Genomic DNA, 72089 nt, shown 5'->3' with positions numbered 1-72089 from the left:
TCAGAAAGTATGTAAATCCAATCTTCCTTTTCATCTATTAGAAATATACTATATAAGTGGTAATGGCTAGTTTATTTTCTGATATATTCTTATGAGTTTTATACTTTATTCTTCAATTCTCAGAATTACTTATATAGCTAAAGATTTTTTATAAGAATAATAATTTGAGCTGTAAAAAAGTCATCTGACCTAATAAAGAGACATAGACCAGTTGGTGTGTCCTGGTTGAACCTTCAACTGTTACCTCTGTGACCTCAAGCATATCACTATATTCTCTGGAATTGTTTCCCACCTTTCAATGAAAATAATGTTTACTTGGTTTTTCTTAAAGGTGTGTTATTTATATGTACAGTATAAAAAATTTGTGACTAGGGTCCCAAGACAAAACTCACTGTCAGTGCTACCCTTGCAAAACAAAATTAAACCAATGTCAGAATGTGATTGGTAAGAAAATGTCCTTCTGAGTTTCTAGAAAAATGGAGACAGAGATATTGTCTTATGACACCTGGAATCTGACTTTGCTTACTTTCTCTGAATGAGAATGTGCCCTTGCTGATAGTATATTGGTTTTAGATGCAGGAAAGCCTAATATTGGTAAATCCTTCAATGGAAAGAGCATACACTGTGAATGGCATTCCTTCTGATAGAGTGTTGTAAGCCCTGATTACAATATGACACTGCACAAACAGAGTTGTGTGCTTTATAAGGTCTGGAAAATTCTCTCAAGCAACTATGCACATAGTTATGGAACATGACTTTCAGGGAAAAGCAGCTTCATTTGTAAGTATATATTTTCTCCACTATGTGGCCACCAAACTACCTTTATTTTTAAATCCTTGGCTTAATAAATCGGCTATACTTGGGTGTGTTTACTACCTGACAAAGCATGGAGTATTTGAAATGCTGCAGTCAGAAGTAATACATTAACAATTTTAACTGAAAAGTGTTTTCTAAAAAAACATTTTATGTATTAAAGGCATAGAAATTTTGAACTGAAAAAATATTGAATAAAATTCAAAGGATGGGACAAAGTATTGGGGAGATGTTCAACAGAGAAAGCAAAATTTCAGGTAGAAGAAGTACGTTCAAGAAATCTGCATGTCAGGGTGATTAGTTAATAGTAATATATCAAATTTCTGAAAATTGCTTACATGTAGATCTTAAGTGTTCTCACCATTATAAAAAATAAAGTGTGTAATGTATACATTAAATAACTTGATTTAGTCATTCCGCAATGCACACATGTATCAGAACATAATGTTGCAAATGAAATGTACATATATAATATAATATTATATTACATAAACCATGTATATAATACAAATTGTATCTGTCAGTTAAAAATTCCAAATATTTTAAAAAACAAGTATTCAGCAGGTCAATTCCTTAACATTTCTCTATGCCAATTTTGAAATAAATATTTAGCTACACTATATTTTGGAAAAAAAGTATTTGTTCTCTCAATGAAAAAAAAATGAGATTATAAGGGAAAATGTTATTAACTGAAATGTACTTTTCATAGAGAATAATTCTAATATATAATTCTTATATATAATTTAATATATAAGGGAGGTCAAGGGGATGGCATGTTAGACTAGATTTTGATAATCATGAACCTCTGCTTCTCATCTATAGATAAAGTAGTTCAAGAAACTGATCTCCAAAATAACTTTTGGGTATATATCTTGAAAATTAATGGTGTAAAGTTAAGGCAATGGACTCTATTTCTTTATTTGTTTTAAAAAGATCTCAGGATTCAGTCCTTACACACCATCAAGGTAAATCCTTAAGGCTGTAATGAATTACCTTCTGGTTTGAGAGTCTCTTCCCTTTTTTTTTTTTTTACATTATTTTAAGACTATATATGAACTATATACGAACATAAGAGTGTACATATTATTGAAGTACCATGTGCTATTTTGATACGATACATTTAAGCACAGTTGAAACATAAATCTTCTTAAACCTTTATGTTATTACATGATGAAAATTCTCAGTACATTTTCTTTTAGCTTATTTTATTTTTTTGTGATACTGGGGATTTAACCCAGGACCCCATGTATGATAGGTAAGTGATCTACCACTGAGATACAGTTTTAGCTCTCTTCTAGGTTTACACTTCATTATTATCTATAGTCACCATAATGTGCAATAGCACAACGAAATTTCTTGCTTCTAACTGTAACTTAGTAACCATTGATATACGTTCCCTATTCCTCCCTCTTTCCTGTTTTCACAGACTGGAATAACCACTACTGTACTCGCAACTTCTATAAGATCAAATTCTTTTTTAGATTCCACAGATGACTAAGATTATGTAGTATTTGTTTTTCTGTGCCTTATTTCACTCATAATGACCTCCAGGTCTACACATGCTGTTGCAAATGATAGAATTCATTCTTTTTTATGGCTAAACAGCATTCCTTGGGTCTTTGTACCGCATTTCTTTATCCAGTCAACAACCCAGGTTTCTATTTCTCAGCTGTAGTAAGTAGTGCTGGAATTAGTGTGGGAGTATAAATATCTCTTTGACATATTTTTTCATTGCCTTTGCATTCAAACCCAGGAGTAGAACTGCCTGTTCATATGGTAGTTATAGTTTTAACTTTTTGAGGAAACTTCATCTTACTTTCCATGATGGCTCTACCTATTTACATTCCTACCAACAGTAAATACAAGTGTTCCCTGTTCTTTTTCACATCCTCACCAACACTTGATACCTGAGTCTCCTGGCTACAGGATCTATACAGCCTTGTTGGGAAGTTGTGTTCTAAGTTCAATCTAGGTTAGTAATGATGCAGGCTGAAACTTGAGTCTTTCCCATCATTATGCAGGTTTTGCCTGATTCTAGGGCAGGTGGAGAGGTACTGCCTCTGACTTTTATTATGCATATGGTGACAGTGTTGTGTCTTAGCACTGAGCTCTCAAACAGCCCTGTACCAACTTTTGTGTTCTTCCCCCTTTGTGACTGAAGTCTCAGTGAATGAAGTCTCCCACCAAATTTGGGGGAGTGGCAGACTCTTTGCCACCTGGCTAATGAAGTTCCAGTGGTTCAGTGCATGGGTCTTGGCCTGGTGGCAGGGGTCATATCTATCTCTGTCTGGCTCCAGGTTTCACTGTGGCAGGGCTGATTATGGTTTTCAAGATTTAGGCAGGGATCTGATTTCCTCTCTATCCCCCAAACTAGAGATGTCTCTCCCTTCCCAGGATGTGCTGCTTGGAATTGGGGAAACAGTGTTGAAGGCAACTCTCCTTCCTGCCTTCTTCTGTGTGTATTTTCTTTTTGTTATGACCAAGTCAGACCCTGTGGTTTCTCACCCAGTTTCCTTGGTTCTTGAGGTTACTTGGTGAGAGAACGACTGTTCAACTTGGTATGTCTGTGGGGAGATAGTTGGCAGACATCCTTACTTGTGCCATTTAGTTCTATCCCTTTTCCCAGGTCAGTTCAACTTTTTTTAAATTTGCACTTCTGTTCTTGGAGACTGCAAAAACTTCAGGGTCTTGGGAAAATCAGCATGTTCTGCTGGCACCTTAAACTAGGGATCACTGGAAAATCTAGGCATTGACACACTGTTCTGTAAATTACAGGCACTTCTCTTAAAGAAGTCACCCAAACACTCTAGGCTGACCTTCAGAATAGAAATTGTCATGGTAGTAATAAATTTGAAGCAAAACTTTCAGTGCAGCTTTGGAGAATATTCTAGGAGAGTTGAGGGGTATTTTTTTGACAGATTTGATGATATGGAAACTTCTGAATTCAAAATAGGATGTCAAACTGAAATTAGATCCACATACTGTTAAATGTTAAAAACACTTCTTGCAGAAAATTATTCAAGCCAATTTGATAACAATTTAGACGTGTCCATTAGCTCACCCACGCCTCCCATTCAGTTATGATTTGAATTAAAGCACTCCCATGTGAATGAATGCACAAATACTTGAAAGCGATATTTCCTATTTATTCTGCAAAAATTCTGAGTATTACTGTGGGATGTTGCTATGTCCCCTGAGGATGTCAAATTGTAATAGAATGCTTTATGTGTTCTGTGTATTTATTATTTCCTTATGATATACTGAAGAATTATATTATGGAATTCCATAGAAAATTGGTATGGATATGTAATAAAGAATGCCTTTATGTTGGAAATCAATATTAAATCCATTTATCATTGTCATTGAAATACACTAATATTGATATAAACTTATGCAATGAAAATAAATGAAGGTAATTTATACATATTAACTAAGTGTTATAATGGATTTATTATATTTATAGTTCCCTTAATAGATATATAAACACAAGAATAAAAGAGCAGATGAATTTCTGAGGGAAGAACAAGTTGATTTGGGGGGAATAAAATTGTTCTAGAGTTTTTAATAGTAGTTTCTATGAACTGAATATTGGAAAACATAGTAGTTTCTATGAACCAAATATTGGAAAACATTTTGCTTGCCTTTCTCGAAATGCTTTTTCTTTTGAGTTTAATGAGCACATTACTATCTTAAATCAATGTTTATTTTTGGCATTAGTTTAAAAGTACTAAAAATTACCATACTTACATGTAGACAAATTAATAAGCAAAGAAGTTATGCTTTATAAGAGCAGAGTCCATAAGTTTAAATCAAATCTTTAACACTGAAGATATTACTTAAATTCTCCATCTCAGTTTTCTTCACAATAAGATGGAGATAATCATATCTAGATAGCATTTTTTGTGAAGATTGATTTGGTTTCTAAGAAAATATTTAGCACGATTCTTTCTAGAAATGCTATTATAGAACTTTTAAAATCAGGAAGAAATTGTGAAATAGAAATCTTATTTAATATTTGTTCAAGGGTGATAAACAAAATGCACTGTTAGATTTTAATCTCTTTCACAAGTATTGCATGATAGATATTTTGTGTTATAATAGGTAAATTCTAGTTATTTCTGGAAACATACCATTTCATGATAAATTCAGCTTCACTACTCTTTGTTTAAATTTTTCAATAATAATGTGAATATAGCAAAAGTCAAATCAAAGTGGATCAAACACCTATGAATTATACCAAAAACCAGAAGAGAATTTAGGCCCAATATTCCAACATGTGGTCACAGGAACCAACTTCCTTAACACAATTTTACAAGTACAAGAAATAAAACAAAAAAGTAAATACGTGGGATAACCTCAAATTGAAAAGCTTCTGCACTGCAAAGGAAATAAGAATATGAAGAGAGAGTCTTCAGAATGGTAAATTTTAGTCATCTGTTCCTCAGAAAAGACATTAATATCCAGAATATATAAAGAACTCAAAAACATAACACCCCCACAAAAAACCCTAAAAACCCAATTAATAAATGAGCAAAAATCTAAACAGACACTTCTCAAAAGAAGTATTAATGGTCAACAAATATGTGAAAAAGATAAACATCTCTAGCAATTAAGGAAAAGCAAATAAAAACTGCACTGAGATTTCATCTCACACTAATCACAAAGACAGTTATCAAGAGTAATAATAGCCAGGCTCAGTGGCGCACACCTGTAATTCCAGTGGCTCAGGAGGCTAAGGCAGGAGTATCTTGAATTCAAAGCCAGCCTCAGCAAAAGCGAGGTGCTAAGCAACTCAGTGAGCCCCTGTCTCTAAATAAAATACAAAATTGGGCTGATCAAATGCCCCTGAGTTCAATCCCCGGTACTCTCCCCCCTAAAAAAAGAATCAAAATAATGTTATAGTTTGAATGTGAGGTGTCCCCCAAAAGCTCACTTGTGAGACAATACAAAAAGGTTTAGAGGAGAAATGATTGGGTTATAACCTTAACCTAATCAGTGAATTAATCCCCTGATAGGGATTAACTGGTAATTGAAGGGGTTGGGTGTGACTGGAGGAAGTGGTTCATTGGGGCCTTTGCTATGGGCTATATATTTTGTATCTGAAGAGTGGAGTCTCTCTCTTTCTGCTTCCTTATTATCAAGTTAACTGGTTCCCTCTGCCACACTCTTCCACCATGATGTCCTGCCTCACCTTGAGCCCTGAGGAATGAATCCTGCTGTTAATGGATTGAGACCTCTGAAACTCTGAACTCCTAAATAAACCTTTCCTCCTCTACAGTTGTTCTGGTTAGGTCTTTTAGTCACAGCAGCAAAATAGCTGACTAAAACAAATAATAATAAGCGTGGGCAAGGATATGGGGAAAGAGGTGCACTCATACATTGTTGGTGGGACTACAAATTAGTGCAACCACTCTGGAAAGCAGTACAGAGATTCCTCAGAAAAACTAGGAATAGAACTACCATAGGATTCAGCTGTCCCACTCCCCGATCTAGATCCAAAAGATCTATGAGGATGCAGCCACATCAATGATTATAGCAGAACAATTCACAATAATGAAGCTATGGGACCAATGAAGGTATCCTTCAACAGATTAATGAATAAAAAAATGTGATATATATACACAATGGAGTACCACTCAGTAACAAAGAAGAATGGAGTTGAGACATTTTTTGTTAAATGGATGGAGCTGTAGACTATGATGGTAAGTAAAATAAGCCAGAAGCAAAAAGTCAAATGCTGAATGTTTTCTTTGATATGCAGAAGCTAGTCCAAAATAATGGAAAAGAGGTAGGAGGGGGATTCCATCAAAATGAAAGATTGGTGGTCTAGATGAAACAGGTTGAGGGGCAGAGAGAAGGGACAAGATAGGGGAAGAACAGGGGAATAAATCTGACCTAACTTTGCTAAGTACATATATGAATTTACCACAGTGAATCTCATCATCACATATATCTATAAGACACAAATTTAAGAAAGAAAAAAGCTATAAATTAATAGCAGAATCATCACTAGAGGGAAGGAAACAGGAGGAGGGAGGAATGGAGGGAAAGGGAAAGAAGTGGGGATTGAATTAGAGCAAATTATATTTCATGCTTTTATAATAGTGTAAAAATGAATCCTAATATTATGGATAAAAAGGAATTGAAAAGAAGAATGCATGTAAGCATCTTACAATATTTTTCTTACAGATTGAATGATTGACCCTGATTTTTCACCATTTACTGCATCCAAATCTTTGCTATGGTCTCATAATAGATGTGTCTTCACCACCCAATTGATATAGGGTTAGATCATATGTCCCACTTTGGAGGTGGCATGTGAATGAAGTGATAGTAGGTTTTAAGACTGTTTCAGGTTTCCAAGAAAAATAGTGACATAAGTAGCCAGTCAGTTCAAGGAGAAATCCAAACAAGTGAAGTAGGTTTACCCTGGATGTCCCAGTAACCTAGAATAAGGAATAGTGTCCCATCAGCCTGTGTGGCCTGGTTCCAAGTTAACTTTAGGGTCTTGCCTACACTCACTGAGTCCCAGATGATCCATGATTCATGAGAAGAAACTATTCCTTTAGACCCACTAAGTTTGAGGAGGTTTCTTAGTTGACATTGATAACAGATATTTTCTGGAGCTTAGGCTCACAAGAATAAACACAATTAATAAAACCTCTTTTGTTTTTCTATCTACAAATTCTGGTAAAATAAAAAAAAAAGTAAATCACAAAAGTCATGTGGCATACTCATACTTCAGATAGAGCACTAATTTCTAGAATATATAAAGAACTCAAAAACTGTACACCAAGAATACAAATAACCCAATCAATAAATGGGTTAAGGAAATGAACAGACACTTCACAGAAGAAGATCTACAAGCAATCAAAAGATATATGAAAAAATGTTCAACTTCTCTAGTAAAAAGAGAAATGCAAATCAAAACTACCCTGAGATTCCATCTCACCCCAATTAGAATGGTGATTATCAAGAATACAAGCAACAATAGGTGTTGGAGAGGATGTGGGGAAAAAGGTACACTCATACATTGCTGGTGGGGTTGCAAATTAGTGCAGCCACTCTGGAAAGCAGTGTAGAGATTCCTTAAAAAACTTGGAATGGAACCACCATTTGACCCAGCTATCCCACTCCTTGGCCTATACCCAAAGGACTTAAAATCAACATACTACAGAGATGCAGCCACATCAACATTCATAGCTACTCAATTCACAATAGCCAGATTGTGGAACCAACCTAGCTGCCCTTCAATTGATGAATGGATAAAGAATCTGCGGTATATATATATATATAGATGGAATTAATGGCACATTTAATTGAACACCAGATCTGTTAAATGTGATAAATGCACTGAGAGACTCGGGTGTCAAGAAGATGTAGAACTTGGGTGACGTAAACCCAGATCAGTTACACCAGGAAAAGTGAAAGATGATTTTGATTCTCAAATATAACAAAGACAACATTTTCATAAAAAATGGATAAAATTAGGTATGCAAGGGCTGAGGTTGTGGTTCAGTGGTAGAGAACTTGTCTGGCACATGTGAGGAACTGGGTTCAATCCTCAGCACCACATAAAAATAAACAAATAAAATAAAGGTGTTGTTTCCATCTACATTAAAAGTTTTTTTTTCTTTTAAATTTAGGTGTATAATTATTTAAAGGGTTGAGGGTAAACCATTTGATTTTATTTTTCAAATCCGAGAAATTCAACAATATCTACAATGTAGTCTGCCTCCCTTCTGAACCTAAAAAATGAATTCTTTTTCTAATTACCAACATAAAGTTTGATACAAAAGCTAAATCTGGAATATTGCAAAAACTTAGTAATCTTAATAGACTCTTTTCTGGATCTGTATTTAACCTTTTACTCTCCTAAATGATAAAAGGCCATTTATGGTTCATAAACTTCAGCTTGCATATTTACTCTGCAAATCTCAAAGGATTTTTCTTTTTTGTAAAGATTGAAAATCATGAAATCTCTTTGAAATGTATGTAACTAAAGGAAGGAGAGATCCTTAATTGGATGAATATTACATTTTCATTAAAACACACAAATATTTTATGTTGAAAAAAATTTCAGTTAAAAGAATGTATGCAGTCTATAGCCACATTCATTGAAAGAATTTGTTGAGCTATTTTGCCTAAAGCATAACATATAATGTATATACTTGACAAAACTATACTTGCTAGGAAGATCTCTTAGGATTCAGATATTTTTTTCAATGTCCTAGAATTTCTTCAATTATGTTAAGAGGTTTACTGAAATCCTGAAAATGAAATTAGTAAATTCCTTTTCCAAAAAAAGGAAAGTTATCTGTGCAATTGCTAAGTAGGTTATCAGTGTTGGAGTTCTTCAGCAAAGAGAGGAAGTTATGTTGATATCAACGTGGGGACCAGGCATAGCTGGGGATCCTGTGGGTGGAGACTGCGAGCTAGCTCTGTGATCCTGGCACAGTAACTGAGAAGTTACTTTAAAGAGAATAAAAATGTTACTTCACACAGAAATGAGGACTAGGTTGGGTAATTGGATTAAAGTTGAACATTGCTTAACAAGAGTCATTTTCTTCTCAATAAACAAACACAAATGCAAGATCAAAAATGTCTGAAAGTCTGAATGTACAGGTAGCGGAAACTCTTTGGGATATTTGCACAGGATTGTCTCACAACTAAAAAACACTATAGCCCAACATTTCATTGATCAAGCTTCAATTTAAATATGATTTTTCTAAGAGTTTTTTAATGACAAACTTTAAGGTTAACACCCTCAAACCAAAGCCTTTTATTGTGAACTATTATCTTTCAAGTTCTTTCTAGAATTTAGCACTATGTGAATCAATTCACCAGGATAGTGTTTATTGTCTGTGTACTCTACTGGCATGGAACTATTCTTATTTATTGCTTAATGTCCAGAACTTATAATACAGATAAGCATATAGTTTTCAATAAATATTTGAGGAAAAAAATAAATAGGTAGTGATCACAGATAAAATCATCAGACTGACACACTAAATTGTTCACTAAAGTAGCTCTTAAATTTTATGTGTCTGGTAAGGGCTTTCTTTTTAGCTTGCAAATGGCCAGTTTCCTACTGTGACCTCACTATAGCCTTTCCTTGGGGGATGCACTCAGGGTGAGGGTGACAAAAAAAGAAAGAGATCAAGAGATCTGTTCCTTTTCTTATTAGACCACTAATCACATCTTGAGGACTCCACCCTCATGACCTTATCTAATCCTAATTACTTCCCCAAGACTCCACCTCCAGTTTCCATCACTTTGGAGATCAGCATTTTAACATCATAAATTTGGAGAGGAAATAAATAGTCTCTTCACATAAAAATTTAAAGAATTTTCACAAGTTTTTTTCTGTAAAAGCAAAATGCCTTTACAAAATTTTTGTGTAAAACTTCAATAACTAGCATACACTTTAAATTATCACTTTAATTTCAACATTATATATTGCATTTTTCAATGTCCATGATTTTTGCCAACTATTAATTCTCAGCTTTTAATTGCAGGAACATTTAAAGCATTAAAATAATTAAAATTTTATTTTTATTGCATTGGCATTTCCTGGATGGTAATAATTTTATGTTCTAAAATTTGGGAGGAACTATTTATTATAGAGCTGACAGTCCACAGGTGGGTAATTCACAGAAATTATAAAAGACTAGACTATCTACTTGATTTATTTTATTCCTAAACACTTAATCAGACTTTCATAACCAGAATAAACTGCAAAGGAAAATTAAACTCCATTAATTCTTTCAAGGCCAATTTAGTGATCACTTCTACAAAAGAATTATCTCAAGAACATCCAAAAAATTCAAGTAAGTATAATTGAATTTTGCTATGAAATTGGGCTAGAGATCAACATTAAAAAAATAAAAACTAAGTAGCATATTTTATCACCTGCTGCATAAAATTCAATGTATTATCAATAAAAAGCTCATTTTTGAGTGAAGAATTAAAATATTGAATTTCATAATTTTCTGTTACATTGAAATTGTTTGTTCCTATTATCCCCATATTTTTGAACATTCTTAAAAAAGCTAATTTTTAACTTAAAAATAATATAACTATAATGACAAAATCGCGTAATGGGAATTTGTGGAATTCATGATACATCTTAACATTATCAGACAAATGACACCAGATATCATGTTTAAGAAATTATGTTAAGGGGCTGGGGTATAGCTCAGTTGGTAGAGTGCTTGCCTTGCATACACAATGCCCTGGGTTCAAACCCCACTACAACAATAATTAAAAAGAAATTATGTTCAAAGAGTGACTTCCATCTTTTATATAAAATATCTTTAAACAGAAAGCAAAGCTATTTATTCATTTTTTTCTCTAAAATCAGAAGAAGCACAAAATTGACACATATAGAATTGTTTAAAAGAGGAAAGGGTGAATTTTGAATTGATTTTCTCTTAAAGTTACTGTGATATAATCAAGGTTAATTCCATTCAATCAATGGTTAATGCCAATCTTCTAAGTTAAACTTCTTGGGGAAAAATCCAAGCAAGAAAGGAAAAATAATGCTACTTCTGTACTAATGATTTTGTGTTTTGTAAAAGATATACTTTTCTAGTTCTCATCTTTAACAATCTGCAGTTTAAAAATAAAATATAGCAAAATTCAGATAAAGACACTTAATTAATTAGACTATAGAGAATTAAGTGGAAAATAGATTGTATATATGGGAAGAAAGGATCAAAATCATTAAGATTTTTAATTTTTCTTAAATCTTGTAAGTTATGTAAATAAATCCTTAAAAGAGTATTTAAAACTTTTATTTGGAAATAAATTTAAATTTACAGAGAATTAGCAAAAATAAAATCATATGATGGTCCCTACTCTTACCAAGTTTACTTATTGTTACTATTTTGATACATTTGCTAATTTACCATTCGTCTTCTCTCACTTTTTCTCCATCCTAATATACACCTTTTTATTTCTCTTTTTCCAAAATGAACCTCTAAGAATCAGTTTCATATATCATGCTCCCATATCTTTAAATTCCTCATTTATATGTCCTAAGAATAAGGAAATCTCATACACAATGATAATCTAGTTATCTATAATAGTTATCTATAAGTAATATCATCTATAATGTACTTCAGTATAGTTATCACTGACATGTTGCTTAAATCTATCATTATATTCAAACTTGACTAATTGATCCAGTGATGGTCTTCTCTCTCCTCCAGTGCAATATCCAATCTAGAGTACCAATCACAATAAGTTGTCAAATATCTCAAGTGTGTGGGAGTATATCCACAGCCAATTTTTTGTTTTGTTTTTGACTTTGACATTTTCAAATACTATAATTTTCCCTACCCCAAAATTTAAAAACTGTAAGATTTTAAAATTTGATTTTATTTGGCAATTCCTCATGATTTAAACTAGGTTATATGTTCTCAATCCACAGTCTATGAAGAATGTTGTGCCCTTCTCAGAAGACCACTTCAAACACAGAGTACGTGATGTCTATCTGCTTCTCATGAGGTACGGTAATTTTGACCACTTGGTCATACATCCCATCATATAGTTATAATTTTTCCCTTTCAGTCTTTGGAAACATATTTTAACATTATGCAAATATCTTATTTCTTATTGAAACTCCTATCCCCTACCTTTCAACCATTCATGAGTATGACTGCTTCCTGAAACAATCCCTTTCATGATGGTAGACTAAAGAATGATTTTTCAACTCTAGCACTTTCTCCACATTATTTATCAGGAAGCTCTTAGCATTCTAACATGAGAGACAGTCTTCCTTTTTGATCCATTGTGCACTTGTGAATACTGTTGATATGGATGCATGGATTTCTTATCTAAGTGTTTATAATTGATTACCATCTTTATTTTCATGTTCAAATTACCCCATATCTAACTCTTTTGTATTTGACTATATTTTCCTCAAGACAGGTCCATCACTGTGGTTTTTTTAAAATGTATTTTTTAGTTGTTGATGGACCTTTACTTAATGAATTAACTTATTTATATATAAGTAAGTTATATATAACAGAATTGAACCCAGTGCCTCACACATACTAGGCAAGCCCTCTACCACTGAGCCACAAACCCAGACCCTCACTGTTTTGTTTTTTTTTTAAAGCATTTATTTTTTTGTTTTTTGACATAATAATGCATTTCAGGTATATATAGTCTTGACTCTACTCTGACACTAGGATCAACCACTTTTTGTGATTTGTTTTTTAAAAAATGATATTAGAAAAGAATATCACCTGAGTACCAGGTGTCCCCATTAATACTGAGGTGTCTTAGCTTCTAGGCTCCTTAGCACACAATACCAGGTGATATATGTATATGTGTGTTACATATGAATATAAACATATCCACATACATGCAGGAATACACACATCTTATAAATACATATATACAAATGACACATAGTTTAGAAATCTTGAGTTCATGCCTGCATTACCAAATTCAGTCTATCCTTATAGAATTCTTTTTGCCATCCCTTATTTTATATGTGTGTGTCTCTTTTTTTCTTAGCAAAAGCCCAAATTTTGATAACATCAACACATTTACTCATTAGATCAATTCATTAAAACATCTAAAATGTTTTCAGAACTGTTTCACCCACATGACTACAAAAATACATTTACTAAAGCAAGTTAAAGATTTGTTTGTGAATTTTTTGTTTATTTTTTTTTCTGAGATTATATGGCCTCAACTGACTCCCCAAAATGTATTTGTTGAAACCCTACTACATCAGAATGTGAACAAAGATATTGTTCATAATTTAAAATACTCCTTCTTCCTCCCTTCCTCTCTCCCTCCCTCCCTTCCTTCCTTCTTTCCCTGCCTTTCTTTCTCTTTTGCCTCCCTTTATCTCTCTCTTTAATGCATTTCTTTCTTTAAAAAATAATTTGCTTCAGATTATTTTGTCTCCTTCTCATTTCTATTCATTCAGATTTTAATATATACAATACAATTCCAAAGTCAAAGTTACAAAAAAGTTAAATGCCCCCAAAAAGTTAGTCTATCTCATTTACATTCTATCCTCCTTTTTCAACCTTGGTATGTATCCAACTCCATATGTGTATGCATGTATATATTAGGGTATATGATGTGAGTATATGCATTCTATATATAAATGGCAACATAATCCCTATGTATTCCTTATTTTTAAACAAAATTTAGTATATTTGGTTTTTTGTACTTCACATTTATTAATAGGTCCTAAAACTCTCTCCCTATCATTTAGAGATATGTCTCAGTCTGTTTCACACTGAACTCTACCATTCATACTCCATAGTTTATTTTAGTAATTTCCTATGCCTGGACATTTAGATAACTTCAAGTATTTGTGAGAAACTAATATATCACCTTGCAGTGACTATTCTTGTGCAAATCTACTTTTTAATTGTTATATGTATGTTTTGGAGTAAATAATTTTAAGTGGGATAGTTGGGTTGAAAACTGTGTGCCTGCTGTGGCCGCGGCTATGACTACCCAAGATTTATTTGTTGAAACCCTAGTACATTGGAATGTGAACATTTACAAAGATGGAGTTTTCAAAGAGGTGACTAAGGTAAAACTAGATTTTAATTTGGACCTGGTCCATTCTGATCATTCCTTATAAAAACAAAATTTGGAAATGCAGAGACAGAGGACAGTGTTCACACAGGAAAGACCATGTGAGGATAGAGTGAGAAGATGACTCTGTTAGTCAAAGGGAGAATAATCATTAAAACATACCTGCCAGGCTGGGGTTGTGGATCAATGGTAAAGTGGTTGCCTAGTATGTGTGAGGCACTGGGTTTGATTCTCAGCACCACATATAAATAAATAAATAAATAAATAAATAAATAAATAAATAAAGTTCTATGGATAACTAAAAAATATGTGTGTAAATTATATATATATAAATAAATATATATATATACATATATATATATATATAAACATATCTGCCATCTGCATTTATAGCCCACAGAACAATAAGGAAATAAATTTCTGATGTTTTAGCTATCTGCTTTGTGGTATTGTGTTCTGGCATACATAACAAGCTAAAACACTATCATCATGGGTTGTTTGACTATTACAAAATTACTCTGTAGGAGCCAAACTAGTTTACATTTTCATCAACACTGCATGAGATTGTTTCTTTTTCCACAATCTCACAGAATATGGTACTGTCAAATTTTTTCACACTTGCCAATTCAATGGGGAAAAAATGGTACTATAGGCAGATTTAATTATGAGTAAAGTGGATTGTCTTTTATGTTTGAATTGGTGTGTCTTCTGTCATCATTTTTACATATTTACTGTGTAAATATGTCCCTTAATTGAAAAATGTTTTCTTTATTTTGTACATTACCCCTTACTTGTACTAAAAGTTACAAATATTATACTACTTATTTATCCTAGAATTCACTTATATCTTTGCTTTTATATTTATATAATCTCATTTATCAATATTTTCAATAATTATATCTGAATTTATTATCATAGTTGGAATAATTGTTCCCTTTGCCCAGATTTTAGAGGAATCAACGAAAGACTTATATTTGTATTTTTATTATTGTTCTCTTAGGATATTTGATATAAACAATTGGAGTTTATTCTTTGTTTCTGTCATTTGTGGATATTACCTTATTTCATCTTTTTCTTGGTTATCCATGTATCCCAAATTAATTTATTAAACAAATCTTTTTCACATTAGTAACTTCAGATGCTGCTTTATAAGGTATATTTTGTTATATTCTTTGGACATCCATCAGTACTACACTGTTTAATTATTGAGGTTTCTTAATATACAATGAGAGTCGGCCCCCCTAAATGAAAACACTTTATTTTTAGTGTTTCCTATCTATTATTTCCATACTAATTTTAGTCATTTTGTCTAGTAAAGGGAGAGTAGACATTTTGAGTCAAAATTTTCTTTATAAAATCAAGACATTGCTTTGTATTTATCCAATCATTTTGTAGTTTCCAAGAGAGTATTATAGTTTTCTTTTTTTTCTACATAGGTATCTAGCATTTCCTTTCAAGCTTATTCTGGAGTGTCCTCTTTTTTTATTGTAAAGAAAACTTTTTTATTTATATCTTCTAAATTATTTATTATGAATATTCATATTTTATATGTGGCTACTATACTCTGCTACCCTGCTGAATTCTTTTATTATTTTAGTTAATTTTATCATCATCTCTCTTGGTTTCTCCTGTGTACAATTAAGTCATCTTCAAATAGAGATGTAGTAATGCATCACTTAAAAACAGATATAGTCTTGGAGAAATGCATTGTAAGTCAATTTTGTACTTGTATGAACATCAGAATGTACTTTCATAAGCCTAAATGTTATAGACTACTATACACCTAGAGTATAAGATATATACATATCTACATATGTATACAAAATAACTTATTGCTCAAAGAGCCATGATAAACAAAAGGATGAGATTAATTAAGCTAAGAGAAAAGAGAAAAGACAGGAAACATGAGATGGATGAGTGAGTCAGTTTCAGGTGCCACATACCATACTGTTTCATGGTAAACGTTTTTAGATTTAGACGGTTTACACTCTAAAAATAAGAAACAAAACAGTGCATACATAAATCAGTAATGTAGTCATCTAGTATCATTATCAAGTACTATATTCTGTGCATAACTGTGTTACATTTTTATATGACTGTCCACAGAGTAGATTTATTCACATAGGCATCATCACTAATACTAGAATAAGCATTGTCCTTAAATGTCACTATACCTACGTTATCAATTTCTTTATAATCTTACAGGACTGTTCCTGTATATGTAGTCCATCACTGACTAAAATGATGTAGTTTTACTTCTTTTTTCCCCTATTTCCTACTCATTTTCTTACCTAATATATAATTGTCAAATATTAGCAAAAACCATGATCATCTTTACATAACTTCTCATCTTAGAAAAGGTAATTTTTTTTCATTGCAATATCACGTAAAATAATTTTCATTATAAATACCTAAAAAAGTAATTTGCACACAAATAAACAAATATATCAACTTCCTTTTCTTAAGGGTACATATTATGTGCTACATGCAGCAGAAAAGTTGTCCATGTTCAAAAATATAAGCAACTGGTGTAGATGAATGCAAAGTCAAGGTACCTTCCTACCATAGTTCTGTGTCATATTCTATGGTATTGTCACGATTGCTGTAATTTCACTTTGAATTGAATTCATATATTTCTCTTTCCTTCATTGTTTTTCTGTCTTTTTCTCCCTTACCTCACTACTTTTCAAGTAAGGAGTTTTGGGGCTGTCTTCCCAAATATTTGGAAATGTGAAGTTCTTTTATCCTTAGTGACTGAAAAAGAAATAGTAAATTTGGAAGAGAAATAAATATTTTTCTTAAGTGTGCGGAAAGAAATTCACCTTTTATTGACATTTAAAAATAAAATTAATAATATTTTGGTTTTCATTCATTTTGGGAATTAAATTTAACATAAATTCTTATTTAATCCCTGAAGTCCACATGCTCTCAGGGACATAGGCATAATAATTACAGCAAAATTCATAGATTTATCATGGCATGTTATATTCAATCTTTATTTTGTTTACGATGCACATAAAACCTGAATCTATATTTTTATAGCTCACTCACTTCACCCAAAATAAATTGAAATAGTATGAATGGAATAACACTTAGCAAATAATTTAGGCAAATTATTGTGCTAATTTGTAATAATCAACATTGTGTTTAAAATATATATAAATGATTAGTGAATAATACCTTTAAAATTTGAGATGACCCAACAAAAGAATAAGAAGATAGGGTTAATATTCTTGTTTTACTCACAACTTTTAAGTAACTTATTGATTTACAGGAAAAAACATTAAATTTTACTTTTTTTGGTCATTAGTGGGGATGGAACTCAAGGCCTTGCTCTGCAAACACTGTGCCACTGAGCTATATGCTAAGCCCTAAATTTTACTTTTTAAAAGTAATCCTTTTCCTCTTTTTAGCTGGGAAAAAATAGAAGTCTTAGAAATAGTACTTTCAATTTATTTTTAAATTTTGTCCTACTTTTTTTTTTTCTGTTAAGGTAATTCTAACTTCTTAGAAGTGAATTAAAATTTTCTATGTTTGTATCTGTCCTAGAATAAAAACAATAGCAAATTGATATTAAATATGTTTGATCTGAATACTCAGGCTTATGTTTTGTATGCTTTTAAATATTTTGTAAGAATTTTAGATCGCTTTCTTTGTGAGTTGCTAATTAGAAACCACTTGGAAGTATACTCGATTCCTTTATATACTAAGGTAAATTTAAATATTTTATAGGACAAACTTAGCAGATACATTGTGCTTTTGTGCTAATGTAAAATGATGTGCTTTGATTTCTAGTCCAGCACTTGTAAAATTAATTTCTGAGACAGAAACAAAAAAGAATTTTCTTTGAATACATTGTCATAAATTGAAGTTAAATAAAAGATTTCTAAATATTTTACTTTTAAAGTATTATTTTTGTATATGGCTAGCAAGAACAGAAACTTCTTATACATGGAAGCATAGGAAGGCATATGTCAAAACAGCTAAAAACACTTCATACTTATGGAATTTCAAGAACATATGCTTTTGTTAGATCATGTCTGAAAGAAACCCATTATTTATTTCTGCAGAGCCTTTTTGCTAAATGTAAAATAATCACAAGAAAGAAGTCAATTTTTCTCAGTGCTATTGTTTAAAACTTGTGAGAAAATGTGAATCAGCTTTCAACCATTCTAACAAATATAACTGTATTTCTTATATCATAAACTATATATTTTCAAACAATAAGTACTTTAACCTAAATTTAAACACCATGCATAACAATTGCCATGGGCAACAGTCATTTTGGAATTCTATTACAACAGTAACAGAATTTATATTGCAAAATCAACCCTCATAACAATTATCTGGAAGTAAAGTATGAAATAAATGCTAAGCACCAAGAGTACTAATAATTTTTTATTCTAAGAGGTAATAATCTTATGAGAAGTGATTTATTTTTGCCCTGGTCATCAAAACAATAAAATAGAGACTATTTTTACACATGAAATGATTCCAATAATTAAAACATATATGAGCATATTATGAAGTGTTTAGTATTGAAAACATAATACCATATGTGATATTAGCCCCAAAGAAAAGAGATAGAATATCTTAAATATGACTTCTGATTCATAATTTATCACATACTTCATGTCTTCCAAATTTATATCATGCCTTATTTTAATCAAGACAAACTTTTTTTTTTGTCTTTTTATTTGTCACCAAGTAATTGTCAAGTGATTCTGCTTCAAAATTGCTATTATGACCTTATAACTATATTGGAATTAATTTTGTTTACATAATGCATTGGTTTTGGTCTTGGTGATTTTTAACATAACCTAGGTAGAATCTCTTGACTACTATATAACTTTTCTTCTATATTTTCTTTAATATATATATATATATATATATATATATATATATAAAGACACATGATTAATGAACTATGTAACATGTCATGTTTAACTTTAACCAATGAATCTCAAATATTTTATTTTATTTAGATTTTATAAAGAATATTTACCATTGATATCTTATTCTGATATATTATTTAAATTTTTAAATAAAAATAGCTGACTGGGTAGAAAGAGAATCATACTCTAAGAGAACTTCACAGAACCCTAGGACTATCAGAAAGCAGAGTTTAGAAACAAGTACTGCAGATCATATTATTCTGCCTGTTATACATCCTTTCACATATTAAAATAGTTTTAAATCTAAACTTTCATTAAACTGGTTGTATCGACTTTTATCTGTTTTAGTCAGCTTTGTCATCACTCTGATCAAAAGAACTGACAAGAACAACATAGAAGAGAAATAGTTTAATTTGACTCAAAGTTTCACAGGTTCAGTCCATGATCTGTAGATTTAAAGCTAGGGGTCCAAGGTGAAAGAGAACATCATGGCAAAAGGGCATGGCAAAGGAGAGCAACTCAGAATATGGCAACCAGGAAACAGAAGGAGAAATCTCTGCTCAACAGGGTCAACATATAAACTTCCAAAGGCATGTCACCAGTGACCGACTTCTTCCAGATGCACCCTAACTAGCAACTATCAGTTAATCCATATTAGTGGGTTAATCCATGGCTTAGGTCATACCTTTCATAATCTAATCATTTAACCTCTGAAAACTCTTTCATCATCTCACAATGAGTTTTGGGAGGACATCTCATATTTAAACTATAACATTCCACCTCTGGGTTCCAACCTCATGTCCCTGTCACAATGCAAAAGACATTTAGTCTATTTGCAAAAGTCCTCATACTCTTAAGAGTTCTAGTAATTCTCAAAAGTTCAAGTCTTAAATCTCATCTGAGACTCAAGGCAAACTCTCAGCCATGAGATTAAAGATCAAAAGAAAGTTACATGTACCCAATATATAATGACACAGAGTAAACATTTCTATTCCAAAAGGGAGATGGATGGGTATAGAAAGAAAGAATGGTATCAAAGAAAGACCAAAATCCATGTGAGAAAACAAGTTTGTAGCTCCATGTCCAGGGTCCAGAGCACATGGCTTTGTGCTGCTTTCCAAAGGGTTTGTATAGCTCCACCCCTATGGCCTGGTTGGTTGGAGCCCACACAACCTCTCTCTTGGTTTGTTTCTGTTTGATTCTTACAACTTTCTTCAGGAAATGTTCAATGTGACTGACTTCAGTTAATCTCCAAGAGTCTCCACTAAAACTTTAGCTTTCTTCACATTCTTCACTCATCATCTTCTCAGGGACATTGCCTAGGAACTCTGAGACTGTTATGCTTTGCCTGGCCTCCTCAGGCTTTCCTTTGAAATCTTCCTAGAAGCCTCTAGGATCCCTAACTCTTGCATCCTACATTCCAGCAGAATCAAGACCATATGGTGGTTGATGCCAATATCTGCTATCATCTTAAGTAGTAGTAAAGGCTCAAGGGTCCACAGTTTTAGCAGCTTCTGAGCGCCTGTGTGGCTGAGCATGGTGAGAAAAGTACTTAGCCCTCCCCTGTCAAGTAGGGTATCCCCAAATTCTCTTTTCAAACAAGGTTTTACTTTTACAGCCTTGAGCCTGAGATGACTGTGGTCTTGCCAATCTCTGAGATGCTCTTAAATTATCTCTTCTGTTATTGCTCTGTAAAATACTTAGCATTGCTTTAGTGGCTTTAATGTTTTTATCAACCACAACTTACTTAGCTCCAGTTTTACTCACACTTTTCTGTCCAAACTAAAATCTTTCAAATCCTTCTGTTTTCCTTTCCGTTCCTGATTATCCCAGTAAACTTGGCTAAAAGCTGTTAGCAATATCCATGTGCCCCCGGCAAGAGCCCCTCTTGGCTGTGCTGTCTTGACATCTCCTCCACCAGATTAATTAGCCTATCACCTTTAAATTCAGCTTCGCAGAGTCTCAGATCACAGACATTATGTAGATAAGTTCTTTGCCAGAAAATAACACAAATGACCTCTTGTCAAATGTCCAGTAAAATCCTTTTTCCTCTGAACTTCAAGAACTTTCTCTTAGCTGGGTACAGTGGCACATAATTGTACTCGCAGCAACTCCAAAGCCTGTGTTAGGAGGATCACAAGTTCAAAGTCACCCTCTGCAAATTACTGAGGCCACAAGCAATTTAGTGAGAACTTTTCTCAAAATAAAAATAAATAAATAAATAAATAAATAAATAAATAAAAAGACCTGGGTATGTGACTCAGTGATTAACTGTCCCTTGGCTCAATCCCCAGTACAAAAAAAAAAAAAAAGTCTGTACTGTTCAAAGTTTTATTGGCATTCTGTTCTTCTGAGCTCCTACAAGAATTGCTCATTAAGCTTTGTTGATAACATTCTAAAACTTTTCCAGCTTGATTCTCTAAACTTCTCAAAATTTTCCCCCTCACAAACCAGCTTCTGTGGCTTGTGATCCACATGGTCAGGATAGTCACAGCAATGAACCCACTTCTCAGTACCACTTTGGTTTTGTCAGCTTTCTTTTCATTCTGACCAAAAGACCTGAGAAAAACAATGCAAGGGAGGAAAAGTTTATTTGACTCATGATTTCAGATTCAGTGCTTGGCAGAACATCACAATGGAAAGGCATGGCAAAGGGAAAAACTCAGGACATGGCAACCAGGAAGCAGAAAGAGAGCTCTGATCACCAGGGTCAAAATATAGACCCCAAAGACATATACCCAGTGACCTTCTTCTTCTAGACACCCTACCTACCTAAAGTTATCACAGAGTTTATCCATAGTAGGGGCTGGGGATGTAGCTCAGTCGGTAGAGTTCTTGCCTTGTAAGCACAAGGCCCTGGGTTCAATCCCCAGCACCCAAAAAAACAAAACAAAAAAAGAGTTTATCCATATTAGTGGATTAATCCACTCATTAGATTATACTTCTCATTATCTAACCATTTCACATCTGGAAATTGTTTCATTGTCTTACACATGAGCTGTTGAGGGATACCTCATATCTAAACCATAACAGAATCTCTAAGTGCATCTTTTAAGTTCCATTACAATTACTGGATTGAATATTTCAAATAGTTGAGTATTAGCTACCATAGAGAAAAATTAAGTTTGTTCCAATTCTTCTTTTTGGGGAAGGAGGGTAAACAGATGGACAGGAAATAAATAAAACTTCATTCTTAACATTTCTGAAATTTTCAAAGGTAGGAGTCATTTCTTATGGAAACCTAGAATGTTTTCCTTGAGTTTGTGAGGTTGGATTGACCTGTAAACCCTTAGCTTGTAGGGCACTTCAGGAAAAGGATGGGATAAATGAAAAAAGGAACAGTTGGAAAGGAAAGAAAGAGTTGACAACAGATGAATTGATGTACCTAGAATTTGACATCTGTTGGTGTAGTAGAGTTCAGTGGCTAATATTTTGGAATGGTAGAGATCATATGTTGATTAATTAAATGCCAAGCCAAGAGTAAACTGTTGGAACAAATGAAGGAAGAAAGTAATTTACTTCAGAGTAAGAAATGACTACTGCTGAGTTTCATTTAATTATTCTTACAGTATATTTTATTCCTATAGTATATGGGAAAGAGAAGGTATCAAATTATGAAAAAAATAATTCAAATTATTACTGGATGCAAACACTGTTAGAAATTTAACTATCACGAATGACACATTTACTCTTCAACTCTCAGCAAAGCATTGTGGTGTTACCTGATTTTAAATTGTTTTAAAATAGAATTGGTTTCAAAGTCTAAACGTTTCTAACTGAGTTACCTCCTGATATCATTTAATCACTCATATATGACTTGTTATCAGTAAAATGGGGTCAATTTTAACATTTCTGAGTTACTATAAAATTGAATGAAATAGTAGTTGCATTGTACCTATGATTCAAGTAGCATTCAATTAGCGTTAGTTATTTCTTTCTTTGAGATAACACTTGTGTGGAAATTTCTTCCATATTATAAAGGAGGGCTTTATCACATAGGTCTTCTCTAGAAATAGTAATACACATAAGGAGAAAAAAGAAGTATGCATGGGCTGAATTACATTTAGTTTTATATTTGTTTAGCATTATTTTTCATGTTTATTGCCTCTCATTACCGTATAACCATTATACCATGGGAAAAATACATTTCATTTGCTCTAGTTCCATTTTTAGTACATAACCTCTTAATAATACAAATGGGAACTTGCAATCTCAAAGGTAGATTCATAATTGACTTTTCCCATTTAGTCACATATTGTTCTTCCCCTAGACTTTATTTTTCTCATTATAGCTCACCCTACTTTCACCTAATAAATAATAATTTTGTCACTTGAATCTGGCCAGCAAGACTTTCAATACAAAGCATAAGCAGCAACGACAACAAAAGCAATGAAACTGCACTTCTGCCTACTGAAAGAAAGAGATCAAAGGAGACAAAATATTTAATTGAAAAAATATCGGCCACCATTTTCTAATTGTCCATGAAAAGTAACTTTAACTGTCATTTCTTTCAGCTGTTATTTTTTCTTCTTGAAAGATAGAAAAAACAAATTGAAATCCAGAAGCAAATTAATCCAATCGAGAAGAAATATTTCATCTTAGATGGAATTTTGTGAGCTTTTATAAATCTGTAGAAGTACACTTTATTTAGTCTTCTTCTACCTAATAATTCTTCCTTTTTAACAGCTCATATTATGGATTTGCTGGCTGGTCTTTGTTTCTTAGTTGAGATTTCATCTGTGTGTGTTTTTAAAATTTTTATCATAAGAGAAAAATACAACTTTCTGGCACTTGATATGTAGTATAAAAGAATCTAACACTTGATTCTAGGGATGCCATAGAGTAAGAGCAACAACAAATAATTCTGTATTCCTTTGAACTTTCTGTTTTTTCTGTCATCATTTCCATTCATGGAATTGAAGAGAAAATAAAACCATTGCTTTTTGTACTCTGACAGTAGCTATTCTTTAAACAAAGAATAGAAAAAAAGTAGAGTTTACACATGGGTAAGTAATATTTTTAGGTATGCAAGAGAATCTGTGAGCCAAAATAAAATTAAGTAAACATCAAAAGTTAAACATTTCCATTTATTCTCTAAAATAAACTCTGTCACAAATTGTTTGCCATGGTATAAGTTGTAGTCATAAGGCACAATGACTTATAAGTCATTCATCTTGCCATTCTAAAAATATCTAAATAGTAAGTTGAGTTTTAGATATATTTGTGTGATCCATCATTGATGCTTCTCTTATTGATTGAGTTATACTTGATCTTAGCTATAACTTAACAGGCAACACATCCACTTCATGTAACAACTATTGAATCACTGAGCTTTGTTTCAATAGTAGGACTACTAAACATGGTAGGTGCACTTCTGAATGTCTGTATATCCCACATGCCCTGAAACACAACAGTTTCCATCACAATATCACCAAGTTACTTGCCTGGCTCCCTGTCTCCTCACCAGGGTGAGATCATTCTTGAGCAGTGAGCTGGAGCAGCAATACAGCCCATCACTGCCCTGATATAGCTTGTTTCCCTCCACAACCTCCCAGTCTTACTGAAACTACCCTCATCTCCATTCCTACTTCTGAAGCATCAACAAAACTATTAGGCAACTTGTATCTTTGATCAAAAGATGATTTAATGTATATCAAGTATTCTATCCTGTTTTTAAAATTTACTGTGGCAATCCTATCAGTCTTTTTGATGAAATAATATCAAATCCATTAAAATATTTTCCAATCTAAATTTCCATGTAATTTCTATTCACCATTATCTCTGTTATCACCTAGCTATTCTATCTCAGTGGATACTGGAAATTCACATGTTGTCTTAACTACATTGAACTATTGTCTTTGTGTTAAAACATACGTTATTAATTAATTATACATATTTCATTGTTAATAAACATTTACAAGAAGAATAAAAGTGCTTAAAGATTTAAATATTAAATCAAATTATTTTGTAGTGACTTTCAGTCCACTGTCTGGATATTGGTCATGTATTTATGTAAGGAAAATACAACAGGGAAGGGTATCCATGATTAAATTAAATTAAATTTCCTTCAAGTCTATGACCATAATGAAAATTCTGCAGTTTTGATATGTTTATCATGTTTATTAACCTATTGTATACGAGGGAATCTAAGAAATTTTGTAACTGCTAATACATTGCCATCCTTTTACACATTTTTATTTGGAGTATTTTGTTGATTTTTTTTCAGGATCCAAAAATTGTATTTCTGCATCTCTAGTTAATATTTTCTCCTTTGTTTTGTTTGATCCTCTAATGTCCAGTTTTCAATTTGAAATATTACTAAATGAAATAAATACTTAGAAGTAAGTTAGCTGTCTTTACTTTGCTATCCATATAATTTTTCTCCTGATCAGATGCAACAGTTTTAAATTTGAATAAGATATAATTGAAGACATATTAATATAAAGCCAGAAATGTCTGAGAAATTAATAACTGTTTTGGTTAAATTATATTCATGTAGACGAATGAATGAATAATTTCAGAGTTAATCAATCAACCCCCACAAAATACAATTATAATAATATTTTAAGATACATGCCACAGACGATTTCTAGGAAATAAATGTTCTATTTCAAAAAAGAAAATTTCTTTTCTTTTTCACTTACAATATCAATGACACCCAATTTGAAACACTTTGTTATGTTACATAATACTATCTAGTTTGACACTGTGTAATTAAATAAAAGGAAATCAATGTAAAAATTTCCTTTAAAAATGGAACTAGAGACTCACCAAAGGATCTTATTAGCAATGCGTTAATTAAATAGAGAATATACAATAAAATGATATTAATCACCTCAAAATATTTTATTGAAATTTAAATCTTTTGTTATTTTTAATGTAAAGAAAATTTTATTTACTAATGAAGTAAGTTCCACAAAAAAGGGGATTAAAACAAATAAAAATACAACTGAGATATTTATTAATCAATTTATTGTTAATCTTTTATGAGTCACACTGTGGAAGATGAGAAAAATATTTCCAACTTGCTATTCCATTACATTTTGTCATGACTATTCTCTGTGTGTAGTTCACTCTCAGCGAGAAGTCTACATGATCAACTTCTCCACCAAATTGTGCATAAATTAGCTTACCATAGATTATAATACTTACCCATCAATACATAATATCCCATAATTTATGTCACTTGATTCTGATATCATTAATAATATATCTGCTTTTACCTTGAAAAACTGAAGCTTAAGATAAATACAAATTAAACACAAATTTAGTAAATAGAGAAAACCATTAAATTTTATCCATCTTATTCCAGAGACCATATTCTAAACCAAGACTGTAATAAATAGGAAAAGGAGAGAGCTTATTATTTTACTTTAATATAATTTCAGATAAACACTTGCTACAAAGTCATTGTAAGTGTGTAAACAAATATATGTAAACTAGTTTGCCTATGTTTTATATAGTTCTCAGTGGAAATTACTTTTTTCATGGAGTCTTAAAATGTGTTATCATAGTACATTACTTGACTGATTACTCAATGATGCAGCAGATCTCAGAGGTCAAATTAAATATGTTCACAGTTGGTCACATGATGGTAGACACTCTTTATGTGTCCAATATATACTATAAAATTTGATTTTTTTAAAAAAGGATTATCTTTCAAAACAAGAATTTTGTCATAAGGTTAAGAGTAGCAGAACATGGTAGAGATCCTTTTCAAATTTCTAAAGATCAGTTATGCCTCACTGTGACCAAAATACATTACAAGAAAAATTTGAAGGTGGAGGTTTATTTTGGGTTCACAATGTCAGGGGTTCAGCCCATGTTTGACCTATTCCATTGCTCTGGGTTGGAGGTAAAGTAGAACATTGTGGCAGAGGGCCATGGTGGAAAAAACTGCTCAGCTAATGTCAGCTGGGATGCAAAGAAAGTGAGGGGCCAAAATGACTAGATTATGAGAACCATATCCTAACCAATCCATCCTAGTTTGAATGGAATAACTTGGTGATAAGCATACACAGGTGGGGCATGCCTGGATGAGGTGGGTTATCAGGGCTGTGCACTAGGAGGATTTGCCTTACCTGTGGTTCCTTTCCCCTCTCTTTCTGCTCTCTGACACCATGAATGAAGCAACTTTTCTCACCATGCCATTCCACCACGATGTTCTGCCTCATTGTGGGTTCACAGCAATGGAGTCAGTTGATTGTGGACTAAATCTCTGAAAATGTGAACTAAAATAAATTTTCATTCCTTTAACCCATTCTTGTCAGGTATTTTGATCACAGTGATAAAAGCTGACTGACACAGGTATTTGGGAGGCTACCTAGTATCCAAATCAATTATGATATTTTTTAGAGAGGACTTAATTGATAAGTGAGAAGAACATTTTCTGAGATCAATGTTCTGGGAGAAAAATCATACATATTATCTTGGAAAATAATATTGTACATTGTTAATAGCAGCTCAGCTCATAATAGCTAAATTATGGAACCAACCTAGGTGCCCTTCAACAGATGATGGATAAGAAAAGTGTGGTATATATACACAATGGAACATTATTCAACCTTAAAGAAGAATGAAATTATGACATTTTCTGGTAAATGGATGTAGTTGGAGCATATCACGCTATGTGAAATAAGCCAACCACAATAAACCAGAGGCTGAATGTTTTCTCTGATATGTAAATGCTAATTCATAATAAGGGATAGGGAGCTAGGGAAGAATAGAGGTACTTTGGATTAGACAGAGGGGAGTGAAGGGAGGGAAGGGGGAATGGAGGTAGGAAGGACAGTGGAATGAATCAGACTTTATTACCCTATATGCATATATGATTACATGAACAGTGCAATTCTACATCATGGTACAACCAGAAGAATGAGAAGTCATATTCCATTTATGTATGATGTGTCAAAATACATTCTACTGTCATGTATAACTAATTAGAAAAAATTTTAAAAAGAAAATAACATTGTATATAAATATACACATATATTTATATATATATCTATTAATAGATAAGGGAATAAAGTAAGAGAATAGCTGCAGCCTCTATTTTGATTTTCTTAATCTTCCTTCTAAGATTGCTACTAAGAAACAAGAGAATCACCTGATGCAAACATCTTTTATGAAAATGAATATACAGAGAAAAATTTCAAGTTAAATATGATTTATAAAGTTATAGGAATAAAAACTAGTGGCATCAATTCGATAAAGAATATCCACAGAAATAACACAACTAAGATCATACTTAATGTTAAAATATGAAAAGCTTTTCATTTAGCATGATAAAGAAAACAAGATATATACTCTTGCATTTTCTCTTGAACATTGTGTTAGAGTTTCTAGATAATCAGATAAGAAAAATAAACTAACAAAATGTGTCCGGATTCGAACTGATGAAGTAAAAACATCTTTTATATGTGTGTGTGGAAGACATAGTCTTGTGTACAGAGAACACTGAGAAGTCCACCAAATTATCACTAAAATCCAACAGCTAATAAGTGAGTTCATTGATGTTGTAGGAAATAAAGTCAATAAGCAAAAATAATTCCATATTATGCACTAACATGAAAAAAATCTAAAATTATTTTAGGAATGTGATTCCAATTGTAATAATTGGAATTATTGTAATAATTGGAATCAAATGGCTGAAAAATTCTTAGGAATAGAGTCCAAAAGTTGCAAAAGTTTTAAGCCCCAAATTACAAAATATTGCTGAAAAAATTTAAACATTTAAACAAGCAGATGACTCATATTCATGAATTACAATACTTAATACTAAGCTAGTGATACTCCCCAAACTTAACTACACAGTGTGCACAACCTCTATCAGAATCATTATGCTTGCTTTGCAGACATAATCAAACGTTTCCTAATTTCATTTTACTATCAAGGGATCCAGCACAACACAAAACACTCTTAAAAGGAATAAGACTGGAATACTTACAAAACTTCCTTTAAAAAGTAACTTTAAAGGTACAGTTTGAAGACCTTTTGGTACTGGCAGAACAATAGACTTATAGATCATAAGATAGTTTTGACATTTCAGAAGTACGTCCTCATATGTCAATGGTCAACCTATGACCAACAAGCATGGGGACAATTTGATATCAATATGAAAAGAATGAAATTGGAGCCCTAATTCATGTCATTACACTAGTCAGCTGAATATAAATCAAAGTCCTAAAAAAAATCTAACACTGTATAAGTTAGCTGAAATCATACATCTAAATATTTGTGAACTTGGATTAGGTTTAACAGTTGTGACACTTAAGTCATTAGCAGTTAAATTGAAAACAAATTGAAAAATTGAACATTGAAATTACAATTTTGTATTTCAAAGGATATTATTGAGAAAATGAACAGATGACTCACAATTTTTTTAATATTTGGAAATAATTTCCAGTTGCATATTCAAGTTATTAGCATTAGATATAGACTGATGGAACAAATCAGCACAGGAATACATCTATACATTTATGACATTCTGATTTTTGACAAGGGGTCAAGAATACTCAATGGAAAAAGAAGAGTTTCTCCTAAAATGATGCTGGAAAAACTGGATATCCACAAGCAGAGGGATGAAATTGAACCCTCAATCATGTCACATAAAAAAATCAACTTGAAATGGATTAAACCATTAGAGACCTGGAACTTCAAAACAAATGAAAAAGAAAAGAAAACCACAAGGGAAAAGCTTCTTGGCATTGGTGTGCACAGTGACTATCCAATGTGACACAAAAGGCGTGGGCAATACAAGGAAAAAGAAAGTGAGTGTAGAGTGGAAGAGTGGGGTTTCATCAAAAGTAAAAAGCTTCTGGACAGCACAGGAGATTATCAATACAGTAAAGGGGTAACATGGCATTGTAGAAAATATTTGCAAACCATATGTCTGACAAGAGGTTAATATCTAAAATATTTAAGGACTTCAAACAACTGGAAGCAAGAAAACAAATAATCCAATTTAGAATAGGCAAAGTACCTGGACCTGAATAAACATTTCTGAAGGAAAAACAAGCAGCTGATGAACTGACGCATGGAAACACATTTGACGTCTCTAATCATCAGGAAAAGTCACAATTCTAACTCATAAGAATGACTACTTTCAAAAAGACAGAAAAGTAATATGAGTTGGTTGGGATGTGGAGGAAAGGGAAACATAGTGCACTGTTAGGAATGTAATTTAGTACCTCATTGTGGAAACAGTAAGGACGTTCCTTGAGAAATTGAAAATAGACTGACAATGTGATTTAGAATCCCACTCCTGAGTCTATATAGAAAGGAGTAGAAATCAGTATCCTAGTGAGAAATCTACATTCACACGTTCATTACAGCATCATTTAATTTTGTCAAGGTGTAGAATTATCCTCAGCTTCCAACAACTGGTGAATGGATGATGAAAAAAAGTGTGAAGACTGGTGAATGGATAAAGAAAAAGTGCACACACACATGTACACACCCTCAACACAATGACATGCTATTCTGTCTTTAGAAAAGAAATAAATTCTGTCACTTTTAATAACATGGATGATCCTGGAGGACATTGTTCTAAGTAGAATACGTATTTCATAGAAAGACAAGTGGCACATGATTTCACTTATATGTGGAATCTAAAAAAGTTGAATTCATAGAAGCAGAGCATAGAATGATGGTGGCCAGGGGCTGCTGGAGGTGGGAGGAAATGAGAAATTGGTCAAAGACTACAACATCTTAGATGAGAAAATTCTCGATATTTCATGTTTCTTGTGATTATAATTAGTAACACCATATTATATACACACTTAAAAATTGCTAAGAGTAGATCTTAAGTGTTCTCTCTGCAAAGAAACAGGTATGTGAAGTGATGAATTTGTTACTTGACTTGATTTAATAATTTGATTATTTATATTTATATCAAGACATTGCATCATACACCATAAATAAATATATATGTACTTGTTAATTATACCTAAATTAGTCCATAAAATACATTAAATATTATTAATTATAGTGAAAGCAATGCATCCTAAAAATTAAGATTTTTCACAACAAGTGTTGTTTTTTTCTTTACTGTTCTAAAGTGATACAAACTTAACTGAGTATTCCTACAATAGAATGACAACAGTATTTCCTAAAATATTTTTTCTGGGAAATGAATAAGATAAAAATTGTATAGCTTTGATCCTATATATTTCTACACAAATGTAATGTCTTATAAATGTGTTTTCATAAGTACCAAGTATACTGATAATATTTCTTCATCCAAAAATACAAGGGCAGACATTAGAGAGAAATGTACAGTGTGCATCATACCAATTAGGGAATAACACACACATGTATGTGTATATATACATATTTTACACATTTTTAAAAGTATTCCAAGGTTTCCTTGTGATAAAGCACACCAGAGGAAGAGCCAGGGTTCATTGGCAAACTTTCTGAGAACTTGCGTTATACTTTATTAACCTACTGAATTTTATAATCTATATGCTATGAAAAGGTTCAAATAATTACAAGGTATAAAAGTTAAAGTTAGATAAGCCAATCTCAAAAAACTAAAGGATGAATGATTTTGCTGATAAGCGGAGGATGACACATAATGGAGGGTGGAAGGGGGGCAAGAATGGAGGAAGGAGGAACTGTATAGAGGGAAAAGAGGGGTGGGAGGGGTGGGGGGAAGAAAAAAAATAACAGAATGAATCAAAAACTCTTACCCTACGTAAATGTATGATTACACAAACGGTATGCCTCTACTTCATGTACAAATAGAGAAACAAGATATATCCCATTTGTTTACAATAAAAATGAATTAAAAAAAAAAGTTAAAGTTAGAAGATTAGACATAGAAATAGGCAGTGGGTCACAACATTACTTTGAAGAATGGTAGTGGTCAAGATAAGAATCTTCAATCAAAAAGTGCCAAAAAGGAAAACAATATAATTCAACTCCATAGCAGTGAGTGCCATAGGATTTGTGACAGCATTTCTAGTTAAAGAATGTTTCAGGAGTGGCACTTCATTCACAGGTGATGAATGCCCAGCAAAAGATAAGATTATGGTAGTCTAAACAGAAAGGCCCCAAAGACCTCACCAGAGCAAGATAGAAGAAGGGTCTTCAGGGGAGGGGGAATGTCGCCACTGTCGCAGCTGGCAAGCTCGATGTGAAAGGGTACTATTTCAGGATCTGTTCTTAAACTCCTTTGCATTACTCCACGGTGAGCTAAAAATAATAAACTGGCAAAAAGCAGAGGCAAGAGTAGCATGATTGAAGTCATTATTTTGAGTATATTTTAAATAGAGGGGTGGGAGGGGTGGGGGGAAGAGGTATCATTATACCTCCATTAAGTTTTAAAAATGTTTAATGAAGAAAAAAAAACTAAGAGAAGAAAATAAACTTGGCAAAGCAAGCATAAAAAGACTCAGGTGAGATGGCATGATTTTGCAAATGTGCCATTATTGCATTCTGTCAGCATATCGCAAATTATTTGATGATTGCTCATGGCGATTAAAATAATCTTACATATTTTCCCCTCTGCGACATATAGCACTGATGAACACCTGGAATCTGAAAGGCTTTAGAGAAAATTTTACTGAAATTTATAAGAACAATATATTTCAAAGAAGACATAACTAGATGAGAATAATTCTATGAAACAGTTTAATACAATCTTGACAATTTTATATAGTAGTCACTAAATTAGCAAAAGCACTGAGATGTTAGATTTGATCTGTTACAAACAGATAAAATTAAGTGATAATAAACTCAACTTTACATCACCAAAATATGACTTGGATGAGATGCATAAATTGCTGTCAGAAACATTTGGTTATAACAAAATAAGTTAATTAAGAAAGATTAAATGTGTTTTTAGACAATTGGAAAAATACATATATGTATTACAAATATTATGAGCTAGAACCTTAGAAATATGAAAAATGACAAAGACAGTACATCACTATAAATTATAGCAAGAAGAACAAGGAGTATTTTATCATTCAATGTAATGTTATTGACACTAAAAAAACACAAACATTATAAGAAGACATAAGTGAAATAATAAGAAAATTTAAAAGTCCAAGAAACAGAATTATACTTTATATCATATATTGTATGTTCCGTCCAGTGGAACCGGTGCGGAGAAAGGAGACATCACTAATCTTTAGTTTGAAGAGATTTATTGTGTCCTCCCTGTTTCTCTGTCTCCTTTGTTCTCCACTATCCCCCTTCTCCTACCCTCTCCCTCTCTCCTCCCCCAGGCTCCTAGCTTATCAGCCAATTATAGCAAAGCTTTCTCTCAAGCAGGAGAGCATGCAGAGGAATGCCAGCCTTACACTATATAAATCACAAGCTATCCACGCGGGGCATGATATTAGATAGCCAATCCTTGAGCCTGGAACTAACACGTCATAAGTCTCCAAGGAACTAGTAAGCGAGCAGCCTTTTTGGGTACTTCCTTATTTTGGTAGCCAGTGCCCTTTGGCTCACTGCCAGGTGCCATCTTGTCCAAGACAGCCCTCAACAATTGTAGATGAGGTTTTATGTTAATTAAGAATGGTCATGGTAAAATAAAGTTTAACAAATATTAGTTTATTCTTAACAAGCCATCTGTACTCTATCAGTGATATGCCCATTGCCCTATATTCAGTGCAAACAAAAAACAACAAGGTTGTCCTGTTTACTGTCTTTTTATATTGAAGATAACAATTATGACAATGATGATGATGATGGTGATAATGATGATGATGACAAAACCCTGGGTCTTATGTGTACTAGGCAAGTGTTTTATCCTTGGACCTATACACCTACCCTATACTTAAGGTTCTTGATTTCAGATTTTGTTTGTTATGATATATGAACAAAAACTGATGACAGAAAATCTACCAGTCACAAAATTTTTCTCTCAAAAATTTTATTCCATATATTTTGTGAATGCAGAAATTAGTTTTGTAAGATAAAATGTGTATTTAGAGAGTAGAGAATGGCAGAGTATAAAACACAGTAAGAAAGTTTACAGAGTAAGAATAAACATCTGATGGCAAAATAAATATTTTGGGGTATTTTTTTTAACTAAGCAGTGATTAAAAGACCAAAACAAATAGAATAAAAGTATAGGAAGTATTGAAAGAGTTGGAGAAAATGTGAGTACTTTTGTCAAGTTTTACTTAGTATTTAAAATATTAATCACATTTCATCTTGGTAAAATTAAAAAAAAATTTAAAGTAAAAGATAAAATTTCTCAAATAGTTTGGCAACTTAATAAGGCAAACAACCAAAACCTGTACACTGCAATGATAAAATAAATAAAGCAAATACAAATTTGGCATAATGTCACTTGACATAAATAGTAAAAACAATTGAACGGACTAATGAATAATAAATTATGAATAATGAATATCGGTTTTGTATTTTACAGTGACAAATCATAGTTTCAATAATGACATTATTTTTAATATCTTCACATTTCCCTATATTGGGAGAAGTTGTACATTTTTGCAAGTATCTTCCTTTCAGTTGACCTTTATTATGTTCAATTATTATCATTTTATTTTACACTAAATATTTTCTTGAGTTTTGTGTATTCAAAGTCAAAATTTTCTTTTTTTTTTTTTTTTTTTTTTTTTTTTTTGCGGTGCTGGGGATCGAACCCAGGGCCTTGTGTTTGTAAGGCAAGCACTTTACCGACTGAGCTATCTCCCCAGCCCCAAAGTCAAAATTTTCTAAAAACATTTTTATAATACATTTTCATGCCCATTTGATTTTCTTAATCTCCAACAATTTTTCCCTCTTAGATAAATTGTCTGATCTCAGAGACTTTTTATGTATCCCCAAAAATATTAAGAAGAAAAAATGTGGAGAGAAATGCGTTCCCTATCATTAGGTGTGACTGTGCTAATCAACTTTCTATTGCTGTGACAAATGCCTGAGGTAATTGACTTAGAAGGGGAAAATATTTATTTTGGGATCATATTTTCAGAAGTTTCAGTCCATGGTTGGTTGGTTCCAGTGTTTGGGGCCTCTCATGAGAGTGATGCAGACTCTCATGATGTGGAGCACCTGGTAGAGCAAAGCTGCTCACCTCTCAGTGACCAGGAAACAGAGAAAGAGAGAAGGAAGGACTGGGGTATTAATATCCTTTCCAAAATAGTGTCCCCAATGACTTAACTTCCTTCCATGAGGCTCCACCTCCTAAAGGTTCTTGCCATGTCCCACTTGCTCTACAGAGCAACCAACCCGTTAGCATGTGGGATGTCAGAGGACATTTAAGATCCAAATCAAGAGTGGCTGGTTAAAATAAGAGATATTTTCTTCCTTATTGTCATGTTGTTACTATTTGAAACTTCATTTAACCAGGATAATTAATCACTTTTTCTAAAGTTTCTTGTTAATACTTTCTTAACTCTCTGATAAATATTTCAATGATAAATTGCCTGGAATATGGGTTCATATTCTTATAATGATGTGAACAATTCTGTGAACAGAATTTTATATAAAAAGAAAAACCAATAGTCTAACTGATTTTATCCCTTTTTCAAATCGATCTATTTTGTTGTTACTATTAACAGCAATACATATATTGAAAGAGCACTCCCCACAAGACCAGGTTCTTGTGCACAATCTGGACCAATGGTCAAGGAAAATATTAATAATTTTATCATTGTTTAAAAAGAAAAATTATCTTTTGGGGAGAGTATAAGGAGGGATGGATGGGGAAAGGTTGATAAATGTGTGCTAAGTTGCAGTTTGATAGGAATTAAAATTTCTGGTGTGCTATTGCACAGTAATGTGACCATTCTGTAACAATTATGTACTATGTATTTCAAAAGAGTAGAAGAAAGGATTTTGAAAGTTTTCATCATTAAGAAATGAAAATTGAAAACTCTTTATATATATGCTTAACTTGATTTAAACATTACTTAATATTTGCATGTATTGGACTCACATATAGTGCACCATTATTATGTTCAATTTTTATTTCTAAGCTAAAAATAAATTTAGTTAATGGAAAAAGAGTATAAGCACTTCTTAAAATCAAAACAAATCACAGAAAATTTTATGTATGTGCCAATTTACCAGCTTCATTTTCAATCAATTGTTTTCTTAAGGGATGTCTGGTATATATTTAAAATTCTATGATTTTGCAAGTATGTAACAATCTTATTGCACAGGTATTGAGAGATAAAAAAAATTAGCTCCAATATAAAATAGAAAGTCATCTTTGTTCTATTCATCCCATAAAATACCACTTCCCATGTAATTAGACTTTTGTATTTCTCAGAGCTACTATGTTACCATGCTTGAGTGATATTAACATAACATTTATTGAGGGAAGACACAGTTACTAATACATAAAAACTATTTGTTATGCATAAAGCTACCTCTCACCTCTCAAATACAATAGCTGGGTGAATTTCTATTCCTTAATTTTTTCCTTTGAATTATTCATAGAAAAAGTCATGCAAAGATTTTATGAGTGTTATGGTTTGGATGTGAGGTGTCCCCCAAAAGTTGAAATGTGAGACAATGCAAGAAGGTTCAGAGGAGAAATGATTGGGTTGTCAGAGTCTTAACCCAATGAGTGATTTAATCCCCTGATAGGGATTAGCTGAGTGGTAATTGAAGTGGTAAGGTGTGGCTGGAGGAGATTGGAATTGGGGTGTGGCTGTGGGGTATATATTTTGTATCTGGAGAATGGAGACTCTCATTCTGCTTCCTGATCACTGTGATGTGATGGTAGCTGCTTCCCTCTGCCATTCTCCCCAGCCATGATGGACTAAGACTAAGACCTCTGAAATCATGAGCCCTCAAATAAACTTTTCCTCCTCTATCATTGTTCTGGTCAGATCTTCTAGTCACAGCAGTGAAAAAGCTGACTAAAGTAATGAGGTCAAAACCAACTATTTCTGCAAGGTAAAATCAAGATGTGATTAAATATTAGGAAAATAAAATTCATTCTTGTTATTAAAATTCATTTTAATGGATAAATTATAAGTATACATCCATGGGTTACAATGTGATTTTATGGTACACATGTGCATCATAAAGTGTTTAAAACAGGCTCATCAATACACATGTTCCTTCACATAATTTCTTTCTGGTAAGAATATTTTAAATATTCTCTTTTAGCGAATTTGAAATATACAAGGTTACTACTAACTACAGTTAACATGCTGTGATCATTAGAACTTAGTACACTTACACCAACAGCTAGTTTTGCCCCAATCACCACCACCACTTTCTACCTGCCTTTGGTATCCATAATTTTATTCTCTCCTAGGACCTCAACAGTTTTTAGACTCCACACATAAGTAAGATCATGTAGTCTTTGTCTTTCCATTCCTGGCTTATTTCACTCAGCATGGTATCTTCTATGTTCATCCACACTGTTATCAATGACAGGATTTCCTTCTTTTTAAAGAACAAATAGCATGCCACTGTATATGCATACTATATTTTCTCCATATTCATCCAATGATGGGCACTTAGGTTAAGTTCACAATTTTGTCACACGTGAAGTGTGCTGTGAACATAAGAGTGCAGATATCTTCATCATACTGATTTTATTTCCGTTAGGTATGAAGTGAGATTATTGGGTCATGACTATTCTGTTTCTGATTTTTTGAGGAACTTACAAAGTGGTTGTACTGGTTTAAATTCTCACCAACAGTATGTAAGCACTCTGTTTTCACTATATCCTTACCAATACTTCATCTCTTTGTTAGTATTCATTCTGACTTGTGTGAGGTGATATCTTATCATAGCTTTGATTTGAATTTTCCAGATGTTTAGTGATATAGAACATCTTTTCATAAGCTTGTTGAACTAGTTGGATATCTTTTATTTTTTCTTTTCCTTTTTCTTTTTTTTTCCCTAAAGAAATATCAATACAGGTCCTTTTCATTTTTTAATCTGTTCATTTATTTTCTAGCCTCTGAGTTCTTTAAGTTCCTGACATATTTTACAAGAAAGCTCCTTATCAGATATATGGTTTGCAATATTTTCTGCCATTTCATAGGTTGTCTCTTCACTCAGATTTTTAATGCACTTCCACTTATTTATTTTTTGCCATTGTTTTGGGGTCATATCCTGTTGCACTGACTGCAACACTGGAGGTGACCTAAACTCAGCAACCTTCTGCAACACTGGCAACGATGGAAAAAGGACTCAGTCTGCACACCAAGAACTGAGGAGAAGAGCTTTATTTGGGAGAGATGGAGCCCTTGTCATATAGAAAGCTGCTTCTGTCTTTACTGTGTATAAATGGATAAATGGATAAATTATAAGTATACATCCATGGGTTACAATGTGATTTTATGGTACACTTGTGCATCATAAAGTGTTTAAAACAGGCTCGTCCATACACATGTACTGTCTTTTCTATTCTTGTAGTTAAGCTAGCCATACATCTTAAAGGGCAAGCCTTGCATAAGCAGTTACTAACCTATTTTGTAGAACATAGGTTGGTTACAGGAAGAAAGAACCACCATTTCACAGACTATAGAAGAACACCCTGTTCACAGAATACAGAAGAGGAGGATGGGGCCCTAGACCCCATGGATGAAAAGGGGGACTAGGTTACCATAGTGATGGAGCTAGGTGTGGTTGGTGTGCCCACCACAAAATCCCTGAGAGTCTCTCACATAGGCAATGGCCTCCTTTAAGGGGACAGTGCCTACAATATCCAAACTATTGTCATGGAACTTTCTACCTATATTTTATTCCAGGTGTTTCAATACTTACAAGTTCTTCTGTTTACATTTATCCATTTTGCCATGATTTTTAAATATAATTTAATCTTATGATAAATATATATCATTATTTATTTAGATGTTTAACCTCTTGCACTAAGTTTTTATAAGCTGTGAACACTGACAAATTATTTCTCCCACACAACTAACCCATGTATTCCCAAACAGCATAAACATATGTTTTTCAACTAACATTAATACATATCACCATTTTACCAATTACATAATAAAACAAAATTATCAAGTATCCAAATATTAATTTATACAACTCAAAAGGCATATAAAATATCAGATGGATTCTCAATTCATTAGTAGAAATCCACTTCTTTCTTTTTTTTTTTATATTTCTGCATTTGCACTTTTTTTTTTTTTATTGTAAACAAATGGGATACATGTTGTTCCTCTGTTTGTACATGGAGAAATCCACTTCTTTCTTTGCAAGAAGTCGAGAAGGGAAAAATCACACTCCAAACAAAAATTAAGTTGGTAAACAACTTACGATAGTTATAAAAGTATTGCAAGAATTTCAAAAATTTTGTGATTAAGGATTTTGTTCCCTGCAGTAGCATAGCATCTCTACCTTTAAAAACATTTGCCAAATTAGAAAGCGTATGTTATGTGCTATGCAAAAGACAAAGGCAATATTTTACTAAAAATATAATAGCCTCTCCTCCCATTCTAAGACCTTTTTTGGGAGTGGGGGGCTCTGAAAACATTAATGATGGGCTTCTTTAACAACTGAGGCTTTCCAAATGGAGGTTTCCCATAACACCATAAAATAAGACATAGAAAATCATTAAAGAGTCACCATCAAACTTGGTAAAATTTTTTAGAAAAACCAATGACTACAAACAAACTTGATGTATACTGGTGTGTATGTGCGAGATGTGAACATAAAGTGAGCAGGAAGATAACCATACAGGTCTTACTACATTTGAAATGACTGAAGGAATAACTCACATAAGGTCTGCAGTGTTTTTAGTTCCTGGAATTTTGGTTTTGTGTGGTACTAAAAACACAAGTATTATCCTGAGTATTTTGGCACCAAATCCTTCTAAATTTCTTGTATATTAGTACAATTCTGGCATGGAAATAGATTTAAAGACATTAATTCAATACCGCATAGTTTCCAGAAAGGTGAATTGGTACAAATGATAAGCATGTTTTAAATTCTGAATAGTAACAATCTTTTGCTAAGTGTCCTAGTAGGTAGGTCATAATCCTAACATAGAGGTTGAAATTCTCTCAATCTTTTGACCGGGTCAAACTGCTTTCCAATACTGTCACGGAAGCTCCAGCAGGCATACTAAGCATTCAAACAAGTTGGCTAATAGTACCACAAATTAGGTCCTGTCTCAGGACCCACTTTCGGCAATAGTAACAGGTACCCAAGTTTTATTGAATGTAGTTGTTTCTATGGCCTTTGGAGTTTTCACATGACCAAGCTGATAATGCATTCAATGAGTAATATAGTATTTCTTCTTTTGAATACCCAAATGGGCTATAAAGCATACAAGTAATTTTAATTCCAATAACTTTTAGGTACCGATGAAATGCAAATTACCTAAAAAGAAATGTCTTATGCAAACACTAGAGGGAAAAATGATGGTAACAAATATTGTGGGGGGCAGGATATAGAGTAATGGAAATTTCCACATGCTGCTGAGGAAAACATGTATGGATATAAGCACTTTGACAAACTTTATGTCAGTAGGTATGAAAGTTGAAAATATCCGTACTCAATGATCTCACATAGTTATTCCCATGAACATACCCAACAGAAATGCATATACACATGCTTACAGAGTGGTACACAAGAATGCTTATAACAGCACTATACTAATAGTCAAAAATTAGTCCCAAACCAAATATTATTAGCAATCAAAAGATAATTAATTTGTGATATACAATAAATGCATATAATAACATGTATGTATTCCCCAAATCTAAAATTAAGCAAAAACTAAAAAGTCAAACTCAAAAGAATGCATATTATTTAGTTCTATTTATTTAACAAAGATAAAATAAACATCAATGAAAATTACAACTCAGGTTTCCTTTTTGGTTTGTAATGACTGTGTTGTTCACTATGTTTGGTCTTTGGATCAGTCCAGTCATTATTTGGTTTATTCTGCCTTGCGAAAATAAATTGATTTGTACACTTTTCTCGATGGGTGCTATACTTCATTGAAAATTCATTTGGTTCTTTGAATTCCTTTGAAATTTCATTTGGTTCTTTGTCCAGCAATTGTTCTGTAGCCCATTCCAGAACCTTCAGTGCAGCTCCAACATTGGCCCGTGGTTTCCACTTTTTCTTGTGGTGGGGAGGAATTATTGCTTAGAATGTCTCTTACTGCCTTTCAAATTCAAAGATAAGTCTTACTGAGGTTTCTAAGGTCTTATTAAGAATTTATTGGTCTTTCATAGCATTTAGTTTTTGATATTGTTGAGTTGGCTGTGTTTAAAAAAAAAAGAAGTGCCCAAAATGTATCTGCTTCTGTTTTCTTTCTTTTTTTGAATTTTGATTTCACTTAAATTTGCTTCCTTGGTGCCATTTTCTGCTCAGTAAAATTTCCTTCAACTTTGAGTTTGTTTTTATTTTTTATCTCAATTACTCCTTTGGAACACCTGTAATTTCCAGATGGCTCTTTGTTCCTCCATCTCTTAACTCATAATTTTCAGCTCTTCAGTTTGTTCCTGAACACTCTTGAAGAGTCTCTCAAGTGTGCTTTTAACACCAGTAATTAAAATTTCCATAGGCTAATTTTGCTCTACATTGCTTCCTATTTTTATTTTACTCTTGTGTCTTTACTTTGATTTTAATCCTTCAATCTTATCCAGATTGCTTTTTCTCATAGGAAGTTCTTTTCACATCATTTTCTTTCTTATGTCATTTCCAATTTTTTCAGCAAATTGCACAAAATATTTTTATAAAAATCTAATTTTCTAGCATATATAATTGCTATGACAATTTTTATAGTTTGTCCTTACAAACAGTATATTAAGACCCTAAAACTGCCAGCATGTCATGTGTTTCCCCTAGTCAAGCCTACTTTCTGATTCTGACTGATGAGCCCTCTCTATGGATAGAGAATTATGGAAATCCATACAAAATTTCATCTCTAGCTTTGGGCATAAGTGACAGAGTAATTAGGTTTTACAAATCTTACCGAGGAGCAGAGATGGTTTTTAGACCCGAAGTCTTGTTTCCTTGTTTTAAATCACTTAAGCCCTTTCTTTCCTTAACTTTGTGTAAACACCAGATTCAGAAAATAGGTTTATTTTTGGAATTAATTTTTAACATATGTAAATTTATATCTTTTAGGAATACAATTTTTAAGGATAAACAAAGAGAAATTTAGAAAACAGTAAAGCCTAGGATAAAATTTTCTAACTTTTTTTTTTTTTTTTTACTTAAAGCTACCTCTAGTTTGTATTCAATCTTTGTAGTCTGGGTTCTCAATAATGGGTCCCACTCAACATTTGGTTCTCTAGAAAAGATACTCTTCTCTAGCAATATGAAAATCTTGTCCTTCCTACTGCACCTAAACCCATTCAAGTCTATATTTGTGAATTTCATTGAACATACTATCGTTTTCAATGCAAGAATTAAAATTCAGTCCTGTTCTAGGAAATGTTAAGCATGGATCACTGTAATAATTCTAACTTAAATGCTATTTCCCTCCCTTTTATCTAACACACATTTTGCTTTGCTTTCATGTCCGGTAATTAAGCATTCTTTTCCTCTATACAGGCTAAATAGTTCATTTACAACATCCATTATTTCTTTAGCTCATATTTTAGGTGCATAACACCTACACATTTTAGCTTCTGATAGATAACAGATATATATAATGTGTTTGATGGAAAAATAAAAAAATATACGTAATGATGCTGTTCTTATTATACTATATGTTATAAATAATTTAATTATATCTGTTTAGCTAGAGATTATGCAGACTGTATATTCTACCTATCAATAAAGCATTAAACTGACATAACATAGGACACATTTTGTGTATCTTTATTATAAAGTTTAACCCTGTTATATACTAGATATCTCTATTCCTTTTAGAGAATCCTGGAGAGAGTTGTGCAGTATATGCCTGTGGACTAGTCAAGATGGGGCTTCACTTATAGTTTAAGGCAGAACAGGGTGTTGTGGGCACCCTAGTATTGTGGCAGAGCTGCTAAGACACATGTACTCAGATATATTCAAGTTTTTACTAAGGACACGTGACAGAGTATAAAACCATACTGCTTATAATTTTCAATAAGCAAATATATGATCATTTAATTTTCCTTCTCAATTTATAACTGCAGAGAGAAGCAGAGACAAGGTCCTGAAAGATGCAGTGAAGTTCCTATATTTTGGTTAATCTCAGAAAGGACAACAACAAAACAAAACAAAGTATTTTCTCATTGTCTGAGAACACACCTGATAGTTCAAAAAGTAATGTTGCCAAAAACTACATTCCTTCTCAAAGCTTATATTCATTGCTATGAGTTAATAAATAGGCATGGAAGCTCAGTAATATAAATTATTTAATTTCCAATTAAAGATTGGAGAAGATGGACCTCATTGTTCTTTGAGAGCTTTTGGTTCTATTGTACTTACAAGATCGGATATGTTTAGATATTATTGGATAACTAAGGAGGTTTTACCCCATCATTTACAATATAACCCCTTTGCTCAGTTCCAGATTACAAAATAAATCTCTCTTAAGTTTTAAATATTTTTTCTCAATATTTAGACATATGCATATACTTTTTTTTTTCAAAAAAGTTAATTTCAAAGACTGTCAGTACATGAGTGATGGTGGTCTACCTTCAATGGTTAACTCAGTTCTAATATCTTTCAAGATCACTTAATTTTTCTTAAATTATAAACATCACATGAATCTACAAACATCAAGTAGGATAGAAATTAATGAAATAAAAACTGAAAGTCTTACATAATTTAATGACATTTAGGCTCTTTCACAATGTCTTTAGTAAAAACCTGAATAGATCTCAGTAGATGTGTCATAACAGCTCTGTCAGTCACAATCCCAGCATCTCCACATCACCCTGTTCTGCCTCAGTCTGTAAGTGAAACCCCATCTTGACTTACAACTCTCTCCACGATCTCTGAAAAAAACAGAGATACTTAGTATGCAGTAGGTTTAATCTTTATAGTAAAGATACATGTTCTATATTAGCTCTCAATTAAATTCCTTTCTGAATATACTTTGTTTATTTAGTAGGTAGCCTATCATTATGCATAGTTTCTAGCTCAATTAATGTAACTTTAGGAACAGAGATTCAAAAACTTCCATTGAAGGCACTTAACTGATGAAAAAACATTATCGCAAATTATGTTTTGCAAGCAAGGTCAAAATTGACTCCTGCCTAATTGAGTCTTTGTATCAAATTATTACTTTGAATCCCATAAATATGATTTGGCAAAACACAATTGAAAAAAATAAAATGAAAAAATGTATTTATTAAATCACCTTGTTATAGTGCCATGTTCTGTATATACAACATGAAACATTTTCAGAATATTTTATTTTTATTTATTGGACACAAATGGGGTACAACTTTTCATTTCTCTGGCTGTACATGATAGAGAGTCACATTGTTTGTGTAATCATACATGTACATAGGGTAATGATGTTTGTCTCATTTCTTATCTTTCATTACTCCTACCCCCCCACCCTTCATTTCCCTTTACACAATCCAATGTTCCTCCATTCGTCCCTTACGTTCCCCTCCTCCCCTGTTATATATCATCATCCACTTATCAGAGAAAACATTTGGCCTTTGATTTTTTGAGATTATTTTATTTCACTTAGTGTGATATTCTTTAACTTCATCCATTGCATTTTTCTTATTACTAGAGATGTTGAACATTTTTTTCTGTATCTGTTGAATGCTTGCAGAACTTCTTCTGTGAAGAAGCCCATTTATTGATTGGGCTATTTGTACTTTTGGTGTAAAGTTTTTTGAGTTCTTTATAAATTCTGGAGATTAGTGCTGTATCTGAAGTGTGTATGGTAAAGATTTTCTCCCACTCTGTAGGCTCTCTCTTAACACTGTTGATTTTTTCCTTTGCCAAGAAAAGGCTTTTTAGTTTGAATTTATTCCATTTATTGATTCCTGCTTTTATTTCTTGCACATTGGAAGCCTGGTTCTAAGCCAACGTGATGAAAATTCAGGCCTACTTTTTCTTCTGTTTGGTGCAGGGTCTCTGGTCTAATTCTTAGGTCCTTAATCTATTTTGAGTTGAGTTTTGTACAGGGTGAGAGATAGGGGCTTAATTTCATTTTGCTACATATGGATTTCCAATTTTCCTAGCACCATTTGTTGAAGAGGTTGTCTTTCCTCCATTGTATATTTTTGGCACCTTTGTCTAGTGTGAGATAACTGTATTTATGTGAGTTTGTATCTGTGTCCTGTATTCTGTACCATTGATCTACCTGTCTATTTTGGTGCCAATACTATGCCATTTTTATGACTATTGCTCTGTAGTATAGTTGAAGATCTGGTATTGTGATACCTCCTGCTTAGCTCTTCCTGCTAAGGATTGCTTTGGCTATTCTGGGTCTTTTATTCTTCCAAATGAATTTCATGATTGCTTTCTTTATTTCTATGAGGTATGCATTGGGATTTTAATTAGAATTGCATTGAATGTGTATAGCACTTTTGGTAGTATGATCATTTTGACACTATTAATTCTGCCTATACAAGAACCTGGGAGATCTTTCCATATTCTAAGGTTTTTATTAATTTCTTTGTTTAGTTTTCTGTAATTTTCATTGTAGAGGTCTTTCACTTCTTTTGTTAGATTGATTCCCAAGTATTTTTTTTTTTTTTGAGGCTATTGTGAATGGGATAGTTTTCATGATTTCTCTTTCAGAGAATTCATCACTTAATGAATAGAAATGCATTCAATTTATGAGTGTTGATTTTATATTCTGCTTTTTTGCTGAATTCATTTATGAGTTCTAGAAATTTTCTGGTGTAATCTTTTGTATCTTCTAAATATGGAATCATGTCATGGCAAATAGCGATAATTTGAGTTCTTTTATTCCTATTTCTATCGCTTTTAACTTAATTTATCCTTTTAACTTAATTTCTAATTGCTCTAGCTAGAGTTTTAAGGATGATGTTGAATAGAAGTGGTAAAAGAGGGCATTCCTATTGTGTTCATTGGAATTGCATTGAATCTGTATAACACTTTTGATAGTATAGCCATTTTGGCAATATTGATTCTGCCTATCCAAGAACATGGGAGATCTTTCCATCTTTTAAGGTTCAGAATATTTTTCTAATAACTCACTATTTGAATGATAAGGGTTATTAATGAAACAATGAATCTGAAAATATTGGTAAGTGAAAATGCTTATGACCTATAAGAAAAGGTCAACTTTTAGAAAGTAGTATATATACACTGTACTTCAAGAATTCTCTTTAGAATAAATAAGAATTGGGTTCAAGGCAACAATCATGATCTGTGTCACTTATGTAAGTTACTAAAACCCTCTAGGTCACAGGTTTCCATATTTTAAACAGGGTTAGTTATACCTGTATATGATAATAATGCAATTCTTGCAAAACACAGTTTCCCTGTTTGCATTTATTTTTTGTTCAAAGGTTCAGGCCTTGGAGAGTTGTTTCTTAATGTGGCATCATGGTGTGTGTTTTGGGGGAGACCTTCAAGAGGTACCCTCTAGGCTTCAAGAGGTGGAACCTAGAGGGAAATCACTGGGTAAGCTGCCTTCAGAATGGCTTAAGGTGGTTCTCATGGAACCCTGAATTATTCTTATAAGAACAAACCGTTATAAGCCAAATCTGACTTCTGACTCTCTTTTGTTTGGTGATGTGATGTCTGACTCCCCGACATGTTCCTGCTATATTGCCATTTGTCAGTAGACTGTCACCAGAGAACAAACCAATGGGGCCTGATCTTGGCCACCTGATCTTGGATTTCCAACTTCCAAAATAGTGAGCTAAATAAACCTTTTTCTTTATAAATTCTTTCAGCTTCAGGCATTTTGTTATGGTAATGAAAACAGCTTAATATAACAATCAACAGATTCGGGCTCATTAGTCAGAATTAAGTGGCAGGTGTGACTTTGAAATCAAATCACCAGATGGGTTTAAATCCATTGACAGCTTGTCACAGATTAGGAGTGCTCCTCTACATGGAATTACAAAGTATATTAGTATGAGTTTCACAGAATGGATACATGAGAACATACTGGGGTCAATACTGTTAAACAAATATCTCTAATCTAAGACAACTGACTCTCTTTTACATTTTATTTATGTTTAATTTTAGAAAATGAGAAAATGTATAATTTTTTTTCTCCAAACTGCATACAACACATAATGTTTTTTTGAGGCACTTCTTTTTAATATCACCTAGAGCAGTGTCCACATAATTTTGGGAAATGGTGGCACAGAGGAATAGACAGAAATCCAACTAAATTAAAAATCTTAGTTTGGTGTTTTTAGTTCAGTGATAGTTTGCAATTCATTTATTATTTTAACATTTATTTTATCATCAAAAATAATGTAAGAAAACTTTTTTTTAATTAAAATAATAACTTTTTTAGTATTAAGTATACAAGAGGGACTTAATAAAAGTTAATTCCAGTCACCATTTTCTTTCTCTATGTATAAATATTGTTTTATTTTATTTATTTAGTACTTGAAACTAAAACCTAAGTAACTGAAGAATGAAACAGTAAATTAAAAAAGAAAGGTATTTTGTATTGTTTACTTCTTACTACTCTTTGGAAAATGGTAAAAACATCTTCAAAACTAACTTGGAAAATATTCTTATGTTTATGTATTATGCTAAAAATAATTAAGCTATGTGCAATTAATTTTAATGGAGTACCTAAAGAAGTTTTCTAAGTTTCTTTCTAAAATTCACATGCTGACATTGCTATTTTATATAGTTTTTTCTTCCAAGAAGTCATATCTATTTAGGAAACCATCATCCCACATCTGTTATGTTTAACACAAATTGCTCTCTCTTACATGTGAATTGTTGCCTTGCCAAAGTTTTAATAATCAAATTCATTTTTCCTTATGAAAAAATGAGGGAAGCCATAGTATGACATATTTAATAAAAAGTTTTTAAATTAAAAAAAATATCCAGCTACCCCAAGTTCAAGCTGGCTGTGTTAGGGCTTCTGATTATGAAATAGGGTTTAGCCACTATGGCTCCTTCAAGGAGCCATATCATATCATAATCATTTGATATGCAAGATTTTTGTGTCTGCTCCAATGTCACTCCCATGCTATATTTGACTTAATAGCATTGCTTATAGGTCCACCTCAGGCATCTTCTTATTCTCCTAAAAATCCAGGACAGCTGCCTTCCGGGAATGTGTTCCAGAGTGTCTCATCGGCCTTGGGCCTCAGAGCAGCAGAAAGAGAAAACTACAAACTTCTCTTAACCTCCCATTCTGAACTTGTCAAGTCCCACTTCTTAATTATTTAGATCATCACTAATATAAACTCACAACGTTGACATTTTCTAATAAATTCTGGAAGAGACAGAGGAAGCTTACATATATTTTATCATGAGAAAAAAAATAAATTTGCATATTTTTACCTCTGGTTGTTTGACTATCCATACCCACTGATAAAATACCATTATGTGTTTCTTTAGTTGCTTTTCCCTGTCAAGATCTTTCTCCAAGTCCCTAGACCAGCTATACTTTCTCTTCTAGAGTCTTCCGTTGTTAGCTGAAGAGATGAGCATCCTTGTTTTGCTTCCTTACCTTGTGGAACCAGTGTGCAGGGACTTGGTTTTTGTATTCAAAAGCTTATGAAGATGCTTTCCTAGGTATGAAGTTATTGAATTAATGATCTGTGTGACAAAGAGAAGTTGTTGGGACTCTCTAAGCCTCAATTTCTCAGATGTAAAATAGTAATAACTAGTCATATCAGGAGTCGTGGTAAGAATGAAGTGAACTGATGCGTAGAAGCATTTGGACGAGCCCTTGCTATGTGGTGAGTCTGTCATCTTCACCATTGTTATTATCGATGTTCACTCTTTCATCCACTCATTTGACAAATATCAAGTACCAACTACGTGTCACGCACTACCAAGGACATTGCAGAATCAGAGGAAAAAGTCTCTGCACCAGTTGAACTTTCAGTCTGGTGAGAGAGAAAGGAAACAAACAACAAAAATTGATTAAGGTAGTGATATTTCTTTGAAGAAAAACGATGGCATTTGGTGAACTAGAAATGCCAAGTGAAGGCAGGGTCATTTTCAAAGCCAAGGCGGGTTCCTTGTAAAAGATGTCATTTTGACAGAGACCTGAATGATGAGAAAAGGTCATTCCAATGTAAAGATTTCTTTAAAAAGCGTTTCAGGCATAAGGGTCATAAAAGTGAACATTTTGAAGCTGGAATAATTTGGCTTATCTTCGCACCAACAAAGAAGGTTCATATGCCTAGAGCAGAATGAGCAATGGATGATCAGAGATGAGGTCACAGAACAACTGTTCACCCACCTAGACCCTTGAGAGTGAGAGAAATTACAGATCCATTTGTGAATAACTACGGGACTTCGAACATGGCATTATTTAACTGTAGATTTTCATATCTCTGGCAGTTCTGAATAGAAGAAATTTATAGTAGTATAGAAGCAGGTTTGTGGAAGGGTTTCCCCTTTCTTAGGGAAGTAAGATGCTAGGTGATCAGTTGAAAGTGAGAAGAAACAGTTAAAAATTTGATTAGAGAAAAAAAATTGAAATAATAATTTTAAAGACAACTAACCAGGGCAATAACCTAAAGTAAATTATAAAGACCTGGTCAGAATAGTGATGAGGTTCTTTGTGTGTGTTTGCAACTGTTCAGGTTTAGGAAAAACTGAAGCCCAGAGGAGATAGAAAGTAAGTTTAAATGAGACTTGGTGTTTTTCCAGGTAGCTCTGAGTGAGGGAGGAAGAGGAAAGCAAGTTATGAGTGAAGGCAATTAAGGGATGATGATGTTAGGCTTTGGGAAGGAGGAAAGAAATCTCCTGAGAAAAGTGCAATAATAATCTGTTGAAGTCAGTGGTTAAAAAGTTGCCGATGGTGTAAAACAATTGTTGGAGAAACAGTACTAGTTTGGAGGTGGTAATCAACAAATAAGGGGTCAAAACTGGAATTTAAAACAAATGTAATGCAACTGTTGAAAATAACTACACTTAGAGAATTAGACAATTGCATGGAAAACTATGAAGAAGTGTTGTGTGCCAAAGTGCAGAAAATAGACATAAAGCAAATGGCTTCGATTACAGTCCTTTACAATCACATCTCTTCATATTCCTGTGTCCTCTTCTTTCATCGATAACCTATGCAACTGCCAGGCACAGTGACACATGCCTGTAATCCCAGAGGCTCAGGAGCCTGAGGCAGGAGGATTGCAAGTTTAAAGTCAGTCTCAGCAAAAGTGAGGCTCTAAGCAACTCAGTGAGATCCTGTCACTAAATAAAATACAACGTAGGGCTGGAGATGTGACTCAGTGGTTGAGTGCCCCTGAGTTCAATCCCCAGTACCAATAATATTAGTAATAATAATAATAACCTATACAACTAAAGAAGCATACTTAGATGATTTTAAGCAATGGGTGAGTATTTAGATATTTTTTCTAGTTCAACCCTTTCATGATACAAAGACAAAATACAAAAAGTATAGTTTTGGCAGAAAGCAGTTCCCCATAATCTTTCTCACCATTTCCCCTTCACAGAACTCCACATTTATTTAGGATAATGACATCCAAATATTGATGCACCCAGATTTTTAGCTGCCCTATGAAGTAAGGTAGCATTGTGAGCATTTCTAACCTGTATGATTTAAGCAGAAATAACAGGAATGGGAATTTGTTAAGAGGTATAGAACCCGCTAGCATATGACCTTCAATATTTTTCAGTCCTTATTTTTCTATCTGGAATTCAGAGCAATCATAGGGTTTTGCAACTAAGAGGGGTAAACCCATATGCTAAGGAGATCAGAACATGAAGATAAAAGGCATCTGAATCCCTCATGGATTTCTCAAAGCATCCTACCATCTATCTCTACATCACCTTATATGTGTAAAATATAACCTGTTGGATGATTAGGAAAACAATGGAAATTAATTTCTCTGCTCCAATTTATGTTGTAAGCCATAAGGTTAAATAATTCTCTAAGGATAGCTATGTTCCTTTACATCTTTTGCTTATACACTGATCTGCACTTTTGTCAGTTAGTCCATCTACTATGGGGATTTAGTAAATAGAAAACTCACAGGAAGTAACTACCATAGAACTTTCCAAATATTTGCTCTCATTTTTCCTGAGTCCAGGCATCACAGCATGGCAAGCAACAGTGAAACCAAACATTTGGCCACAGCACAAGATGGGGTTTCACTTTTTCAATTTACAGTGTCTAAGTCTCTGCTGTCATACTTTCTCCACATAAGTCATTGTACATTTCAGGTTCGGTTAATTAAACATGCTATCAATAGGTGTTAACATCACTAATAGGATTACACTGAGCTGACTTAACAGAATCACTCAAGTTAAGCAAGATTAGTTTTTTTATGTATCAGAAAATCTCGAAACAGTTTTGATCAAAATAAAACTGATGTTACAAACTCAAGTATAATGAAAAATAATAAGAATTGCATGAAGAAATCACCCAAGGAAGTTCTTAAAATCATTTTGCTTCTTTAAGGCCAAGAAGATAGATTATATGTCTTGCCCCAGGTTGCTAAAATGGAGTTTCATGTAATATAATATAGCCATGGGAGTGACATCCAACCTTTGCTAGCTAATCTAATCTAATCCAGGGACTGAAAATCTGTCACTTCCACTTTATTGGTCAAAAGCAAGTCAATGGTTCCACTGGTACTGAAGGGAATTGTTCCATCCAGCGGAACCAGCGCGGAGAAAGGAGACGCCACTAATCTTTAGTTTGAAGAGATTTATTGCGTCCTCCCTGTTTCTCTGTCTCCTTTGTTCTCCACTATCTTCCTTCTTCTTCTCTCTCCCTCTCCCCTCCCCCAGGCTCCTAGCTTATCAGCCAACTATAGCAAAGCTTTCTCTCACCAGGAGAGCATGCAGAGGAATGCCAGCATAACACTATATAAATCACGAGCTGTCCACACGCGGCATGATATTAGATAGCCAATCCTTGAGCCTGTCATTAACACATCATAAGTCTCCAAGAAACTAGTAACAGCAAACCAGCCTTTTAGGTACTTCCTTATTTACAGCCAGTGCCCTTTGGCTCACTGCCAGGCACCATCTTGTCCCAGAAGGCCCTCAACAGGGAATAACTCCTCACCAGAAATGCAGGTCACCTTATGGTGTGTCTGCCACATCATATGTACTATTTAAAAAATTAAAACGTTGATGGAATCTGAAATCATTACCAAAAGCCATGATTGAAACTAAAAATCTTCATCCATAATTTATACTTTAGATTTAGATGCATAATTCCAGAACCAATTAAACTAAGTTCCATGTTAAAGTATGTTCTGTATTACCCTTAGATATATTTTTATTTTCTTAAAATATACATACTCCTAAGAATTGATCATATTTTTAGTATTAAAAACAGGAATTTTATGGGATTTGATAGGCAAAGCAAAATGCTTAGTACATGGTCCAATTTCTCAAACCAGATCACTTGAAGTGGCCAAAGGAAGTTTGCAGAAAAAAAAAAATTATAATAACAATGACTATAAAGACTTTTTTTTTTTTTAAGATAGCAAATTGCAAATTAGATTGATTTACATTGACATAGAAACTAGAGCAAATAAAACTACAGTGCTGGACACACAAGAAAAGTAGATTGTTTGAATTATAATGATCTTTCTCACATGTGATGAGAAGACTGCATTTCCTAAGAAGCTCACAGGCAATATGTGTAGTACCACCTGAAGCAAAGAATAATGGACAAATTCTGTGCCTTTTGGCAGCACATCCCCCAAACATTAAGGGGTGTAAAGGCGGTTTCTCCTATCCAAACCACTCCTATTCACAATCCAAATATCTGCATACTAGAATAAGTGAAGAAATGGATGTTTACTTTATAAATCTACCATAGATCAATAGAGAATGCTTGACTATGAGAAAAACTCTATATCATTAGGTCACACAACTAACAATCGGCCTATCAATTATCGAAAGATTATATTAACTGAAAACAAGTTCAACTTATTTATTTTCTAATATCTGAAAAATTTTGCTAAGAAATGGACCCAGTATTAAACTAAAAGGAAAAAAAATCTCTTAAATGGAGGAAGATGTTCATCCTGCCAACATTCTATTAGACTAAATGTTAGGGGTTTTGGTCCTTATATTAATATATGGTTTTCTTTTATTTTCATTTTTTTCTATACACATAATTCTTTTATTGCTTAAGTAATTGATATTTATATTAGTAAAAATAATATGATACTATTTTTAAAATTTACTTCCACTGAAGGCGTATATAGGTGCCACCTTGGGGTTCAAAATATATTTATGTGTACCAACTTGTTTTTTAAAACAAATATGCATGTTTGAACTTCTTTACCAGTGGAATTTAGTACTTGACTAAAAACAATTCTCACTAATACTAAATTATTATTTCAAAAGCATTTTTACAATGAATTCATGATCTGGAAAGCAGTATCTGACTTGGAACTGAAGAACATTTGATAAAATGACTACCTCTGAATAGTGTTTATTACAGACTCACATTTCAATGAAAAATCGTCTTTTAGGATTTTTGTAATATAATAATTAACAATTTGATTTTAACGAGGTCCTTTCAATATGGATAATAAGGACTACAAATATAAAAGTGATTAAAAACAATAATCAGTCTTAATAAAAATCTAAATTTGCCCGACAAAATCCTTGGGCTCTGAGACTAGACACATAGGGGTTTTTCTAGACATTAAGTAGGAGCTTTCTTGTTTGTTCCTTGCTTTCGTTTTTCTCTAATTACTCAGAGAGTGTTTGCTTTGGCAGAGTTTTTAGTGCATAAACACAATTAATATTTCTCCCTCCTTACTGTTAATGTGAGCATGTGGAAATGTTTGGACTTATTCCTTAAAGAAAGTTAAAAATATTTGAATTTTCAGTGAAATAAAAATGCACCCACACAAGTTAATAAAAAGGTTATGGTCAGAGAAATAAAAACATTTGGAAAAGATTAGTAATTGCTGTTGTCCAATGTACAAATTAACTAGGAATAACACTGGAACACCTTGCATGTTGCACAAAAATAGAAAAAACTGAAGGTCTTGGAGATAAAAATAAAGTCAAAATTCTTGGAAGAAACTAAGAAATTATGTGTATAGTTTCCTTAAAATACAAAACAATGTGTTGAAATTTTGTTAGTGTAAAACAAACAAATGTTTGTTACAATGTTTGTATAAAATTTTTCACATATTTTTAGTTCAGTAAGGAATTAGAATGTAAATGAATTGGAATTAAAAAGTTATCTTGATTTTTTTTTAATTCTACCTTCATGTAAGTACAATTCATTGCTTTTATTTTTATTTATTTTTTGGTACCAAGGATTAAACCCAGTGCTGATTTATCACTGAAACACATTCCTAGCCCTTTTGAAAATTATTATTTTATTTTATTTTTTTTATTAGTTCTACATGAAAGCAGAACGTATTGTGACACATCATACATAAATGGAGTATAACTTCTCATTCTTCTGGTTGTACATGATGTAGAGTTAACAACAATCGTGTAATCATATGTGCACATAGGGTAACAATGTCTGATTCATTCAACTGTCCTTCCTACCCCATGCCCCCTCCTCTCCTTTCACTGCCCTCTGATCCAAAGTACCTCTATTCTTCCCTAGCCCCTCACCCCTTATTGTGAATTAGCATCCACATATCAGAGAAAACATTAGGACTTTGGTTCTTTGGGTTTGGTTTATTTTGCTTAGCATAACATTCTCCAGCTCCATCCATTTATCAGCAAATGCCATATTTCATTCTTCTTTAAGGCTGTGTAATATTCCATTGTGTATATATACCACAGTTTCTTCAGCCACTCATCTGTTGAAGGGCACCTAGGTTGGTTCCATAGTTTATTGTGAATTAAGCTGCTATAAACTGATATAGCTGAGTCTCTGTAGTATGCTGATTTTAAGTCCTTTGGGTATAAACTGAGAAGTGGGATAGTTGGCTCAAATGGTAGTTTGGTTCTAAGTTTTCTAAGGAATCTCCATGCTGCTTTCCAGAGTGACTGCAATAATTTGCAATCCCATCAGCAATATATGAGTGTACCTTTTTCCCCACATCCTTGCCAACACTTACTATTGCGTATATTTTTGATAATAACCATTGTAATTGGGGTGAGTTGAAATCTTAGGTTAGTTTTAATTTGCATTTCTCTAATTGTTAGTGATGTTGAACATTTTTTTTTATATATTTGTTGGTCATTTTTATTTTTTATTTGAAGTGTCTGTTCAGTTCCTTAGCCCATTTATTGATTGGGTTATTTGTTTCTTTGTTTTTTGAGTTCTTTATATGTCCTGGAGATTAATGCTCTACCTGAGGTGCCTGTGGTAAAGATTTTCTCCTATTCTACAGGCTCTGTCTTCACATTATTGTTTCCTTTGCTATGAAGAAGCTTTTTAGTTTGATTTCATTCCATTTATTGATTCTTGATTTTACCTCTTGTGCTTTAGGGGTCTTGTTAAGAAATTCAGTTCCTGAGTCAACTTTGTGAAGATCCAGGCCTACTTTTTCTTCTATTAGATCTAGGGTCTCTGTTTTAGTGTCTAAGTCCACTTGAGTGGATCAAGTTAGGTTTTCTGCATTTTATTTTATTTTTACCTTCTATCAGTTGAGTTGCTGAGGCTGGCTTTGAACTTGAAATCCTCCTGCCTCAGCCTCCCAAGTTGCTGGGATTACCTGGCTGGTACAGTCCTTAATATTGCATGATTTTTTTTTTTTATCACCATTAATATTTATTTTATACTGTTTAATTTATTTTTATTTTAATATTTTTATGTTTTCAGTATTGGGGATTGAAATTAGGGTACTTTACCACTGAGCTACATCTCTGACCCCATTTTATTTTACTTTTTTTATTTTGAAACAGAGTCTTACTCTATTACTTTAGGCTGACCTCCAACTTGTGATCCTCCTGTCTTGGCCACCCAAGTCCACTTAGCCCAACTACTTATTTAAATATATGTTTTTGTTTGGCTCCCTCATTGCATATTTTGCTAATGAAAAGCAGGACATGTACTGCATTTTCAGCACCCGAGTTTTAAAAATAACACCAACTGTATATGGATCAAATAAGCACATGAATGAATGATATTAACTTCCTAAATTTCTGATGGAGGGGTCTTAAATTCTCAACTGAACATATGTAATCAGCATCATAGAGTAGTAGCATATAATTATTAAACTAAATATGATTTGTTAGGTATTTTAATATATGAGCTCCACTAATCCACAAATATGCCTAGAAGTTATAATTGTTACTGCATTTTGTTGACATGGGGAGTTGTCTGCCCAACTGACACATGTTGTATGTACTTCAGATTACCTGATTTAGAGTCCGTGTTCTTACCACTTTATTTTTGCTCTATTTCTACTAAACTTTCTGGGTATGTCCAGACATTTTTTAATAACATGTGGCAGGCACAGCAGAAATATATGATTTTTATGATTCAAAATCTATGTACATGACTACTGTGGAAATGACCTCTTCTATTTAACAATAAAATTTCCCTCCTGCTATCAGTGTTAACTGGTGGAACAGGTAAAACAATGTGATGTGCCAACACTTGAGATATTATATTTTAAGAAATATAACAACATAAATTAGATGAGACACATCTCAATTTTGGAGGTATTTAAAAGGTAGAAAAGGAAACAATTAGAATTCATTAAATACATTATCCATATCCACTTTGAGCAAATTAAGTAAAAAGTCCTTATGTTTTAAGCCAAGAAAACTTATAAGACTATTTTCACACTTTAATCTTTCTTAGTTTTCTTTTCATTCATTTTTATTTATCTAGTATACAAACCTTTTTCCCTTCTCTATATAAAAAGTTACTGGTTAGTGAATTATGTTACTGCCCAAGATTAGAAATAATAGTATCTGGAATTTGGAGGTGGTGAAGATAGAACAGAAAAGCTTGAAATTCATTTATGAAGTGAGATCCTAGAAACCGATTATATATATGATATAGCTATTTGATGAAGGCGAGGCGACCTCTGTTATTCTAATAAAGAGCAAAGATGTAGCTATTCATTTCCAAATATTTTAGAAGGAAGGCCACAAGTGCTAATGATTTTCATGAGTGCCTCCCTTCATTCCTCATTTCCAAATTAGGTTATGAGCATTCACTTTCAAATTATTTAAGCTTATATTTTATTTTACTTTCTTCATGTGTGTCTAATAATGAAAATTGTGCTATAAATTTAATCCTTCCTTCTCCTGATATTTTCTGATATCTCTCTATTCTTAAGCTTTGTTAAAATGACAATAGTTTTTATGTTTCATTTTTTTCCTACTACAAATCATTGAGAATTTATTTTTTGTTTGTTATTTTGTGGTACTGAGGATTGAATCCAGGACCTCATGCATGCTGGATAACCACTCTACCACTGAGCTACATCCCCAACCCCATCACTGAGGATTTTTTATGAACATATCTTTGATGTTGTCCATTGTATTCTTATACTTTCGACTAATACAAAAGGGAATAAAAAATGCAGATTTTTTACTTGTAATTTTTTATCTTTTTTCTTTTAATTTTACTTTTAATTATCAGCTACATGTTTTTTCAGAATTAAAAAATGGAGATGGAACAACATTGTATAAAGAGGAGTCCTATGGCCTTTTAAAAATATAATCAGCATTAGACAAATGTTTTAATATTTTATTAGATGAAACAACAAATTAATTTATATTTAAGTTTTCTGCAGTGGAATTGATCATGCTTGATTCTTTATTTCTCTGCCATTTTTAACAGTGCATTTCCCTTACTATTGTTTATTTTAAAAAACATGCTGGCGTGACATTGCATGTTTAAAATTTTGGAGAAAAACATTAATGAGATAGCTAAAAGTATTTTCAGTTGACAATTAGAGCAGTATCCCAAAATTTTCATCTCCCAATATTTCACAAGTATTTACTACTTGAATCAAATATTATACTTCATATGTTAGTCTCCTAGAGATACTATTTTTTTTGAAAAAAGAAAATATCCTAAGGCTCTGAACCACATTTCCATAATTATACTAATGAAGCTGAATTTCCTAACGCATTCAATCATAAAATCAGTTCCTGACTACTAGCTGCCTTCAAATGAAAAACTAGTTTTCATAGCTACAGGGCAATTTAGACAAAAATAATAAATATTATAGGAGCTGGCCAAAATTTAAATTGAATATGAAACTTCATAATTATATATATTTCCCACTCCTCTCTAGGAAATCCCTGTTCACATGTAATATTGAAAATGCACAAAAAGAAAAGTTGGGGATTTTGTTCAATTGAACAAATTACAAAGAAGAGAATGTTATTTATTCTTTTCCCATGTTGTTTAACAAATATTAATTTTATGTTTATGTCAAACCTTATTCTATGTCATGTTATTATATTTAAACTATGCAAAATCAAATTCAGTTCCTACAGTCACAGCAGAAGCACAACATCAGTAGTCAAGAGGATCGGGTGTCCTTTGTCCTGCAAATTAGTCAGGAACTTAGATATAATGTGGTTCTTTAGAGAGTTCACAGGATAGCAAACAAGCAAGAGCAAGACCTCAACAGGTATTCCTTTTCAACTTTTTTTGGACATCTTATTCAATCCAAACACTAAGCAAGATTTAGGGAATCTGGATCACTTCAGATGTTGTCTTTGCCTCAAGGCATTTACAATGTACAAAGTACTTGCAAGTCCTCCAAATCCAGGTAGATAAGCAGGCTACAGAGTTCAGGAAACAAGGGATTGAGGCAGCACTAATGCAAGAGGTATGAATTTGTATCGCAGGGCAAAGTTTTCATGGTCTCTGCATGTGTTTTTCTATTTTTGGATGTGGCTGTTATAAAGATTATGGAATTCCCTGAAACAAAGGAGGTAAGAAAGTTTGCAGAGAATCATGAGGCTGATTGGAAAAGAAGCAGAAATGGTGGAAGTAACTTTTGATGCAGTTGTATGTGTGCAAAATGTATTTCAGTATCTCTATGGAATTTAAAAGAAAAAATATAATGTTTTAAACCAAATGGAACTTTCACAAAATAATATACACATTATTTCACATTAGTAATATACATATGTATGGCTAGTATGATAATAATGAACATGGTGAGAGTTGTGCAAATGCAGAGAGACAAATAAATAAAATAAATGGAAAATGGTCACTATTAATACCTATAAAATGACATTGAAATAAGTATAATATGGTGACTTTTGAGAAGTAACCTGGAGGAAGTGAAAGAGAAGAGTACAGCCATGCTGTGCCTTCACTGGGCAGCCCTTCCCAAACACACAATGGAATGCAAAGTTCTTGTGTCCAGGGTGGAGTGACTGGGAGGAGGGGGAGACCAGTGGGCAAATGAGACTAGAGACATAGTAAGGCCAAGACTTTATAGGGTAAAGCGCACGTGGTCACGACATTGAATTTTTGATTGAAAAGGAATAACAAATATGGGAAGTTTTAAGCAGAGCTGAAATTTCTATATTATTAAGAATCCAAACCATAAACAACAAAATAAAATTCAACTCATCTGTGGACAAATGAGAAATCTCAGATACTACTGCTAAAATGTAAATCAATTCAATTTTTACTGGATAAATGAGAATACTCCTTATTTCAAATATTGAGACACTAAGAAGATTGATAATCAAAAGATACCTGGATGGATCAGTATACAACTGTCACAATGGTTATCTCCAATTTATAGTACAATTAAAAGACTTTTTTTTTTTTTTCACATTCAGGTCAGTCTTAATTATTCTATAGCAATAAACATTACCTAATCCTGGTGGTTGAAAACAACAAAAATTTATCTTATTTACCCTCTATCTGATATGAGTGGCTAGAAATTCTTCTACTGTAAGTCATGACTCTAGTATTGAATGTGATGAACCAGGCATGATTTGGGATGTGGCCTGTTGTCCTGGCAGAGGAGGGAAAGAAAGACCTTAATTATGCAATGGATGTAAGCTTTCAACCTGAAATGATGCTCATCATTTTCATTTATATTTTATTATCCAGGTCAACATACATAACCATTAATAAATCTCAAGAGTAGGAAGACTAATACTTTTATCATTTGCAAATGAGAGAATGAAAATAAATGAATAGAAGTAATGATTACCACAATTACAAAGCAAAAATTTAATGACTGATCTATATGTATCAATATCCAATGTTCAATATGTATTGTTATATGTGTTACATGAATAAATTAAAAGAACACAAACATTGTTGTTTAAATACAAACATAAATATAGGTAAATTATGGCTAGATGAATGGAAGGCATATGGAGTGAACTTTTGATACTATCTTGAAAGGTTCTGATAAAAGTATTGAACTTTGTATTATTTTGATTTTTTCTATTACTAATGTTAATAATAGTGAAGAAATATTTAGCACATTGCCTCTCTCACAAATACACTCTTTTATGAATTGTGCAATTGATTTATTTAAATCAAACAAATGACCAAACACAAGTTCATTTAGATTTTCTCCTACATTTTCTTCTAGGACTTTATAGCTTATCACTTTTTATTTAAGTCATGATTTATTTTGATAATTATGTCAACAGTATATCAAGACATTGCTATGTTTTTCCTTTTACTTTCATTTTCTTATTCACTAGCTGGGACTTTGAGTGCAATGTCGAATAAAGCAAGATAAAAGAAAGGTTTTTGTTACCTTGTTCCCATTCTTTTTATTTCTTTTTTTTTTTATTGTAAACAAATGGGGTACAACTTGTTTCTCTGTACATGAAGAAGAAGCATACCATTTGTGTAATCATACATTTACATAGGGTAATGGTGTTTGATTCATTCTTTTATTTTTCCCTTCCCCCCACCCCTCCCACCCCTCATTTCCTTCTATACAATCCCTCTTTCCTCCATTCTTGCCTCTTCCCCCAACCCCCCGTTATGTATCATCATCTACTTATCAGGGAGATCATTCGTCCTTTGGCTTTTTGAGATTGGCTTATCTAAGCATGTTATTCTCCAATTTCATCCATTTGCCTGCAAGTGCAATAATTTTATTATTCTTTATGGATGAGTAATATTCCATTGTGTATATACACACCACAGTTTCTTTATCCATTCATCAATTGAAGGGCATCTAGGTTGGTTCCATGATCTAGCTATTGTGAATTGAGCAGCTATGAACATTGATGTGGCTGTATCTCTATAGAATGCTGATTTTAAGTCCTTTGGGTATAGGCCAAGGAGTGGATAGCTGGGTCAAATGATGGTTCCATTCCAAGTTTTCTAAGGAATCTCCACACTGCTTTCCAGAGTGGCTGCACTAATTTGCATCCACAAATTAGTATGAGTGTACCAGCAATGTATGAGTGTACCTTTTTCCCCACATCCTCACCAACACCTATTGTTGCTTGCATTTTTGATAATTGCCATTCTAATTGGGGTGAGATAGAATCTTAGGGTAATTTTGATTTGCATTTCTCTTATTACTAGAGACACTGAACATTTTTTCATATATCTGCTGATTGCTTGTAGATCATCTGCGTCTGTTAATTTCCTTAGCCCATTACCTTATTCCAATTCTTAAGGGGAACTTATTTATTTCATCATAAAGAATAATGCTAACTAGAGGGTTTTCAAGATGGCGGACTAGAGGGCGACTGCATTTCACATTGCTCCAGGACGCAGGATTCAAAAGAGGAGATAATGAGAGACTTGGAACCAACTCAAAGCCGCCAGGTGAGTGAGTCTCTCCTGTTGGGGAGGCGTCCCGGATGGGGCGGTAGCCCTGGAAAGCAGGGAACTTTGTGAAGTAGAGTTGCTCGGTGAGACGCCCCTCCCCCCGCTGGTGCAGTAAACACGGACAACTGGGATCATCGTAGAGGAGGCGGCTCGGCACCGCGCTTGGAATCGGAGCAACCACTGGGGCACCGGGAAGCTGCCTGAGGAGGAGCAGCGTGGCAAGCTGTTTGGACTCAGAGTAACCACTTCTGAACACCGGGGGGTTGCCCAGAGGAAGTGGAGGAGCGTGGCGGGTCGCTTGGTCTCGGAGTGACTGCATCAGAGCCACAGGCGGTTGCCAGAGGAGGAGGTGAGTGGTGAGTTGATTGGACTCAAAGCAACCGCTCCTGAACACTGGTGGCCTGCCTAGAGGAGGAGCGCTGTGAGTCACTTGGTCTGGGAGCCACCGCTCCTGAACACCAGGGGGGCTACCCTGAGGAGGAGGAGGAGGAACAGAGGGGGTCACTTGGACTCGGAGTGACTGCCTAGGGCTACGGGCGGTTGGCGGGAGGAGGAGACGTGAAGTGAGCTGCTTGGACTCCTATTGAGTGTGTCGGAAACCGGGCGGCTATCCAGAGGAAGAGGTGTGTGGCGGGTCTCTGGGTCTCGGAGCTATTGTATGGGGCTCCGGGTGGCGGCTCAGAGGAGGGGCCTCATAGGCAGGCGATTAGGTGCAGAGCAGGGTCCCAGGACCTAGGCGGCTTCTTGCTGGAAGAGCCGCACAGAGACATGCCTAGGGGCAGAGCGAAGTTTCCAGGACTGCGGGCAGATTCTCTGAGGAAAGGCAGCCCAAGGAGACTCGCCTGAGAAGGGTGAGGATCCCAGGCCCAGGAGGTAGGTCCGGGCCCCTGGGAACGTTGCAGAGGAAGACAGTCCAGCCCAGGCGATAGTTGTAGATTGAGGGGAACCTCTAGGAGGAGAACTGACCAGCGAGACCTCCCCACCGGGTGAGTCTTCCCTGCCGGGTTAGGTTTTCCCACAGGTATGGTAAAACCAGAGACACAGGCACAAACAGGCCTTGCCTCAGCCCACACCTAGTTCCCCGTTGGATGACTTTTGGTCAACAAGTGGAGGCACCTCTGCCCACTAGCAGGGAATATACCCCACCTGAGGGTCACCACCCCTAGAGAGGCAGCTTCTTCGTGGAGCTCCGCATTATCAACTTCCTCCAAGACTTCAGGCTACTGAAGGATAAGAGGGGATATACTAGCAATCTTCAGGGACATTATAAGTCGATAGAGGAAATCTGCAATATCTTAATGACCCACTGATTCCTGAACAATATGAGAAAACAAGGGAAGAAAATGCCCCAAACAAATCTAGATGTTACATCAATAAAATCCAATGACAGCATGGCAGAAGAAATGACAGAAAGGGAGTTCAGAATGTACATAATTAAAATGATCAGGGAAGCAAATGATGAGATGAAAGAGCAAATGCAGGCATTGAATGATCGCACCAATCGACAGTTAACAGAGCAAATATAGGAAGCAAAAGATCATTTCAATAAAGAGTTAGAGATACTGAAAAAAAACCAAACAGAAATGCTTGAAATGAAGGAAACAAAAAACCAAATTAAGAACTCCATAGAAAGCATAACCAATAGGATAGAACATCTGGAAGAGAGAACTTCAGATATTGAAGACAAAATATTTAACCTTGAAAACAAAGTTGAACAAACTGAGAAGATGGTAAGAAATCATGAACAGAATCCGCAAGAACTATGGTATATCTTGAAAAGGCCAAATTTGAGAATTATTGGGATTGAGGAAGGCTTAGAGACACAAACCAAAGGAATGAGCAATCTATTCAATGAAATAATACCAGAAAATTTCCCAAATCTGAAGAATGAAATGGAAAATCAAGTTCAAGAGGCTTATAGGACTCCAAATACCCAAAATTACAACAGACCCACACCAAGGCACATTATAATGAAAGTACCTAACATACAAAATAAAGACAGAATTTTAAAGGCTGTGAGAGAAAAGAACCAAATTACATTCAGGGGGAAACCAATACGGATATCAGCAGATTTTTCAATCCAGACCCTAAAAGCTAGAAGGGCCTGGAACAACATTTTTCAAGCTCTGAAAGAAAATGGATGCCAACCAAGAATCTTATACCCAGCAAAACTTACCTTCAAATTTGACAATGAAATAAAATCATTCCATGATAAACAAAAGCTAAAAGAATTTACAAAAAGAAAGCCAGCATTACAGAACATTCTCAGCAAAATATTCCATGAGGAAGAGATAAAAAACAAAGAAGCAAATCAGCAAAGGGAGGAATTATCCTAAAGGAACTGTCAAATACAGAAGGAACCAAGTTGTGTCAAAATATAAATAAATAAATAAATAAAATTTTAAATATGAACCAAATGACCGAGAATACAAATCATATCTCAATAATAACCCTGAATGATAATGGCCTGAATGCATCAATCAAAAGACATAGACTGGCAGATTGGATTAAAAAGAAAGATCCAACAATATGTTACCTGCAAGAGACTCACCTCATAGAAAGAGATACCCATAGACTAAAGGTAAAAGGATGGGGAAAAACATACCATGCACATGGACTCAACAAAAAAGCTGGAGTATCCATCCTCATTTCAGATAATGTGGACTTCAAGCCAAAGTTAGTCAGAAGGGATAAAGAAGGACATTTCATACTGCTTAAGGGAAGCCCAAATCAACAAGATATAACAATCATAAACATCTATGCCCCAAACAGTGGCTCATCCATGTATGTCAAACAAATCCTTCTCAATTTTAGAAACCAAATAGACCATAACACAATCATACTAGGTGATTTTAACACGCCTCTCTCACCACTGGACAGATCTTCCAAACAAAAATTGAACAAAGAAACCACAGATCTCAATAACACAATCAATAATTTAGACTTAACAGACATTTATAGAATATACCATCCAACCAAGAGCGAATACACTTTCTTCTCAGCAGCACATGGATCCTTCTCTAAAATAGACCATATATTATGCCACAAAGCTAATGTTAGCAAATACAAGAAGATAGAGACACTACCTTGTATTCTATCAGATCATAATGGATTGAAGTTAGAAATAAATGAAAGAGTAAAAAACAGAAACTACTCCAACACCTGGAGATTAAACAATATGCTATTATATGATGAATGGATAACAGAAGATATTAGGAGGGAAATTAAAAAATTCTTAGAGGTAAACGAGAACAAAGAAACATCATATCAAAATCTCTGGGACACTATGAAAGCAGTACTTAGAGGAAAATTTATTTCACGGAGCTCATTTTATAAAAGAAGTAAAACTCAACAAATAAACGGCCTAACACTACAGCTCTAAGCCCTAGAAAAAGAAGAACAGACCAACACCAAAAGTAGTAGAAGACAAGAAATAGTTAAACTCAGAGCTGAAATGAACGAAATTGAAACAAAAGAAACAATACAAAAAATTGACAAAATAAATAGTTGGTTTAGCCCCACTAACAAAGAGAAGACGAGAGAAAACCCAAATCACTAAAATTCGGAATGAACAAGGAAATATCACAACAGACACGACTGAAATACAAAACATAATTAGAAGCTATTTTGAAAATCTATACTCCAACAAAATAGAAAATTTCGAAGACATCAACAAATTTCTAGAGACATATGAATTGCCTAAACTGAACGAGGAGGACATACACAATTTAAATAGACCAATTTCAAGTAATGAAATAGAAGAAGTCATCAAAAGCCTACAAACAAAGAAAACGCCATGACCTGATGGGTTCTCAGCCGAGTTTTACAAAACCTTTAAAGAAGAGCTCATTCCAATACTTCTCAAAGTATTCCATAAAGGGAACCCTCCCAAACTCATTCTATGAACCCAATATTACCCTGATACCTAAACCAGGCAGAGACACATCGAGGAAAGAAAATTTCAGACCAATATCTTTAATGAACATCAATGCAAAAATTATAAACAAAATTTTAGCAAATTGCATACAAAAACATATTAAAAAGATAGTGCACCATGATCAAGTGGGTTTCATCCCAGGGATGCAAGGTTGGTTCAACATCAGGAAATCAATAAATGTCATTCACCATATCAATAGACTTAAAATCAAGAATCACATGATTATTTCAATAGATGCAGAGAAAGCATTTGATACAATACAGCACCTCTTCATGCTCAAAACACTAGAAAAAATAGGGATAGTGGGAACATTCCTTAACATTGTAAAGGCCATCTACGCTAAGCCCATGGCTAATATCATTCTAAATGGTGAAAAACTGAAAGCATTCCCCCTAAAAACTGGAACAAGGCAGGAATGCCTTCTTTCATCACTTCTTTTCAATATCGTCCTTGAAACTCTAGCCAGAGCAATTAGACAGACCAAAGAAATTAAAGGGATACGAATAGGAAAAGAAGAACTCAAACTATCCCTATTTGCTGATGATATGATTGTATACGTAGAGGAACCAGGAAATTCCACCAGAAAACTTTTAGATCTCACAAGTGAATTCAGTAAAGTAGCGGGATATAAGATCAATGCACATAAATCTAAGGCATTTTTATACATAAGTGATGAATCTTCAGAAAGAGAAATTAGGAAAACTACCCCATTCACAATAGCTTCAAAAAAAATAAAATACTTGGGAATCAATCTCACAAAAGAGGTGAAAGACCACTACAATGAGAACTACAGAACACTAAAGAAAGAAATTAAAGAAAACCTTAGAAGATGGAAAGATCTCCCATGTTCTTGGATAGGAAGAATTAATATTGTCAAAATGGCCATACTACCAAAAGTTCTATACAGATTCAATGCAATTCCAATTAAAATCCCAATGATGTACCTTACAGAAATAGAGCAAGCAATTATGAAATTCATCTGGAAGAATAAAAAACCCAGAATAGCTAAAGCAATCCTTGGCAGAAAGAGTGAAGCAGGGGGTATCGCAATACCAGATCTTCAACTCTACTACAAAGCAATAGTAACAAAAATGGTATGGTATTGGTACCAAAATAGAAAGGTGGATCAATGGTACAGAATAGAGGACACAGATACAACCCCAAATAAATTCAATTTTCTAATACTAGACAAGGGGCCCAAAAATATGCAATGGGGAAAAGATAGCCTCTTCAACAAATGGTGCTGGGAAAATTGGAAATCCATATGCAACAGGATGAAACTAAACCCATATCTTTCACCATGCACGAAACTAAACTCAAAATGGATTAAGGATCTCAGAATCAGACCAGAGACCTTGCATCTTATAGAAGAAAAGTAGGTCCAGAGCTTCAACATGTCGGCTTAGGACCAGACTTCCTCAAAAGGACTCCCATAGCACAAGAAACAAAAGCAAGAATTAATAACTGGGATAGATTCAAACTAAAAAGCTTTCTCTCAGCAAAGGAAACTATCAGCAATGCAAAGAAAGAGCCTACAGAGTGGGAGAAAATCTTTGCCAATCATACTTCAGATAGAGCACTAATCTCCAGAATCTATAAAGAACTCAAAAAACTCTACACCAAGAATGTAAATAATCCAATCGACAAATGGGCTAAGGAAATGAATAGACACTTCACAGAAGAAGAAGTACAAGCAATCAACAAACATATGGAAAAATGTTCAACATCTCTTGTAATAAGAGAAATGCAAATCAAAACCACCCTAAGATTCCATCTCACCCCAATTAGAATGGTGATTATCAAGAATACAAGCAACAACAGGTGTTGGCGAGGATGTGGGGAGAAAGGTACACTCATACTTTGCTGGTGGGGCTGCAAATTAGTGCAGTCACTCTGGAAAGCAGTGTGGAGATTCCTTAGAAAACTTGAAATGGAACCACCATTTGACCCCGCTATCCCACTCCTTGGCCTATACCCAAAGGACTTAAAATCAGCATATTACAGAGATACAGTCACATCAATGTTCATAGCTGCTCAGTTCACAATAGCCAGATTGTGGAACCAACCTAGATGTCCTTCAATTGATGAATGGATAAAGAAACTGTGGTATATATATACAATGGAATATTACTCAGCCATAAAGAATGATAAAATTATGGCATTTGCAGGCAAATGGATGAAATTGGAGAATATCATGCTAAGTGAGATAAGCCAATCTCAAAAAACCAAAGGATGAATGATATCGCTAATAAGTGGATGATGACACATAATGGGGGGTGGGAGGGGTTAGTGTTACGGTTAGAGTTAGGGTTAGGGAGTGGGGCAAGAATGGAGGAAGGAAGGAATGTATAGAGGAAAAAGAGTGGCGGGGCAAGAATGGAGGAAGGAAGGAATGTATAGAGGAAAAAGAGTGGTGGGGAAGGGAAAAAAATAACAGAATGAATCAAACAACATTACCCTATGTAAATTTATGATTACATAAATGGTATGCCTTTACGCCATGTACAAACAGAGAAACAACATGTATCCCATTTGTTTACAATAAAAAAATAAAAATAAAAAAATAAATTAAAAAAATAATGCTAACTACATCATTTCATATTGTATTGATTAGATTAAGGAAGTTTCTCCCTATTTTTAGTTTATTGAGTGTTTATCACTAAGGAGTGTTAATTTTCGTGTGCCTTTTTCCATGTATCGATATAATATCACTTTCCTAATTGAACTTCTGAAAGTGATTAATTATATTGATTGATTTTCAATGTTTAAGCAGTCCTGCATTCTTGGAATGACTCCACTTGGTTGTGATAGTTAACAGCATTTATGTATGCAGGATTCTATTAATATTTTATTAAGGATTTATATCTACAATCATAAGTATTCTTTTGTTCCTCTTCTTGTAATGCATTTATCTGGTTTCAGAATTAGGGTAATGTCAGCTTCATCCAATTATTTAGAAATTGTTCCCTCTGGTTTTACTTTCTGAAAGAGATTGTAAAGAATTAGTATTACACTTTCTTGAAAATTTGGGAAAAATAATCACCAATGAAACTGTGTGGCACTTTTTTTTTAATTGGGATGTGGTTGTTTCTTAATTCAGTTTCTTGATAATATTGGCCTCTTTGGATTATCTTTTTATCAAAAGGAAGCTTTTGGTGTTGTTAACTGTTTTTGAATCAGTTGTTTTCTCCTGTTATCAAATGTGTATGTATAGTTGTTCATATTATTTCCTTCATGTCCTTGTAATTTCTGTAAATTAGAAGACCCTGCTTCTATTTTGTGATTTTTTTCCTGTTAATTTGGCTAAATGTCTATGGATTCCATTGACCTTATCAAAGAATTAGCTTTTGTTTTAAATTTTATCTACTGTTTTCCTGTTTCAACATCATCGGTCTCTGTTTTTTCAAAAAAATATTTTGTCTACATCCTTTACAGTACTTTTGCTGTTCTCTTTCTCATTTTCTCAGATATTCCTTTTCCTCTAGATTTTGATTATGACATTCTGGATTCAGCTCTAGAGTTTTTAGTGGGGTTTGCAGTACAATCTCAGTCCTGTGATGCATCCAAGAAAATCCACTGATTTTCAATTTGTCAGAAACTTTCGTATGACAAAGATGAGAGTTCATTGCATATCAGAGCAGAAAGCAGAAGTTCCTTCACTTTTCTTTGACTACAAGTTAAGTTTATCTCAAAGTTCAATATCAGAAAGCATATATAGGAAAAATATATTCAATAAAATTTTAAAATTAATTTCTGAAAATTAGAGGTGTATCCATTACTGAAAGGTAAATATAGGGAAAAGGAATAAATGTGGTGTCCTTTCTTAAAATTTCTGTCAAAAGTTGTCATTTATTATCTGTTTGCAAACACAGACTTCTACCTTGAAAGAATGGATATGGCTACCTTCATCTTTTATATCTTGAAAGACTATAGAAATTATAATAATCTATTCCCCATGGTAACTTTCATATCACCTCAATACTAGGATAATACTGAAGAGATTTTATTATTTCTACAAGTCAAATACTAATATATCAACTAAACCTCTGCTACCTAGAAGTTTCAGGTAACTCTATTTTTGATCCTATGAATTTTAATTCTTAAAACTTTCCTCATGAACACAACTGTTAACACTTCCTCATACAGTTCACTCACTCCCACTTCACCATTTCTTGATAAGTGTAATCATTGTCATTATTAATTTGCCTAAAATACTTTGGTGCCTTCAGGATATTTTAAGAAGTATAATGCTATTTTTTTCCAAACAGTAATTATTTTCAGATTATTTTTGCTGTTGACTTTGCTTTTATTTTCTACTTCATTATCAAGAAATAGTTGTTAAATGTTTTCTTGTACTTGATATATTTCAGGTAATTAATATAGTGTATTAGAAAGGCAAATATCAATTAATGTGGTTTCTGCCTTTTATTATCTATCTATCTATCTATTTTGTATCTAATTATCCCTTTAGCTTCTTATTACCACAAATGTGTTGGGTGGCTGTGATCTTATTAACAATTATAAATAACATGAGAATTACAAAATAAGAAAAACAATTGTTATTATTAAACAGTTAAGAAGAATGGGCCTCAGTTCTTTTTTTATTGATTACATGCTTTAGGGCATGACTGCTATGGCAATCAGTTTTGGTTATTTATTATTTTACTTTTTTAGAGGCAGTTTTTGTTTCCTTCCTCTTAATTCTTTTCTGGTCTTGTCAATGGGTAGAAATTTGACTTTTAAGTAGTAAAACATTATTTTACAGAATGTGATTGAATGTGTATAGATTATTGAATGACATCTTGATAGGAAATGACATTTTGGGCAATCCCAAGAAATGAGTTCTGTATTTTTAGTAAAACAAATAGTCAACTAAGTTATAATTTCTATTTACTTTCAAATCAAAAATTATAAAAAAAATTTTAGGACAATTTTGTTAAATATTAAATCGACATATGCTGGAGTTAAAAAAATGTATCTACTAAAGAATTTATTGTGTGCCTTCAGAAGAACTAGAGTTCTCTGTGCTTTATCTCTTTGAAACCCTTCAATTATCCTATGATGTAGGGACTTTCATTAAACCATTTTATAGATTAGAAAGCTAAGTCTCATGATATAATTAACTTTCCTAAAACCGTAAAGCAAAGAAATGATTGATCCATGATTCCCACTCTGGCACCTGTGATTCAAGAACCTCATTCTAATCATTACCCAATAGTACTTTTATAATGTCCCCTTGGAAACAGAAAAGAAGGTAACTTCTTTTTTTATAACAATATTTTGCTAGTAAGTTTTATGGCAAGTTTTGTGTCATATTTTAGCACAGTGACACCTTCAGGAGCTCTTGTCTTCCAGGACCATTAGTTTCCTATTTTAAATGACTCCTATCTCCTGTAGGATATGCTACTAGTCTTGGCCTACATTTTTAGAACTTTACAATACATTTGCTGGTATAAGTCACTTGCTTAGAATTTCCTGAAGTTTAACCTATGGACAAGGTATCCCAAAGAATACCTTCTCACAAATAAATTAATAATTAAATATACCACTATCATAGAGAACATAAGTATACCTATTAACTTAGATTTTATGATAACACATGCAAATATTCTTTTTTGTTTTGCTAATTTTTGCATTATTAAAGAAAATTTAAAATGTACAACTTTTTGCTTCCTAACATTAGTACCCTTTTGTTTATCTTTCCTGGATTCCTTCTTTGTTATAAGTAACTGCTATTCTGAATGTGTTTTTTATAATTCACATGCATTCCTCAGATTACATGTGTATGTTTTTTAAACAATCTATACATTTTTCTTTCCCATATTGAATATTACATAAATGAAATATGTTTTTACTCTGCAACATATCTAAATCACTCTATAATATTTGTAAGTTCTGTCTGATTTATGTACAGTATGTTCAGATACATTCAAAGATGGAGGTCGTTCACTTTGTATAGATATATCAGAGGTATCAAGTATATTTATCTATTCTCAAGATAATGACTATGTTTCATTTTTTATATTAAAAATATATTTTCTTAACATTCCTTTATGTATTTTTATGAGTAGAATTAAATTAATGGTGTAGTGGCTGAAAAGGTGTGATACATTTCCTTGCACATTGAGAATGCACAGAGCTGACACTCTTGGAATAAAAGTTTAACAAGAGGAAAACCCCCCAAAATGTATTTGCAGTTTTT

The sequence above is a fragment of the Sciurus carolinensis genome, chromosome 12, assembly GCF_902686445.1.
Source record: "Sciurus carolinensis chromosome 12, mSciCar1.2, whole genome shotgun sequence".
Lineage (NCBI taxonomy): Eukaryota > Metazoa > Chordata > Mammalia > Rodentia > Sciuridae > Sciurus > Sciurus carolinensis.
The sequence above is the reverse complement of the archived record's forward strand: the minus strand, read 5'-3'. Positions refer to the sequence as shown.